Here is a 72,089-nt window from a genome sequence, read left to right as displayed (position 1 = left end):
TTTTGTCTTTTTACTTAATCTTTTCAAGTCACCTTTCGTATGAGACAATGTCATGGAGTACATGATCATTCTTCAACTATTTTGTGATTTAATCAGATTGTTAAGCATATCCAAGTGTGTTAAGTTTAGATAGAACAAGAATTTGTAAGTGCAACAGAAGATTTATGCAACATAGTGATAACACATCATATAACAGTATGCATGCAGATGCAGTATGTCTAAGTCCTAGAAATGCACATGCATGTTAGGTGTTGTCCGAGATGTTGTAACATCTGAGACAACATCTATGTATGATTAGGCAGAGCACATGCTGAGAGATTTCCTAAGGTTGAAGAATCTCTCAAAAACTAATGTTTTTGTGAATATGTCAGCCATTTGGTTATTTGTACCAACAAATTCAATTCGAATAAATCATTTTTCTACTAAATCTCGAATAAAGTGATGTCTAATATCAATGTGTTTTGTTCGAGAGTGTTTTACTGGATTTTCTGAAATATCAATTGTACTAGAATTATCACAGTATCCGATTTCTCTCTAATGAAACTAACCCATGAAAATTGTGAGAAATCATAAACATAAACTTGACAAATAAGACTCTCACCTTTAGATTTCTTAATAAAAAGAGTTTTGTCTACCTCATCTCGTTTGAAGCCAATTTTCAGTAGATATTCACTTAATCTGTGAGTATAAGGAGCTCATGCAAATAAGTCCAGCCATCTTTCGGTAATCCACTTTTTCTTTCTTTCGATTTTGGACACCTTCATGCATACTTCCAATTATTTGAGATGATGGATGGTTTTTTCTGAATTTTACTTGGAATATTCTGTCCATCATCTACTGCGTCATCATCGTTATTCATTTCGTCCGCAGCTTCAGTGACTTTAGTGTCAGGTGTTGTGTCAGATGTTGCAACATCTGGGGCAACATCTGCATTTTCCAATGATATTGGAATTTTCATAAACTCATCCACATCATCTTCAGCTGTTTTCTTTTTGAGATCTCCAAAACTTTCCACTTCCACAGGACCCATAAGATCTATGTGTAGCAATTCGAGGCAACGTGTTGTCCCAAAGTGGGGCAACATGTGATGTGACACGCGAGTTTGCTTACCCTTTTGACAGTCTCCACAAATATATGGTGTACTAGATGATAGGTTAGACATACCTCGTACATCATCGTACTTACTCAAATTCTTCAGGGTTTTGAAACTAGCATGTCCAAGTTTTTGATGCCATAGGTCGAGTTCACTAACTTCTGCATGTTTGCATGAAAGTTCTTCACCTATTTGGTAGAAATTTTCCGAAGACCTTGTACCTATCATAATGCACAAATTAGTTTCATCAAAAACTTCACAGGTATGTTTATCAAACTTTATATGCAAATTATCATCACACAATTGGCTTATGCTTATCAAATTTGAATTTAATCATTCGACATGAAGCACATTGTGGAGCTTTGGTAGTCCTTCAACACTCAAAGTACCCTTTCCAACAATTTTTCCTTTAGTTCCCCCTCCATAGGTTACTCTACCACATTTTTGTTCAACATAATCGATGAGATATTCTCGTGATCCTGTCATATGGCATGAACTTCCACTATCAAAGTACCAATGACCTGCAGTCTTAGTTTTCAATGAAGTATAGACAACATTATAGTGAGTTTTTACCTTTGGCACCCAAATTTGTCTTACTGTAGGTCGATGGTGGGAGGTGTTGCGGGAAATGTTGGACAACATTCGGGGCAACATCTGGCTCGACTTTTGATTCATGCGATCATCCCCGAGTTTAAAACTGTATGGCCTGATATGACCAGGCTTAAAGCAGTAATGACATACATACCTTCGTTTTCTTATCTTAGGGACATGTGTAATATGTTGTCTTTTTGGTGGAGAGCTTTTGGTTGAAGATGTAGTTTGAGATGGTGTGAATGTTTCAGTTTTTCCTTTCACAAACACAGTAGATTGTGAAGACTCGCCAATTTCAAACACACTATCTTTGAAGTCCTAAGCCTTTTTTGTCATCTCTTTCCATCAAAATTATGTAATCAAGCTTGGATGTGCTTGAATTAAACTTGGATAAAGTCTCAGTTGCTGTACGAAGCTCATCCTTGGCCTTGCCAAGTTCTAAGTCCTTTTTGCTCAAAATTACTTCAAATTTGGCAACTACGGCTTTTAGATCAATGTTCTACTTCATGAGACTTGAGTGCAACTTGTTTCTTTTGGTCCAATCTTCAAACAACTATTCATAAAGCTTTTGCACACTCTCAAGTGTGATTCCTTCCTCATCATCTTCTGATTCATCATCTCCACTCGAATTTCCAGAAGTTGTGGATTTCAAACACACTGATTTTTTGCAGATGTTGCGGCCAGGTGTGGCAACACCTATGGCAACACCTAAAGGATTTACTTGCAACCAGCGTTTTTCTTCATTCCTTGGTCGAAACTGTTGTTGGACAGGAGGTTTAGGAGCTGATGGTCGAAGTGCTCCGTTTGCAAGTGATGTGTCCATTAAATATTTCTGTCAAACAAAATAAAAACCAGAATAAGCACTTAGTATATCAAGAGTAGGCTCTGATACCACTTGTAAGGATTATTTTGTCCGACAGATGATCGAAATAATAAGAATATTAGTATACGATGTGAAATAGTAAATTTGTGTTATGTCAGAATTAAGTGTTGTTCCAGATGTTACAACATCTTGGACAACATGCAACGGAACATTATATTTTGTAACACAAATTGACTTTAAATAAATAAATAGACAAGATTAAATATGCACAAGTATAAATACTTGTGCGGTGCCTTATGACGAAAATTAATCACTAGAAAATCAAACCGATTACAAAAACCTAGCACTAGTGATTATGACAAAAATCAATTTTCTCAACAAGTTGAGAAAATAAAGCTTTCTAAAAACAACCAACAATATTAAAACATGAATAAGAAAGCAAAAAACGAGATCCCTAAAAACACGAGCAGCTAAACACGATCTTCAGCCAACATCGTTACGGATGTTGTCTGTAGATGTTGGCAACATTCAGGGCAAAACGTAAACCAGCACTCTTCAAAACAGCAACGTCTCTTGAATAAAGTTTTCTCTGAAATTCTGAACGTGCAAAAGTGCATCAGTCATGCATTCATGAAAACCTCCAAGCGAAGAGTGAAAAACAAAACGGACGACTCCTCTTCAAAACAGCAACGCCTTTGTAGGATGTTTTTCTATGAGAACCATGACGTGCACAGTGCGTGTATATTGATTGAGAAGAGAGAGCCGCCGCATCAATGTCCTTGATCTCTTATATATAGACATAGACTTTATCTTCACAAGGATATCTACAAAATAAAGAAATTAAGAGTTAAATCAATAATATAATATCTTCAAGATCTTTATCATAAATATAATATCTAGAAAAGTCAAATCCAATATTCCACATAATCTTATCAAGAATGAAATTAGACTTAAAGAAGATATTATATCACAATAAAATCTTAACATTATTATCTAGAAAGACAAAATCATAATTAAATATTATACTCAATCAAATCAACAAGAAAAAGATAATATTAGGGAAATCAATTTAATATGGAAATTATATTTCCTTCAACAGGTATCAAGAAATTTCGAATTCTACTTCGCGGTCCGAGATCATTCCAGGTATTGCTTCAAGAAATTCTCGCACCACTGGAATATCTTCTAGCTTGAGCTCAATTCATTCTTTACTTTACTCATCATTGATAGATAGTCTTTTTCACCAAATTTCATGGCTTTCCAGGTCTAGAAGCACAAAGGAGGGACTTTTGTTCCTTGACCTTACCATTGCATATGATTTAATCTTGGTTCGGAGTTTGACATTTTTACCTCGACAATCTACCATTGCTGTATTCTTGACTAACTAATCCATTCTTAGAATGACGTCAAAATACACCGTAGTAAGTTGAATCAAATTGACACTAAATCTATGCATATTGATACTAATTTTATTCTCTTTTGAATTGTCATAATTACTATCTCAAAACTTTAAACTAAGATAAAATCTTATAACTTACTCAATATCAACCTATTGACTTAAATCCCGAGAATTACAACCTAGTCGTTAAATAAAATTTCATTCAAAAGTAGGATTTGAATTTTTTCTATTTTTTAAATAGAAGTCGTGTTAAGTTAAAAGTTTATTTACGATGACATAACGATTTTATTATTGAATAGCTAGCCAAATCAAACCCTAACCAATCTATTATATATATTGCCCTTTTCTCATTCCTCATTTGTTTTTTCTAAAATTCATTCTACATTACTTTTGACGACGGCTTGTGCGCCGATCTCAGGCTAAATGTAAAAATTATAAGAAACTTTTTCTTTCTGTTAATTCTCATAATTTTCAATCTTCTCCTATTCGTCATTTCGATAATTCTTTTCCTGTTCATATCTCGATTGAGATTTATTTCTTATGCACCAGTATCAGATCTTGTGATTTTTCAGGTACAAATATTTATTTCATATGTACAGTTGTATCTCGTGGTCTTTAATTTCACATCAATTTAATTTTTCTCGTGTCACTCATTTGGATAAATTTTTTCCAGATCATATCTAGATTGAGATTTGTTTATTCTATGCGCATGTCACTACCATCAAGTCTGATGATTTTCAGGTATGAAAAAAGAACTCAATATAAATTTGATGATACTTTACACAACCAATCAAGCGCTTTTAATTAAAAAATCTATGTTAAAAAAACAAACAAGATATTAGGTTTTTTTCCATTTTGATAAATGTCATTCTTAGAAACTTTGAAATATTTGTAAATATTCTATCAGTTAATAACATTAATGACCATGTGTGCCTACATTTCTTAATTTCTGGAGTTATCCAATGCATAAAAATAGGAAACTACGCCGAATGGGTTGGTGTGGGAAATCAATAACCTTTGCATCCCTTCATTTTCTACATGATAGAGTATTACCACATTTAATTTTCCTCTTGTCTAAATAGTTGATAATTTGAAAATTATTAATCTAAGGGGGGTGTATTGGTTATAGATTTTTAATGACTTTTATGGAGTTTAAAAGTCTAGAGGTATTCAAACTAGACTTTTATATACTCCATAAAAGTTTAGTGGAATTCAATGTAAACTTTTGTCGAATTTTAAAAAGTCATGTGATATTCAAACTTGACTTTTAAAAACTCTACAAAAGTCTATAGGTATTCAAAATGTCAATAGACTTTTAATGACTCTATGAAATTCTATTAAGTACAAGAATTATAGCCTAAGGTACAACAATAAAATGTCAACAAAAGTCTTTGATTCAACCTAAAGATTTGGATGTACATTTAATTGAGAAATCTCCCAAATTCAATACAAACTTTCATTCTTTTCTCATCTATTTATTTTTTCTTTTATTTGTACTTTAAAACATAATTAAAATTTAAATTTTTTATTAATTATTATATAACATTTTATTTTTAATTATTTTTTTTAATTTTAGTTAATCTATATATTAAATTATTATATAAGCAAATTTATACCGATACTATACCAAAATTTTCGGTATACCGAACCAAAAAAACTTTACATTTTAAAAAAAATTATAATTTATTGTTTTAAAATATTATATATTTTAAAATTTTGTATATTTTTCCGGTATTTCGGTATATACCAAAATTTTCAAATTGGATAACGTTATCGTACCGAAAAATTCGGTATTGTTACCGTACCGTATCGAAATCTTCGGTATACTTAAAATTCGGTAAATTCAATATTTTTTTGTTATGGTAATCTCGGTATACCGAAAATTCGGTATTTTTTCCCACCCCTAACAGAGCTTGTATTGGCATGTGCTATATTACACAATTTTCTTTGAAAGAAGAATCAATTTGATGAATTTCAAATTGAACTAGATAATGAAGCTCAATTGTCTTCATCAGCACAAGTTTTTGAAGGTGACGACTTTGATCAGTTATTTAATACTCAAAAACAACAACGAGAAAATGCTAATGCATGGAGGGATATCATAGCCAATGGAATTTAGAACGATGTTGATCAAATTGTCAGTAATGATTAGATTTTTTTATAAAAGACTACTCATTATTTTGAGTGTTCTTTTAATAAAATTTTATTATGAACTTATAAAAATATTATTCATTAATATGTTGAATTGACATAAAGAATTGAAATTTTGATTTCAATATATTGGATAGTTCATTTGTCGTTTTTCACAAATTAAATTGATTTAACTTTTAAGTAAGTAAAATTCATTTAAATTCATAAATAAAAATAATAATTTAAAATTGAAGAGGTTATCTATGTCCAATAACTATTTTAAAAAAATTAATAAAAAATAAATCACAATTATAAACTACAAAATTCACATAATTCTACGAAAAAGTTTACAAAAGTCTACAAAAATCTTGAAAAAAGTATATAAGAGTCTATGAATTCTATGAGATTCCATAAAAGTCAATAAAAATCTATCAACTCCACAAAAGTCCATGATTTAAAAAAGTCATTAAAAATCTTTGAAAGTATAGAATGAATACACCCCCTAATATTAGATTAATGTTTTACGAACTATATACCTATATTCGACTGAAATTAATTTCCACTTTGAAGTGTAACTTTTGAAATTTTATGTATAATTTTTCGAAAACTACTCTCAACTCTGAGCTTTCATCCATACTCCATATAATGGTTTGCTTGGATTTACCTCTGCATCATGCTTATTTAAGACTAAATTATCGTTAATATATAAGCTTTTCATCGTCGTGCAATAATCGTGAAAGTACTAACTTTTAATCATTTATGCATGTCCATGTAACTTCAATTTGGGATTTTATGATGTTACTATTGTTTGAGTCTCAATAAATTGGTAATAGGAAATTAAAATAAAACATATTTTTTTTAAATTAATCACAAAATATCAACGAAAGATTCATATTAATTTATAATAATCTAAAAATATATTAATATGTGTCCCTAAACTTTTTCATCAGCATAAATCAATGGAGTTTGATTTGAATTCTCACGATTATACCAATACAACACAGTTTCCTGCTTTTAAGTGTCACACAACCTTGGGCAGTTAAATAATATCCACAAATTTAGTATAATGCTTATTAATTTGTAACTCAAGTTAATTTTGTGTTTTTAAATTAAGAATTTTTATTTTTCCAAAATATTAACCAATAAATAAGTTACACATTCTCGTGCTATATACGTGCAAGTATTGAACATTTTTTTTCTTTGATTATTCACATTATTATTTGAAATCTTATTTGTAATATTTCAAAAAAAAAAAAGCAACATGTTTAACCCAAGGCTTACTTACTAAATATCTTAAATTAATTTGAAATTTTATGTGTATTTTTTCGAAAAAAGAATGTCTCAACCCCAAGAGTTTTCTCCTCTTCCTCACCTTAAACAAATTTGATACTCATCCTCGTGCTATACACGTGCAAGTATTAAACATATTTTTCTTTGACTAATCTCATTACTATTTGAAATCTTATTAGCAATTTTTCTAAAAAAAGTAACATACGTCACCTCAAGGCTTACTTACTCCATATCTTAAATTAATTTGAAATTTTATGTGTAATTTTTCTAAAAAACACTATGTCTGACCCCCAAGAGTTTTATCCCCTCCCTCATCTTAAAAAATTTTGATATTCATCCTCGCTCTATACACGTGCAAGTATTGAACATATTTTTCTTTGATTAATCTCATTGCTATTTGAAATCTTATTTGAAATTTTTCTAAAAAAGTAACATATCTCTCCTCAAGGCATATTTACTCCTTATCTTAAATTAATTTGAAATTTTATGTGTAATTTTTCTAAAAAAACTATGTCTCACCTACAAGAGTTTCTACCCTCCCTCATCTTAAACAATTTTGATACTCATCCTCGTGCTATACACGTGCAAGTATTGAACGCATTTTTCTTTTATTAATCTCATTACTATTTGAAATCTAATTTGTAATTTTTCTGAAAAAAAAAGTAACATATCTTACCCCAAGGCTTACTTTCTCCATATCCTAATTTAATTTGAAATTTTATGTGTAATTTTTCTAAAAAACTATGTCTCACCCTCAAGAGTTTTCTCCCCTCCCTCATCTTAAACAATTTTGATACTCATCCTCGTGCTGTACACGTGCAAGTATTGAACGCATTTTTCTTTTATTAATCTCATTACTATTTGAAATCTAATTTGTAATTTTTCTAAAAAAAAAAGTAACATATCTTACCCCAAGGCTTACTTTTTCCATATCTTAAATTAATTTGAAATTTTATGTGTAATTTTTCTAAAAAACTATGTCTAACCCTCAAGAGTTTTCTACCCTCCCTCATCTTAAACAATTCTGATACTCATCCCCGTGCTATACACGTGCAAGTATTGAACGCATTTTTCTTTTATTAATTTCATTACTATTTGAAATCTAATTTGTAATTTTTCTATAAAAAAAAGTAACATATCTTACCCCAAGACTTACATTCTCCATATCTTAAATTAATTTGAAATTTTATGTGTAATTTTTCTAAAAAACTATGTCTCACCCTCAAGAGTTTTCTCCCCTCCCTCATCTTAAACAATTTTGATACTCTTATCCTCTTCTATACACGTGCAAGTATTGAACGCATTTTTGTTTTATTAATCTCATTACTATTTGAAATCTAATTTGTAATTTTTCTAAAAAAAAGTAACATATCTTACCCCAAGGCTTACTTTCTCCATATCTTAAATTAATTTGAATTTTTATGTGTAATTTTTCTAAAAAACTATGTCTCACCCTCAAGAGTTTTCTCCCCTCCCTCATCTTAAACAAGTTTGATACTCATCCTCGTGCTATACACGTGCAAGTATTGAACGCATTTTTCTTCTATTAATCTCATTACTATTTGAAATCTAATTTGTAATTTTTCTAAAAAAAAAGTAACATATCTTACCCTCAAGGCTTACTTTCTCCATATTTTAAATTAATTTGAAATTTTATGTGTAATTTTTCTAAAAAAACTATGTCTCACCCTCAAGAGTTTTCTCCCCTCCCTCATCTTAAACAATTTTGATACTCATTCTCGTGCTATACACGTGCAAATATCGAACATATTTTTCTTCGAATAATCTCATTAATATTTGAAATATTATTTGTAATGTTTCTAAAAAAAGTAACACGTCTCACCCTTAAGGCTTACTTACTCCATATCTTAAATTAATTTGAAATTTTATGTGTAATTTTTCTAAAAAAACTATGTCTCACCTTCAAGAGTTTTCTACCCTCCCTCATCTTAAACAATTATGATACTCATTCTCGTGCTATACACGTGCAAGTATTGAACGTATTTTTCTTTGATTAATCTCATTACTATTTGAAATCTAATTTGTAATATTTCTAAAAAAAAAGTAACATATCTTACCCCAAGGCTTACTTTCTCCATATCTTATATTAATTTGAAATTTTATGTGTAATTTTTCTAAAAAACTATGTCTCACCCTCAAGAGTTTTCTCCCCTCTTTCATCCTAAACAATTTTGATACTCATTCTCGTTCTATACACGTGCAAATATCAAACATATTTTTCTTCGAATAATCTCATTACTATTTGAAATATTATTTGTAATGTTTCTAAAAAAAGTAACACGTCTCACCCTTAAGGCTTACTTACTCCATATCTTAAATTAATTTGAAATTTTATATGTAATTTTTCTAAAAACACCTCTCACCCCCAAAGAGTTTTCTCCCCTCCCTCATCTTAAACAAATTTGATACTTTATGTGTAGGACACCGCGCTTGCCGCTTTACCAAAAGCTATAGCTAGTAGTAATGGTGCGACTCAAATCTTTTAAACTGCACAACAGCTCAAGAACCACTGCTCGATCGCTCTAACAGGCAAGGACAATTATTGCACTCAACAATCTCCCTCCCAATAATTGCATTTTTTGCAATCAATGGTTATCGAACCCGTGACCTTGGCTCTGATACCAATTGTAGGACCGAGCGCTTGTCACTTTACCAAAAGCTATAGCTTGTAGCAATGGTGCAGCTCAAATCTTTTAAACTGCACAACAGCTCAAACACCACGGTTCGATCGCTCTACCAAGTAAGGACAATTATTGCACCCAACATTATGTATAATTTTTCAAAAAACACAAAACCGCGTCACACCTAACTGCTTTGCTCCCCTCCCTCTCCATAAATACATTTGAAAATTTAAGTGAAATTTTTCTAAATGAATTGTAGGTTTTAATAAAAGAGTCTATGGTTTTGGAAAATTATTAACTAATATATAAGTTACTCATCTTTGTGCATTACTTGTGCAAGTATTATCTTTCATCATATTTGCACGAGTTCATACATATCTTCGTATATGTGAAATCTAATTTGAATGCCTATATTTTAAGTTGAATCTCAATAATAATTTGAAATTTTATCTTTAATGATTCTTTTTTTTTTAAAAAAAAAAAACTATGTTTCCTCCTTTTCATGCGTTTTCTTTAAAAGCTCCAAGAACATGCACTTATGTTTCAAATCTACGCTCTGTCACGCCCCGAAACTCAGGGTTGACACCGACGTTGTTTAACAATCACACAATCGAAAACAACCAGCCTCGTAGCACATCACAATATAAACAAAAACCAGTTTATATTAAAATATCAAATAGAAATAACATTGTCTTTGCAATCCAATTGAAATAGTAGTGCGGAGGAGTTTTACAATTAATTAATCATAAAATTCAAAAATCTATCTATCTACTGATCTTGCACATCACCAGCTCCAAACCTGTTCGGACTCTTCTTCCTCAACCTGTTCTTCGGTTCTATCTCGGAAGGGATAGTAAGGCGTGAGTATTTTGGGAAATACTAAGCAATTGGGGGTCGAATCGAGCACAATAAAACAACATGCATCAAATTTCGAAACACAATTCATATACAACAAGAATCATATCACATGCATAACATAGACCAAGCACAGAGACTCCTCTACTTTCTATGATTTACTGATATCAGTCCCTTATTTTTATTTCTCTAAGGGGGCGAGGTCATGCAACGGTTACAATCCTACCGTGTAAGGGCCATGAACATGTCATATTGCGATTCTCACCCATATACAGTCGAATCCTCACAGTGCCCAAAACCATATGCCAACCAACACAAGAACGGAGTAGAAGAAGAACATGTACTCGACCACATTTTCGAAAATGAAATAAATAAGCATGAACTAAAATTAATCTTTAAAACAAGCCCACTTACAATATTCTTGAATGCTAAAAATGTAGGTGCACAGCTTCGTGGATTGGGTCACTTCTGGCTTCTTGCTTGGGCAGCACTTCGGTTCACTTTCTAGCCTAATTCTTGGACGAACACAAGCATAATTTCGCCTCAAATATGCTGCTGGAAATTATGAATTTTTTTTTGCAGCTATGGATCTCAAGTTTTAGGGTGTGAGGAATGCGATGGGGTATTTATAGGTGAGGGGAAGGGAATCCTGGCATAACCGATTGATTTTTTGTCCAATATTTTTGAGATAATCCTACCATGATTCGAGATGCTCCTTCCCTAGTTAACAATATGTCAATTTTCGAAAATATCTTGGCCACCAAGCATATAATTTTTGAAAATAGAACCCTGGACTGGATGGCTGCACGTATATTGCTTTCTCGTACAGGTTCGTGATGCATCTGCACTGCATTGCAAATTTGCTAGCTTCCTTGTTGAGAAAGTTGTCTTGTATGCAATAATATCTTCTAAATATGTTGATATCCATCTTAAATTTCGAAATTAATGTGTATATTTTGTACTGGATTTCAAAATTAAGGTAATTATTGGCTGGGAACATATTTTTGAATACCATGCATTATTCATTATTTTTTTCAAAATCTCTATTATTTTCAACTTCGAAAATAATATCTATACATGTCTATTAAAAATTAAGGATTTTACAACTCCCCATAATTTATGGGTTTTCACACGCCCTGCAACACAATTGTTTGTTCATGCTCCACATATGAGCGACATCCACCGATGTGCATAGAAAGACTATTAACTAGACCACCTGGCGCATTGCACTTAAAAAATATAATCCTTGATTTCAAAAACAAATTCTTTCACATTGATATTCAAGACATACAAATTCAGCAAAATTCCAATTAAAACGTGGGTCAAGAGATACCAGACATTTATTAACTAATATATAAGTCACCCATCCTCGTGCGATACTCGGGCGCATATTAATTTAAAAGTTTATTTACCATGACATAACGATTTTATTATTGAATTGCTAGCCAAATCAAACCCTAACCAATCTATTATATATATTGCCCTTTTCTCATTCCTCATTTGCCTTTTCTAAAATTCATTCTACATTCCTTTTGACGTCGGCTCTTGCGCTGATCTCAGGCTAAATGTAAAAACTATAAGAAACATTTTCTTTCTATTAATTCTCATAATTTTCATTCTTCTCCTATTCGTCATTTCGATAATTCTTTTCCTGTTCATATCTTGATTGAAATTTATTTCTTCTACACCAGTATCAGATCTTGTGATTTTTCAGGTACAAATATTTATTTCATATGTACAGTTGTATCTAAAATTAATTTGAAATTTTATGTGTAATTTTTCTAAAAAACTATGTCTCACCCCCAAGAATTTTCTCCCCTCCCTAATCTTAACTAAATTTGATACGCATTCTCGTGCTATACATGTGCAAGCATTGAAAATATTTTTCTTTGGTTAATCTCATTACTATTTGGAATCTTATTTGTAATTTTTCTAAAAAAAGTAACATGTCTAACCCCAAGGTTTACTTACTTCACATCTTAAATTAAGTTGAAATTTTATGTGTAATTTTTCTAAAAACCACTATGTCAGTCTCACCCCCTAGAGTTTTCTCCCCCCCTCATCTTAAGCAAATTTGATACTCATTCTCGTGCTATACATGTGCAAGTTTTGAACATATTTTTCTTTGATTAATCTCATTACTATTCGAAATCTTATTTGTAATTTTCCTAAAAAAGTAACATATCTCACCTCAAGGCTTATTTACTCCTTATTTTAAATTAATTTGAAATTTTATGTGTAATTTTTCTAAAAAAACTATGTCTCACCTTCAAAAGTTTTTTTACCCTCCCTCATCTTAAACAATTTTGATACTCATCCTCGTGCTATACATGTGCAAGTTTTGAACATATTTTTCTTTGATTAATCTCATTACTATTCGAAATCTTATTTGTAATTTTTCTAAAAAAGTAACATATCTCACCTCAAGGCTTATTTACTCCTTATTTTAAATTAATTTGAAATTTTATGTGTAATTTTTCTAAAAAAAATGTCTCACCTTCAAGAGTTTTCTACCCTCCCTCATCTTAAACAATTTTGATACTCATCCTCGTGCTATACACGTGCAAGTATTGAACGTATTTTTCTTTGATTAATCTCATTACTATTTGAAATCTAATTTGTAATATTTCTAAAAAAAAGTAACATATCTTACCCCAAGGCTTACTTTCTCCATGTCTTAAATTAATTTGAAATTTTATGTGTAATTTTTCTAAAAAACTATGTCTCACCCTCAAGAGTTTTCTCCCCTCCCTCATCTTAAAAATTTTGATACTCATTTCGTGCTATACACGTGCAAATATCGAACATATTTTTCTTCGAATAATCTCATTTCTGTTTGAAATATTATTTGTAATTTTTCTAAAAAAGTAACATGTCTCACCCTTAAGGCTTACTTACTCCATATCTCAATAATAATTTGAAATTTTATGTGTAATTTTTCTAAAAACAACTCTCACCCCCAAAGAGTTTTCTCCCCTCCCACGACTTAAACAAATTTGATACTTTATGTATAATTTTTCTAAAAAAAAAACCACGCCCTGCAACACAATTGTTTGTGCATGCTCCACATATGTGCACATGTGAGCGAAATCCATCGATGTTCGTAGAAAGACTATTAACTAGACCAGCTGTCTCACTGCACTTGTTCAGTTTTCCACACTCGGATTTTTGCTTCCATCAGATGTGCTCCAAACAGTCTGCCAGTGTTCCTACACATTTGCATTCACCCCTCATGGAGGTTGAGGATTCCTGCGACAATTACACAATGTCTTCTTATATAGATATGCAACAAGTGCATTCCAAGTTTCCTTAATTATTGCCCATATCTAGTCGTAACGACATTTTCTTTTGAAATTCAGATTTGCAAAGAAATTAAGTTTTCTTACCTTGAAATCCTTGAAGAATAAGTATGGGGCCCTTAGCTCCTAATCGTTATTACAATCCAATCTGATTAGGGTTAACTAATTACAGCGGAAAACGAGTTTAAATTTTCTTTACAATGAGTCCAAATCATTTTATTTGAATACTAAAAATAGTATTTAATCTCACGTCATAAACATGCCTACACGTAATCAAAATCAATCATATACAAACAACTCATATCCTCGGGACATGCCCCGGTATATAGATACATATACATATATACTGGGAACAATACATAAACATAAAACCTCAGCCCAAGCTGTGGCTCCCTCCAGAAGTACCCTCTCCGGTCTCCTGATATCCTGGAGTACCTGTCATTATCCACACACAAAGACAACAACAGCCCCCCTTGGGGGTGAGTAAAGCTCCGTATGGAACAACCAATCATATATACCACAGATATCTAAACAATGATATATGGTATGCAATGCATGTATGTCGTGGAGGTATCAGGTCAAATGCCCATCCACTGAGCACATGTCAGAATCAAACGAATCGCTATCAAATCAATGCTCGAGCTGGCACACCGGCCTCAATAAAGGATACTCGTATGATAGCGTCGACAAAACGCCATCAAATCCCAAATCTCATATCCAATCATCGGGGCCACAATTGTCTATGCTTTACGGGTCATATAATACCAACATAGCAATTGTGTTCACAAACCCCAGAATCCAATCAAATCATATCAAGGTATCCAAGGAACATAGCTCAACGTGCATGTCATGTATCGATGTATGCATCAAACGATGTGTGTTAACAAAACATTTATTTTATACATCGATATCTCAATCTCAATGCCATGTATGCCACATCAATCAACAAATAAGGCATATAGACATGTATTCTCATTCCAATCAATCAAATCAATCCAACATATATCATATAATACAGATACCTGTCGTATGTTACCCAGTCGCAACATACCTCAATTCTTCGTTCCAGTTGATGTAGCCTGAAGATATCGGTATAATACTTTATCTACATCAATAGCATACTCATTCCAATCAATAACATAATCTAAAATCATTAATATGAGTTTCAAATATCTTTTGAAACTTCGAAAATTCATATCAAATTTAACTCATCCCAGAATTCCACTCCGACTTCAAAACTTAGTTTCTTGTCAGTTATTCTACCACATATATTTATCAGAATTAATAATAACTGACAAATAATTCTTCAATCTCAATCAAATGATTAAAATTCTCTAATTATAATAAATTGAGAATAATTCAAAATAACATCACTATAATCATCTCTTCTTCGTTAAAATCGTACACTATTCAACAATCTTCAATTCCAGTATGATTTAACAATTTACCGAATTTATTCCAAAAATCGACGAATTTCAAACATCACCAAAACTATGAAATTTATACTTCAAATCGAAGAACTCGTGTCAACGATCCTAGATCTGAAATCGGTTCGTCGATTGGATAAATCGATAAGTCGCACGATTGAGAAGAAAACCGAAATAATATTTTCTCTCTAATATCTCACCTCTCTGTTCGACATATGCTGTACGGTGGAAATGAATTGAATTGCAATTCGATTTCCACCGTCTCAAGATTTAAATTTCTTTTTTTCTATTTTTATTATATTATATTATAATATAATAATATAATATAATATATAATATTTAACATTTTAATATCGATATATCTCTTCAGACTAGTCAAACGATCAAATTTCCCAAAACTCAAAACATGAAACTTCTACATCTTTGAGTTTTCTACGATATATCTAAATTTCAAATCATTTGAATTTCATATGACCAAGATATGTCATATTTTATTCATAAAAATTAATTCATTATTTTTCAACTTATTTACGAAAATGCCATCAAAATAAATTGAATATTTTTCAACTTATTTACAAAAATGTCATCAGTACTATTTTATTCTCGGGGTCTCACATTTCTCTCCAACTTAAAAGATTTCGTCCTCGAAATCTCAAACATCTCTATATACATAACATTGGCAAACATATAATATGTCACCAGTTAAGTACATATCAAAACTAAAATCAGTAAACGGATCAGAATACATCGAATACAATGGAACTGATGACATAGAATCAAACAAATGCGGATACGAATCTCGCATTTTGCTTTCCAATTCCCACGTCGACTCTTCCACACCATGTCGTGTCCATTGTACTCGAACCAACGGAATCGATTTATTTCGCAATATCTTCTCCTTTCGATCCATAATGCGAACAGGTTGTTCAACATAGGAAAGAGAAGGGTCCAGTTCAACCTCATCAGGTGCAAGCACATGCGATGGATCTGGTTCATATTTCCTCAACATAGAAACATGAAACACATCGTGAATGACAGATAGAGCTGGTGGCAATGCCAATCGATACGCAAGATCACCAACTCGATCCAGAATCTCGTATGTACCAATATAACGAGGAGATAATTTCCCTCGCATGCCAAATCGAATAGTGCCTCTAAAGGGAGATATTTTCAAAAATACTCTGTCACCTTTCTGGAATTCCAAGGGTCGTCTTCGTTTGTTCGCATAACTCGTTTGACGATCCTGAGCAGCTTTCATCCGCTGCCGAATCAACTGAACCTTATCGTTCATTTCATGTATCATTTCAGGTCCAGTCAATTGTCTCTCACCAATCTCATCCCAGAATAACGGTGATCTACATCGTCTCCCATATAGAGCTTCAAACGGTGCCATACCGATACTCGTCTGAAAGCTATTATTATAAGAAAATTCAACCAATGGTAAGGCATCTTGCCATCCCATTCTGAAATCCATCACAATCGCACGTAACATATCCTCTAACGTTTGAATAGTACGCTCAGTCTGGCCATCGGTTTGAGGATGATACGCAGTACTCATAGCCAAACGCGTACCCATCGCTTCTTGAAAACTAACCCAGAATTTAGAAGCAAATCTGGGATCACGATCAGATACAATCGAGACTGGCACACCATGCAGTCTCACAACATTCTCAATGTATAAACGGGCCATTCTCTTATAAGGATAAGTCCGCTCATACGGAATGAAATGTGAAGATTTCGAAAGCCGATCAATAATGATCCAAATAGCATCATAGCCCTTGGGCGAACGAGGTAAATGAGTCACAAAACCCATAGCAATATGTTCCCAATTCCATTTCGGGATTTCAAGACTATGGAGCAATCCTCCCGGTTTCATTCTCTCGGCTTTCACTTGCTGGCAGACAAGACATTTAGAAATAAACTCAGCAATGTCCTTCTTCATACGTTTCCACCAGAATTGAGGTCTCAATGTCAAATACATCTTTCGGCCTCCAGGGTGAATACTGTATTTGCTACAATGTGCTTCTCGAAGAAGGGCAGATTTCAAATCAGAATCATCAGGAACTACCAGCCGACCATTAAGTCGTAAAGAACCATCAGAATCAATCTGGAATCCAGACTGATATCCAGCAGACACAAGTTCTTTCGACTTTTGGATCTGAGCATCGCTTCGTTGGGCCTTTCGTATTTTCGATATCAAGTTCGGCTCAATTTGCAATGCTAAGACAGTGACAGAATTCCAATTCGAGTGAAAAGTCCAGTCAGAAGTACATATATCCTCGTGTACTTTGGCGACATTCACAGAAGCTAAAACAGAATCATGAACTTTACGGCTCAGGGCATCCGCAGTAACATTCACCGATCCAGGGTGATATTGAATCTCACAATCAAAATCCTTCAGGAGATCCATCCACCTGCGTTGCCTCATATTCAGATCAGATTGAGAAAAGAGATATTTCAGACTCTTATGATCTGAATAGATAACAAACTTTTCTCCGTACAAGTAATGGCGCCAAATCTTCAAAGCAAACACAATGGCAGCCAATTCGAGATCATGAATAGGATAACGAGTTTCATGAGATTTCAATTGACGAGACGCATAAGCAACCACTTTGCCATGTTGCATTCAGAACACAGCCCAAACCTTTACCAGACGCATCTGTGCACACAAAAAAATCCTCTGGTACCTGAGGGAATAGTTAGCACAGGTGCTGTGGTCAATCTCGTCTTCAATTCAAGAAAACTAGCTTCACATTCATCTGACCAAATGAATCGTTGATTCTTCTGCGTCAGTTGAGTAATAGGTTTAGCTATTTTCGAAAATCCTTCAATAAAGCGACGATAATATCCCGCTAAACCCATGAAGCTACGGATCTCAGGAACATTCGTAGGTCTCGGCCAATTCAATACAACTTCGACCTTTGTAGGATCAACAGATATGCCATGTCTCGAAATGACGTGGCCCAAAAATACTACCTTGTCCATCCAGAACTCGCATTTGGACAATTTAGCATATAAGTGACTAGTACGAAGAATTTGAAGCACCGGTCTCAAATGTTCAGCATGCTCCTTTTTCGATTTCAAATACACAAGAATATCATCAATAAATACAATAACGAATCGGTCAAGATAATCTCGAAAGACACGATTCATTAAGTCCATAAAAACAGCAGGAGCATTCGTGTGACCAAAAGGCATAACCAAGAATTCATAGTGGCCATACCTCGAACGAAAAGCAGTTTTGGGCACATCTTCGTCTCGAACTCGTACTTGATGATACCCAGAACGAAGATTAATCTTCGAGTATACAGAAGTACCCTGAAGCTGATCAAATAAGTCATCAATACGGGGAAGTGGGTACTTGTTTTTCACAGTAGCCCGATTCAGTTACCTATAGTCGATACACATTTGCATAGTGCCATCTTTCTTTCGAACAAATAAAACTGGAGCTCCCCAAGGTGATACACTCGGTCGAATATATCCCTTATCGAGAAGATCCTGTAATTGTTCTTTCAATTCCAGAGGTGCCATGCGATAGGGAGCTTTAGATATGGGAGCAGTCCATGGCATAAGATCAATACTAAACTCAACTTCTCGATGAGGAGGAAAATCAGGAATCTCATCGGGAAATACATCTGAGAATTCTTTCGCAACAGAAATCTCAGATAAAGAAGACTCCTTCTTCGAAATATCAATAGCGTAGATAAAGATAACCCTCATCTCCGCTAGTCAAAAGTCGAGACATTTCCAAGGAAGATACCAATGGAATTTTGGCTTGGGAACCCTTGCCATAAAAATTCCACTTGGGTCCATCAATCGGTCGAAATCGAACCACTCCATGACAACAATCAACAGTAGCTCGATTTGTTGTCAAGATATCCATGCTGTGGGGACCCGGACGCTAATCGTGTTCTTAATCATCATTGGGACTAATTAATCAATTATAAAAACAGGGTCTAAATTTTTTTTTTAAAATGCGGAACGTAGTGAAATAAAACGTATATACATCTCAGTATAAAAGTACAAGTCATGTACTACATACATTTATTCAACTAAGGTTTAACAGCTAATATCCAATGTCCAACCCTATCTCTAATCCAAGTCCGGAGCCTCCACTCTAATCACGATCTCTCTTCATCTTTTCAACCCTGAACCTGTCCCACCTGTTGTCATGCACACATACAAAACAAGACAACAGCCGGATAACTCCGGTGAGAATAAATCCCAGTATAAACAATGTAAACATGCAATCATATAAAAACATATACAAAAGCATATAACAAATATCATTCACATGCAGCCAATCAACAAACATGAATGATATAAAACTGTAAATCAACTAGTCATCAAAGACTCGACTCAAACAACGCGTCGTCTCAGACTCGACTCAATTCTAACCTAGGGATCCCAATGTCTGGATATTGAGACTTATATCGAATTTCAGTCGATAGGAATGAATCAACTCCTAAACGGTATCGATATAATTCATATATCCAGTGTCTGGGCGAAACAGCCACAGAATTGACGAATCAGTCAAGGATTAAGCGAATCAGCCAATAATTAGACGAATCAGTCAGTAATTAAGCGAATCAGCCAAAGTTTAGACGAATCAGTCGATAACTAGACGAATCAGCCAATAAACAGACGAATCAGCCGGTGACTTGGCGAATCAGCCAATGACTAGCGAATCAGCAGTCAATACATGGATACAGTAACTAGGCGAATCAGTCGATGACTAGCGTATCAGTAGTCAATACATGTAGTGGCTATAAATCAATAGACTACAAACATCAATCTCATCAATTACAAATATCAATGTAATAACTAAGTATGTGATTTAGGGAGACTCGAGTCAAACCTCACTCGAGTTGTGCAATCCCAACTCAACATTAATTTATACTTTTCTTTCTGATACTCTGACTCTGTCGAAGTCTCGAACTCAAAGCCTATCAATACTCAATCTGACAATAACAATATCGAGGGTACGGTATCAATACACCACTCAAACAACACTGGATATAATCAGAATTCAATCAAATTCTGTTTCAACAGCACAACGTCATAGTCTCAGTATACCCAGCAATATCATCTCAGTCAGATATCAATTCTAACATCTCATAATCGGTAACAATTCAATTCTGAGAATCATATCAGATTCTGACAATACCATAATTTCAAATCATATCAAAACGTAGTAAAACTCACGTCCAGTTGTAGCCTACGTCGATAGGAACTCAATACTGAAGTCGGATTCAAAATCGGACGGGCGGATTTCTCCCGAAAGGCGTAAGGATTTTCGGAGCTTCTCTGAATCTTCTCTTTCTTCGTTTCTCCCTTCGTTTTTCTTGTCTGAAGAGGAATGTTATATATATATATATATATATATATATATATATATATATATATATATATATATATATATATCTCATGCATGCAGCAAGGCAAATGGCACATTCTTCACGCAACACGTCTCGCGCATATGCGCGACATCAACCGGCGCATATGCGCGAGACCTTAAGTCTCGGCGCGTGTCTTCCCAACTGCTGGCGCATATGCGCGACACATTTCCGCGCATATGCGCCCAACTCTCTGGACTCGGCATTCTTGAATACACCTGCTCGCGCATATGCGCGTCATGTCTCGCGCATATGCGCGAGACTTACTGTCTCGGCAATCACCCCAAATACATGCCTCGCGCATATGCGCGCCCCTTCTCGCGCATATGCGCGAGGTGTTCTGTCCTCGCGAAGGATCTTTCGCGCATATGCGCGCCTTTCTCCGCGCATGTGCGTGATGCCTACTGGTTTTCAACCTTTGTTCATGCTATCCCATGTCCTCTTCCATGTCATATCATTCTCAATCCATAATTCAATCTCCTTTTCGGATATCCTAATCTGATTCGTTTCGTCTATACTCTCATCAATTAATTAACGAATCATTTTAGATTAACAACACCTCAAATCTCGGGCATTACACATGCCAACAATACAATCAAAGTCGTGTATTGGGAGGACAATCAAATTCAGAAATATCACATTATCCTCGTATATCAATACACAATTATGCACAACTTGTTCAGACAAAATAATCTTTCCTGCTGGCGTGGCTATCGACAAAATATCATACAACGGGGTACACTCAATATCGTGAGATGCAACAAATGCATGAGATATGAATGAATGAGATGCTCCTGTATCAAATAAAACACGTGCAGGATAATCGCAAAGCGTGCAAATACCTGCAATCACGCATCCAGGAGCTTCTCTCGCCTGATCCTCAGTCATGGCATACACTCTCACTTGAGGAGGAACTTGGGCACTCTGATCACCCGGTCCTCGATATCGTGGGACACTCGACTGCTGAAAAGATGGAACAGGAACAGCAGGTCTCATCATACTGGGGCCACCTCTAAATCCTGACTGGGGTTGAGAAAAGGTCGTACCCCTGTTCGGACATACTCGAGAGAAATGGCTTTCCTGCCCACATTGATAACAAGTACCAAACATACCTCGACACTGCTCGATAGTATGTTTACCCCCACAATGGCTACAGTAAGGAGCAATCACAGGACTCCCTCTCTGTGATCCACTCGAACTCGAAGAAGACGAAGAAACAGAATCAATCTTCTTAAACTTCTTACCTCTCGGCCGCAAAGTAGGCTGCTGAGCTGACACTGGAGGTGGAGGAGTATACTGTGGACCTCCCCGCCTAAGTCCAGCCTCGGCTGCCTTAGCTCGTTCAACTTCCTTTGCGTAGCTGGTAGGCAATCCAGAAACAACATAAGTATATATAGCAGGATGTAATCCATTCACAAACCTGTTATATTTTGCCTTCGCATTCCCAGCTACGTGAGGTGCATACTTCAACAACGTAGAAAACTTTGAAGCATATTCTGCAACAGACATCGTTCCCTGCTGCAGATTATTAAATTCATTCTCCTGAGCAGTATAATAGGATGGAGGGGAATACTGCTCCAAAAACTGGGCCTTGAAGACATCCCATGTGACTTCAATCCCAGCCTCTTTCAATCCAATCTCAGCGGCTTCCCACCAAGATTTTGCTCGGTCTTTCAATTGATACAAAGCAAGTTTCAGTCTCCGAGCCTTGGAATACTCAACAATATTCTCGATATCCTTTAACCAAGCCTCTGCTCTTTCAGCACTCTCAGTGCCAAAGAACCTCGGTGGTTTCAGATCCTGGAATCGAGCCATCACTACATCCATGGACAACCCCTCAAATTGTCCAACTATCCTCTCAGTACTGCTACTCGCAGTTTCATTTGTGGGATCCATCTATAATCAAAGGATGAATATAACAAATCAATATCAATTTCACTTCATCATCATCTCATATCATCAATCTCATCAATAACTTACTCAAATCAAATCAAGTAGGAGCAAGTAATACAAATAAATCAAACACATACGCACAATTCATTTGTGCCTATTACGTGTACACAAGACTCAATCGAGCATTCCCAGCTAGGCTCTAATACCATACTGTGTGGGGCCCTTAGCTTCTAATCGTTATTACAATGCAATCTGATTAGGGTTAACTAATTACAGCGAAAAACGAGTTTAAATTTTCTTTACAATGAGCCCAAATCATTTTATTTGAATACTAAAAATAGTATTTAATCTCACGTCATAAACATGCCCACACGTAATCAAAACCAATCATATACAAACAACTCATATCCTCGGGACATGCCCCGGTATATAGATACATATACATATATACTGGGAACAAGACATAAACATAAAACCTCAGCCCAAGCTGCGGCTCCCTCCAGAAGTACCCTCTCCGGTCTCCTGATATCCTGGAGTACCTGCCATTGTTCACACACAAAGACAACAACAGCTCCCCTTGGGGGTGAGCAAAGCTCCGTATGGAACAACCAATCATATATACCACAGATATCTAAACAATGATATATGGTATGCAATGCATGTATGTCGTGGAGGTATCAGGTCAAATGCTCATCCACTGAGCACATGTCAGAATCAAACGAATCGCTATCAAATCAATGCTCGAGCTGGCACACCGGCCTCAATAAGGGATACCCGTATGATAGCGTCGACAAAGCGCCATCAAATCCCAAATCTCATATCCAATCATCGGGGCCACAATTGTCTATGCTTTACGGGTCATATAATACCAACATAGCAATTGTGTTCACAAACCCCAGAATCCAATCAAATCATATCAAGGTATCCAAGGAACATAGCTCAACGTGCATGTCATGTATCGATGTATGCATCAAACGATGTGTGTTAACAAAACATTTATTTTATACATCGATATCTCAATCTCAATGTCATGTATGCCACATCAATCAACAAATAAGGCATATAGACATGTATTCTCATTCCAATCAATCAAATCAATCCAACATATATCATATAATACAGATACCTGTCGTATGTTACCCAGTCGCAACATACCTCAATTCTTCGTTCCAGTTGATGTAGCCTGAAGATATCGGTATAATACTTCATCTACATCAATAACATACTCATTCCAATCAATAACATAATCCAAAATCATTAATATGAGTTTCAAATATCTTTTGAAACTTCGAAAATTCATATCAAATTTAACTCATCCCATAATTCCACTCCGACTTCAAAACTTAGTTTCTTGTCAGTTATTCTACCACATATATTTATCAGAATTAATAATAACTGACAAATAATTCTTCAATCTCAATCAAATGATTAAAATTCTCTAATTATAATAAATTGAGAATAATTCAAAATAACATCACTATAATCATCTCTTCTTTGGTAAAATCATACACTATTCAACAATCTTCAATTTCAGTATGATTTAACAATTTATCGGATTTATTCCAAAAATCGACGAATTTCAACCATCACCAAAACTATTAAATATATACTTCAAATCGAAGAACTCGTGTCAACGATCCTAGATATGAAGTCGGTTCGTCGATTGGATAAACCGATAAGTCGCACGATTGAGAAGAAAACCGAAATAATATTTTCTCTCTAATATCTCACCTCTCTGTTCGACATATGCTGTACGGTGGAAATGAATTGAATTCCGTCTCAAGATTTAAATTTCTTTTTTTTTATTTTTATTTTTATTATATTATATTATTATTAATATATTATTATTAATATAATAATATAATATAATATAATATATAATATTTAACATTTTAATATCTATATATCCTTTCGGACTAGTCAAACGATCAAATTTCCCAAAACTCAAAACATGAAACTTCTACATCTTTGAGTTTTCTACGATATATCTAAATTTCAAATCATTTGGACTTCATATGACCAAGATATGTCATATTTTATTCATAAAAATTAATTCATTATTTTTCAACTTATTTACGAAAATGTCATCAAAATAAATTTAATATTTTTCAACTTATTTACAAAAATGTCATCAATACTATTTTATTCTCGGGGTCTCACAATAAGTCCCTCATCTTCTCGTCCAAAACCATGTCACACCTCACTGCTTTGCTCCCTCCTTCTCCATAAATACAGTTGAAATTTTAAGTGAAATTTTTCTAAAAGATTTGTAGCTCCTAATACAAGAGTTTATGGTCTTGGAAAATTATTAACTAATATATAAGTTACTCATCTTTGTGCATTACTCGTGCAAGTATTATCTTTCAATCATATTTGCATGAGTTCGTACATATCTTCGCATATGTGAAATCTGACTTTAAAATGGACCTCGGGGCCTAGTAAAATTTCGGCATGACCACCCCGCAAATAGGACATCCGAAAAACTCAAGCAGCAGTTTATATCAAAATATACTCCGAAAAGAGTTATTAAAATAAAAATCAAAGTCAACCAACCTATAACCGCATTGGCCTCCTGACTAAGCAGAAATTCAAACTTACCAAATACTCACCAGATCATAAGAACCATAGAGTCGACTCAGAACATACAAAAACAACCAAATATCACTACAGATACACGGGACATGTCACTGACAAATAAACTACAACACAAGACTGAAACAAATTTCAAGACATACATATAGACTAACTGGGAGACTCCACTGAACAAAACCAAGCAATCCAACCTCAATCCCGAGCTCCACTGGCGGAACCTCGATTTGATGCTGCAAAACGACTCGAGAGATCTACCAATGTGCCCAATAGCAAACACAGCGCCCCCCCCCCCCCCCCCCCCCCCCCCCCAAGAAAACAACTGAGGTTGGGATTCCGGTATGAAACAGTTCAACAATAGCAACAATAAACATAAATCATGCATAATCATATAATAAAATGTAATATGCAATGAATGAACGGCTCAACGACAATCGGGATAACAGGAGCCAATAAACGATACGATAACAACTGGAATAATGCTCGAACAACAACACACAGGGGAGCTACATCGTCATGCAGCTAAACCGCCCTGCCAAGTATGCGAAGTATGCCAGGCTGTGGTGAATAACACCCCTGACTCGGCCTCCATACAGCTGATACGATACAACATGATGACACAACAGAACGAATTAGATGACACAATCCCAGCGCTCACCTCAAAAAGCTACACTAACCACGATATTGTTCAATCACATCTACGGTCTCATGTGTATAGGCCTATCAGCCACACTATAATTCTGAGATACACAACACTGCCAGATAACAATGGATATCAACAACGAGCTAGCAAGAACGATAGGGCTCAACATGAATGACATAACAATATTCCCTATGTTAAATGCCAATAATATGTTACAATAATACAAATATATCACAACGAAGGCATTAACAACTTACAACAGTCAAGAAGTCATAGATACGATCAGTGCAACACAGAATAACAATTTAAACACAATTTATGCTTTACAATCGTATGTTACTGAGCTGTAACATACCTATACCAACTTGTCAAATCCAAAGATCGACTTTACTTCAAGATCCTCGGCCTAAACAAAACAACAATAAGCTGATCATGAAAACTACATTCTATTCCAATGTCTGAATTGGCACTAAAGATCATAAAATTCATATATCGCTCAATATTAACTCAAATCAATATCCGCCAATTGAAATGAAAAAAAACTCAATTATCTAAGTTTTTCCTGTTGAAACCATCTTCGGAATCTCAGTATATTAATCTCAGAATTTGCAAGAACACACTGCCACTCCCGAATTTCGCGGACAGAATTTCACACACTGTGCAGTTCCAGAAAAATGAGCATAACTTTCTCAATTCTTATTGGGATTTATCGATTCAAGTCTCGTTTCGAAGAAAAACATAGATCTAGAACTTTCATTTGAACCAAAATTCCAACTGCACAGAGGTCATATTCTCGAATTACAGAAGCACACAGCTCAATTGCAGAATTTGATTTTGACACATTTTGGTAGAAAAATCATATCAAATCCATTTCTAATTGAAATCTCATTTTTCCAGTGGCTATAAACAGATAACCTAAAGCATTAAAAAGTTTATTTAGGTCATTTCTACAAATTCAAGCTGAAAAGTCGCAGCAACACAAAAACAACTCATCCAAATCCGAGAGAATTCACGCAGAAAATAGAGTACATGAACAACAGCTTCGATCTACCCGAATCCTTGCTCAAAATTAGGGATTTATTGCTTGAATTGAAGCATAAGATGTTAGGAAGACAACCTTTCAAGAATTTTTTAGTTTCGACTTTAAACGGAGGAGATATAGAGATTTTACGTTAGCTGCTACAAGGATTGCAAGAAGAGGGGTTCAGGGAAATGAATTTTCTTTCCTTTCTCTTCCTTTCTTCTCTCGTTTCTTCTTTCTATAAATGGGGTGTGTGTGTGTGTGTATGTATGCATAAATGTAGTATCTATGCTCCTTTTTATCTCGTTTGTATTTATTTTGTTCTCGTGTGTTATTTAAATTCTATATGTATTTTGTATCGTTAAATTCTCCGATATTCTAAAATACATATTTTTAACACACTTTCTAAAATTATTTTGCATAAATAATTATTTTAGTTTAAAACTCAATACTTATTCAATTATACCAAATTACCGGATAATTAATTACAGGGCCTTACAATTAGATCTGATGATTTTCTACAAGTAAGAACTCAACAAAAATTTGATGATACTTGACATTTTATAAAGTTTTTGTGTCCACATCTAATTTGTCAACCAATCAAGCTCTTTTAATTGAAAAATCTACGTTGAATTGAATTTCTTGAAGTATATATATGGTTAAAAAAATAATCAAAATATTAGGTTTTTTTCATTATGATAAATGTCATTATGAGAAACTTTGAAATATTCGTAAATATTCTTTTAGCTGATAACATGAATGACCATGTGTGCTTCCAATTCTTAATTTTTGAAGTTATGCAATGCATATAAATAGGAAACTACGCCTAATGGGTCGGTGTTGGAAATCAATAACCTTAGCATGCCTTCGTTATGTATACGATAGAGTGTTAGGATCGAGAATGTGTTTAGAGGGGGTTGGAAAAAGAATTTAGTTCAATATTTTTTCCTTTTTAATAACAACATATAGGCCAATATATTTTTGTTTACATAAATAAATATTTTTTACTTAAACTTAGTCTTGATTTTCATGAATCTTTATTGAAAAATATTTTATTGTCCATGTTTTTTATATGTTTTTGTTGTTTATACATAATCATTTCGATATTTTTACGACTGCCGTCTCAAATAATCATGGATTTTTTTCTTTCAAAAGTAGGATTTTCCTTTTTCTAAAAAAATAAATGTAAAATAGAAGTCGTGTTAACTGAAAAGTTTATTTATTCTGACATAACAAATTTATTAGGGAATTGCCACCCAAAATCAAACCCTAACAAATCTATTATATATATTGCGCCTTTCTCATTCCTCATTTGCTGTTTAAAATTCATTTTACATTTACTTTTGACGACGGCTTGTGCGCTGATCTCTAGCTAAATGTAAATTCTATAAGAAAACTTTTGATTTCTTTTTCTCATTATTTTTATTCTTCTTGCTATCCCTCATTTCGATAACCCTTTTTCAGTTCATATCTTGATTGAGATTTATTTCTTCTGAACTTGTATCAGATCTTGTGATTTTTCAGGTACAAACGTGGATTTCATATGTACAATTGGATTTCTTGATCTTTAGATTTATCATCATTTTCATTCTTCTTTATGTCTATTTGGATAAATCTTTTCCAGATCCTATCTCAGTTGAGAATTGTGATCTATGCGGATGTCACCACCATCAGATCTGATGATTTTCAGGTACATATAATAACTCAACATAAATTTGATGATACTTGAAAAGTCATAAAGTTTTTGTGTCCACGTATAATTTTTCATCCAATCAAGCGCTTTTAATTAAAAAATCTACGTTAAAAAATCTACGTTGAATTGAATTTAATTTCTTGATATATATATATATATATATATATATATATGTATATGGTTAAAAAAATAACCAAGATTGTGATAAATGTCATTCTGAGAAACTTTGAAATATTCGTAAATATTCTTTTAGTTAATAACATGAATGACCATGTGCGCCTCCATTTCTTAATTTTTGGAGTTATCCAATGCATAAAAATATGGAAAAAAAAAACAGGTCGGTGTAGAAAATTAATAACCTTTGCATGCCTTCTTTTTCTACATGGTAGAGTATTCCCACACTTAATTTTCCTCTTGTCTAAATTGTTGATAATTTGTATAATGCTTATTAATTTGTAACTCGAGTTAATTTTATGATTTTAAATTAAGAGTTTTTTTTCCCAAAATATTAAGCAATATCTAAGTTACTAATCCTCGTGCTATACACGTGCAAGTATTGAACATATTTTTCTTTGATTAATCTCATTACTATTTGAAATCTTATTTGTAATTTTTCTAAAAAAAGGAACATGTCTCACCCCAAGGTTTATTTACTCGATATCTTAAATTAATTTGAAATTTTATGTGTAATTTTTCTAAAAAAAACTATGTCTCACCCCCAAGAGTTTTCTCCCCTCCCTCATCTTAAACAAATTTGGTACTCATCATTGTGCTATACACCTGCAAGTATTGAACAAATTTTTCTTTGAATAATTTCATTACTTTTGAAATCTTATTTGTAATTTTTCTAAAAAAAAAAAGGTAATATGTCTCATCCCAAGGCTTGCTTACTCCATATCTTAAATTAATTTGAAATTCTATGTGTAATTTTTTTAAAAAAACTATGTTTCAGCCCCCCAAGAGTTTTCCCCCCTCCCTAATCTTAAACAAATTCGATACTCATCATCGTGCTGTACATGTGCAAGTATTGAATTTTTCTTTGAATAATCTCATTACTATTTGAAATCTTACTCCATATATCTTAAATTAATTTGAAATTTTATGTCTAATTTTCCTAAAAAAAACTATGTTGCACCCCCAAGAGTTTTCTCCTCTCCCCAATCTTAGACAAATTTGATACTCATCCTCATGCTATACATGTGCAAGTATTGAACATAGTTTTCTTTTATTAATCTCGTTATTATTTAAAATCTTATCGGTAAATTTTCTAAAAAAAAAAAGTAACATATCTCACCCCAAGGCTTACTTACTCCATATCTTAAATTGATTTGAAATTTTATGTGTAATTTTTCTAAAAAACTATGTCTCACCCCAAGTGTTTTCTCCCTTTCCTCATCTTGAACAAATTTGATACTCATCCTCGTGCTATACATGTGCAAGTATTGAATAGAGTTTTCTTTTATTAATCTCATTACTATTTGAAATCTTTTTTGTAAATTTTCTAAAAAAAAGTAACATGTCTCACCCCAAGGCTTACTTACTCCTCCGTATCTTAAATTAATTTGAAATTTTATGTGTAATTTTTCTAAAAAAAGCTATGTCTCACCCCAAGAGATTTCTCCCCTCCCTCATCTTAAACAAATTTGATACTCATCCTCGTGCTATACCCGTGCAAGTATTGAACATATTTTTCTTTGGTTAATCTCATTTCTATTTTAAATCTTATTTGTAATTTTTCTGAAAAGAGTAACATGTCTCTCTCCAAGGCTTACTTACTTCATATCTTATATTAAGTTGAAATTTTATGTATAATTTTTCTAAAAACCATTATGTCTCACCCCCTAGAGTTTTTTCCCTTCCTCATCTTAAACAAATTTGATATTCATCCTCGTGCTATACATGTGCAAGTTTTCAACATATTTTTCTTTGATTAATCTCATTACTATTTCAAATTTTATCTTTAATGTTTCTTTTTTTTAAAAAAAAACTATGTTCCTTCCTTCTCATCCGTTTTCTTGAAAAGCTCCCAGAGCATGCGCTTATATTTCAACACTCCGATTTTTGCTTCCATTCATGTGTGCTCCAAATAGTGTTCCCACGCATTGGCATTCACCCCTCATCCTGCACCAATTACATAATGTCTTCTTATATAGATCTGCAAGACGTGTACTCCAAGTTTAATTATTGTCCATGTCTAGTCGAGGAACCCAACGAAATTTTCCTTGCAATTAAAATTTCTACAAAATTAAGTTGATTAAAATTTTAAAATTATATATATCAAATGATATTAATAAATTTTCTTACCTTGAACTCCAAGAAGAAGTCCCTCGTCTTCTCGTCCACATGCTTCCAAGAATGTCCCTGAAAGGCATTGTGCAACTCTGCAAATTTCTAGAGCTCTAGACAGGTGAACACTTTATATACGTGTAACGCACACATATATGTATTATTTATATACATATGTACGTATATTAGAGAAAATTATTATATCACAATGTGCAAAATATATATCATATGATTCATATAATCATATTATTTATGAATTCATAAGGTAGAAATAAGAATGACTCAAAATACTCTGAGATAATAAAAAATTCAATGTCAGAAAGAAAAAAATATCCATTTCTTGAGTTCAAAAATCAATTCTTCAAAATTGGCATCCAGTACAATCACAAATTCCTCAAAATTCTCATCAATGAGCGGGTTAAGAGTTACAAGACATTTATTAACTAATATATAAGTTATTCATCCTCGTGCGATACTCGTGCACATATTATTTTTTAATTTTTATGCACACATTTTATTTCTTTGATATATAACATCCCAAAAATATTAATTTATTTATAAGTTATTTATCCTCGTACGGTATGCGCCCAAATATTAATTTTGCACACAAAATACACGTGCACGAAGTCATATGCAAAAAAATGTTGGTCGAAAAGATAATTAAATCAAGTTTTTAAAATAGGCAAAAATAATCGATCTATATTTTAATTTTTACAACTTTTAATCAATTGATCACGAATTAAAATTTGAACCACATATGTTAGACTCTTCAAGGGTTGAGCATGAATTATTTGTAGCATTTGTGAAACAAATTGCTTTCACTTGAAGTTTTTAGGTTTAAAGACCATAGATAAATGAAATGAGAAAAACAAATTTAGTACAATATTTTTTCCTTTTTAATAATAACATATAGACCAATATATATTTGTTTACATAAATAAATATTTTTTCACTTAAACTTAGTCTTGGTTTTCATGAATTTTTATTGAAAAATATTTTATTATCCATATTTTTTTATATGTTTTTGTTGTTTGTACATAATTATTTCGATATTTTTATGATTTCCGTCTCAAATAATCATGGATTATTATTTTTCAAAAGTAGGATTTGCCTTTTTCTAAAAAAAATAAATTTTAAATAGAAGTCGTTTTAAGTGAAAAGTTTACTTATTCTGACATAACGATTTTATTAGGGAATTGCTACCCAAATCAAACCCTAACCAATCTATCATATATATTGAGCCTTTTTCATTCCTCATTTATTCTGTCTAAAATTCATTCTACGTTTACTTTTGACGGCGGTTTGTGTACTGATCTCTGGCTAAATGTAAATACTATAAAAAAAACTTTTTATTTCTGTTTCTCATAATTTTCATTTTTCTCGTATCCCTCATTTCAATAACTCTTTTTTAGTTCATATCTTGATTGAGATTTATTTATTTGCACTAGTATCAGATCTTGTAATTTTTTAGGTACAAATGTTGATTTCGTATGTACAATTGTATTTCTTGATCTTTAGATTTCTCACCATTTTCATTCTTCTTATGTCTATTTGGATAAATCTTTTCCAGACGCAGTTGAGATTTTTATTCTATGCGGATGTCGCTACTATCAGATATGATGATTTTCAGGTACAAATAATAACTCAACATAAATTTGATGATACTTGAAATGTTACAAGTTTTTGTGTCCACATATAATTTTTCAACTAATCAAGCGCTTTTAATGAAAAAATCTACGTCGAATGGAAGTTAATTTATTGAAATTATGGTTAAAAAAATAATCAAGATATTAGGTTTTTTCATTATGATAAATGTCATTCTGAGAAACTTTGAAATATTCTTTTAGTTAATAATACGAATGACCATGTGTGCCTCGCCATTTCTTAATTTATGGAGTTATCCAATGCATTGAAATATGAAACTATGCCGAATGCATGCCTTCGTTTCCTACATGATATAGTATTCCCACACTTAATTTTCCTCTTGTCTAAATAGCTGATAATTTTTAATTAACAATCCAATATTAGTTTAATATTCTTATGAATTATATACTAATATTCGACTGAAATTAATGTTAGTCTCAAAACAATTCTATAAAAGAAATATTAACATGCATAGATAATTAATAAAAATTAATGTTTGCACGTGTAGGACCGAGCTTTACCAAAAGATATAGCTAGTGGTAATGGTGCAACTCAAATCTTTTAAACGGCACAGCAACTCAAGTACAACGGTTCGATCGCTCTACCAAGCAAGGACAATTATTGCACCCAACAATCTCCCTCCCAATAATTGCACTCCTTGTAATCAATGGAAATCGAACTCGTGACCTTGGCTCTGATGCCAATTGTAGGACCGAGCGCTTGCCGCCTTACCAAAAGCTATAGCTAGTGGTAATGATGCAACTCAAATCTTTTAAACGGCACAGCAACTCAAGCACCACGGTTCGATCGCTCTACCAAGCAAGGACAATTATTGCACCCAACAGCACGAGTATTGGATTAGAAAGACAAACTTACACGAGCATTGCACGATGATTGGTAACTTATATATCAAGTAATATTTTGTCAAAACATGAACTCTCTAATCTCCTCTCACGAGAGAATTGTAATTCTGAGAACCGATTTTTTCAACCTTTTTAATTAACCATGTGTAAGGAAATTGAAGAGCTCAGGATCTTGAATTATGGCATGAAGTGGGAAAATCTATTGAAAAAATCCTTGTATTAGAAATGTTATTATTTATAAAGTCAATAATTTTTATACCAAGACTTGCAAAATAGAAATTTGGGAAGGGGATTCACAAGATTGAGATATCCTACAAGATCTAAAGAATTAGCATGATATTTTCGAAATTATACTAGAGTATATGCCTAGATATTGTGATGCATGGATGCATGGTAACTTACAAGAAGAAGTGGAAGAAAATCATCAAACTTGTGCACAAAAATTCCTTACCCTAGCCACCATATTTTCGAATTTATGAAGGATATTGAGATCAAGGAATAATCTCACCACTTAGGTAGTTGAATTTTCGAAAAAAGGCAAGGAAATTTGGAGTCAAATATTGCAAGATTTGAAGCAATTTTGGCATGATTTAGCCACCATATTTAGCTCCATCCTCCTCCCCTATAAATAGTGCATCAACCCTAGCCATTCCCACACCACAAACTCGAATTCCCTAGCTGCAATTTTTGAAATTTTCAGCAGCATCCCCTAGCCAAAACTCTGCTCAAAATCGTCCAAGAAAAATCAAGCCGAAGTGCCGCCGAGTGAGGAACAAGGAACGATCCACTTCCCGAAGCCGAGCACCTACGTTTTTAGCAATTAAAAATAATGTAAGTGGGCTGTTTTAAATATTTAAACTTCCAGAGTATGCATGTGTTCGTTTGTTGTTGTTTTAAAAATACGGTCGAGCACCGTCGTTCTGTCCAAGCGTTTTTTTAAATATTGGTACGTGTATGTGTTGGCACTGTGAGGATTCTCCAAAAATGGGTGGAATTCCAACATATGGCCCTTCATGGTGGGATAGAACCCTTTTATGGCCTCGCCCCCTTAGAGGATTAAAACTTAGGGATTGATATCAGTAAACCATAGAAGGTGAAAAAATCGCAGTGCTGTTATGATATGAATATGATGTTACGATTATGAAAAGCATTATGTAATTATGTGTTATTTTCGAAAATGTTGTAAAATTTTTATGTTGTGCTCGATATGCACCCCATTTGCTGAGTATTTCCCAAAATACTCACCCTCCTTACAACCTTTCCCAGATAATATTAAAGAAGAACTCGAGGAAGAAGAATCCGAACAATTCTGGGGATGATGATGGTTCAAGAGTTTAGATTAAGTTTAAGTTTATTATTATCCAGTTTTACGTTTCCGCATTAAACTCTGTTGTTTTTGAGATTTCGGTTTTGTAAAGACAATGGTTATCATCGTTTGAATTATGACTTATAAAATGGTTTCGATTTACATTGTGCTACAAAGTCTTGTTGTTTCGATTGTGTGATTGTTAAACAACGTCGACGTCAATCCCGAGTCTCGGGGCGTGATAGTAATTCCATGTCTTCTCCGAGTGGCTACTTGAATTCCCTAAAATGTCTTCTCCGAGTGGCTACTTGAATTCCCTGAAAGAGGTCCCCTTATATTCAAGAGTTCGTCTACTTACATCCTTATGATTTCCCAATTGTTTTTCCATATTAACTACACCAGACTAGTATAAGAGTGAGGTAATTTCCACCTCGAAGCCTAAAATTTGAAATTTTATGTGTAATTTTTTCTAAAACTACTTTCAACTCCAGGCTTTCATTCATGCCTTATTTAATGATTTGCTTAGATTTACCTATGCATCATGCTTATTTCTGAATAAATTTCATAGATTTTAACTTGGAAGTTTTTCTGTTTGCCGAAAGAGTTATTAATATATAAGCTTTTCATAGTTGTGCATGCTAACTTCTAATCATTTATGCATGGGAATGTTTCTTGTACAAATTCAATATGGGATTTCATGATGTTAATACCGTTCTACTCTCAATACGTTAATAATGAGAATTTAATATAAAAAGATTTTTTATTTGTTAGAATATTTACGTTTTGGTGATTTAACAATGTTGTTGATCCAATTGACTAAATAAAACTGAATTCAAGAAAAAAAACTGAATATTTATGAGCTGATGTTTTCTAAGCTAATCAGAGGCCTACAGATTATCTAGCCAAACTAATAGTTTATTATTCAAAGGCGAAAAGTTCACTGATAGCCAAACGGATCAAAGGACAACTGAAGGAACAATTTATCTCAAGATGATCAATCAGCCCAAATCAGCAAACATTCTCTGAAATTTTTCAATTTGCCTAGTGTTAAGAGTCAGAGAACAGTCGAATTATCGGATAAAGTTCTCCGTACTAAGATTATTTTATTCGTTGAATGTCAGATTCAACGTGCACTACCGAAGTGTACGATATTTCATAAAAGACGATGACATGACAACAACAAATTCTGTATATGGAAACATATACAAATTCAAAAGACGACTATTTCAAGCAAAGCGTACAAATAGATTAGTGATACAAGCTTTAAACTCTTTCTAGAGATAAATAAATCCTTCTCGCAATTAAAGCTTTCTGAGTTCTAAATATTTTTTGAGAGCCCAACTGATCGAAGCTAGCACATGGTGATTGTAATCTTATCATTTAAGGATCGATTGTGCTTAGATCTCTTTGTGAAATACTTGTAATTGAGAGTAAGAAATCTTATTGATCATTTAATTAAAGAGTAAATTTACTAAGAGTTTTAGCTAGACAATGGTAAGTCCTACTGAATTAGGTGATTTCAAAGTGTTGTAATTACCAAAGTCTTCTAGTGCAATCTTTCCGTAAGGAAGAAGGGGTGATGTAGAATTTTTGAATTCTCCAAAAATCCACAAACAAAATCATGTCATTTACATTTCAGTCGACCTATCTATTTTTACTTTCATTTGATAGCCCAACTGATTTTTACTTTGAGCCATTTTTGTGCTAAAAAATTCAGTTAGTTTATTTCCGCGCATTAATAAATTTTTGGCTTACTGATTCCCAACTGACAAAAATTTCATTTCCATGTTGCTAACCAACCAATCGAAATATTTCCAGAATTTGTCGAGATTGTTTATTCACCACCTCTAAATCAATATATAATCCTAACAAGTGATATCAGAGCAATGTTAATTCTTGTCTCTAAACATTATTCAATAAAATGGTCTCATTTAGAAAAATGACAATGTTTCCCAAAGAGGATTTTGACTACTAAAAAATCAGGATCCATGCTCATTTAGCTGCACAAGATGATGACATGTGGCTTGTAATCACAGACGGCCTGATGAAAATCTTGAAAAAACATTGTCATTTCCATTCTGATGGTGTTCCTCAGATGATTGAAAAACCGAGAATGGATTGGATCAATGATGACAAGAAAAAAGCTAATCTAAATATGTTGCCAATGACATCCTGTATAAGGCATTGAAAAAAAATCTATCATAAAGATCAAGATGTGTTCCATTTCCAAAGACATCTAGGAGAAATTGACACAACAATGTGAAAGAAATGATCAGACAAAGGAAAATAAATTGATTGTTGCAATAAAAAATATTTCACAATATCAAGATGAAGGCATGGGAGTCTATGTCAAACTTCAATGAGAGAGTCAGCAGTATCATAATCGAGCTGGCTGCTCTTGAAAAAGAGCATGACAATCATAAATAGCATTGAAAGTAATGAGGGTACTCCCAAGAGAATGGGATGTCAAAACAATGGTCATGCGTGAATCAAAAAAACTTAACAATCTTGAACTACACGATCTGTTTACAGACCTTAAAGCATATGAATTCGAACTAGAAACAAGGACGAATGGCGAGTCATCAACCAAACTAACAAGGATATGACTACTGCAACTATTGAAAATTATGCCTCGAAAGAAAAGTCAGGTGAGCAGTTGAGTAGTGATGCGATGTCTTTGTTTGTAAATAAATTTGATAAAGTTCCCAAGAAAAACCAGGGCAATTTTCAAAGTCCGAGCAAACACAATCATTACAATAAAGAGTCAACTAGTGAGGACAATGCATGCTTCAACTGTGGTAAAATTAGGCATTTCATAGCCAACTGCCATAAGCCAAAGAAGTATGAGGGAATGCCAACTGACAAAGAAGGTCGACCTCATGTCAAGAAGAAAAAGTCCAGGGATGATAGGAGGTCATTCAGGAATTTAAGAGACCAAAATTACCGATAGCTGAGGACAATAAGTCCAAGTGGGATGATTCTGAGACTGACTCATCCGAATCAGAGTGTTTCAACAGCGAGAGTGATGAAGACGAGGTGCAATGGCTCATGGCCGATGCTGAACTGAAATCTACCAGTGATGAGTTATTTGATTTTAGCTCAACTGATTTTACACGAGATGATCTCATCACTGCATTAAATGACATGGTAATAGATTACAAGAAACTTTCTCAATTATTCGAGGGAGTGAAATCAAATCAAGCAAGCATAACTCACAGTAATACAAATCCTAACTAGGAACAATCAAGTGAAGTGTTATGTCTCAAGGCAGAAGTTGCAAAGCTTAAGACTGAGAATGAAAGAGTACTGATTGAGCATCAACAGCTTATTTCTAAAAATAATAAATTAGCTGAACCAATTAGCATTTGTAACAAGTCTTCAGTGATTCTTGAGAAAATACAGGAGCTGCAGAAGAACTCAAGGGACAAAACAGGTCTCGGCTTCACGGATGATTATAGCAACCTCACGTACAACAATACTCAATCGACACTGAACATATGTAAAAGGAAATATATTAACTTTGTGAAGTATAGTACGTTACATTAACATCAAAAGACTACTGCTCCAGTTGAAAATCATGCCAAACTGATGAATAAAGGAAAAAAATTTGGTATTGTGTTACGTCCCAGATTTGACGACTGTCCTCACTGTATCAAGACGAGTCTTTCCAGCGTGCTTATGTCCTCACTCACACGCACTTAAATGTCACGCCCTGAGACCGGGGTTGGTCGACACCGGCGTTGTTCATCAATCACACAATCGAAAAACAACCAGCCTCGTAGCACAGTATAAACCTGAAACCAGTTTATTTCATAAATTCGCAAAATTTGAACATTGTCTTTACAACTGAATAAATTGCGGAAGCGTTTACAATTAAAATAAACCTACTAAAATTTTTAAATCCTTGCAGCAAAATTCTCGAAATTTAAATAATTTCACCAGCCCCAAAATTGATCTGACTCTTCTTCCTCAACCCGTTCCTCTGAGTTATCTTCTGATTTATCTGGGAAGGTTGTAAGGGGTGAGTATTTTGGGAAATACTCAGCAAGTGGAGGTCGTTCGAGTACACAACAACATGCATATAAAATTCCAAATATGTACACACACACACACCATGCATAAATTGACTCATACCACATTCGTATCCTTGACCTGACACAGAGATTCCTCTACTTTCAATGGTTTACTGAATTCAGTCCCTAATTTTTATTCCTCTAAGGGGGCGAGGCCGAATCGGTTATATCCCACCGTATGAGGGTCATATCATAGTTGGGATTCCCTCCCATATCAAGTTGAATCCTCACAGTGTCAACATAAAATCCATGCAGCAATCGTAGCCAGAAGGGGTAGAAGAAGAATTGTACTCGACCGAAATTTCGAAAATACGAAAATGCATACACCGAAATTACACATTTAAAACAAGCCCACTTACCTTAGATATCGTAGAAAAACGTGAATAGAGGGGAATCCTGCACTGGAATTTCGAACCCTAGCTTCGGGATTGGACTGCAGCAGGCACTTCGCTCCTTCGCACACTGAGAGAGCAAGCTCTCGAAAATCCTAAGAAAACTAGGAGAGGAGCTTGAAAATTTGGAGTAGAAATGGTGTGATTTTTTTGAGTTATAGGCCCTCCTATTTATAGGGGTTGGCTGCTATCTCGATAGATGTCATCCGCGCGTTTAAACTTGAATCAAATCTCCATCTAAAATCGTGATCAAATCTAAATTTTATTCTTTATCCTAGACCTAAATTTCGAAATTCATGTATGTATCCAAGGATAAATTTCGAAATTTATGCTTTGCCCAGCCTGCAAAATCTCGACTTTTGTGTCTAATTCCCAATATTCGGTAGACTTTTTATTTCCTAAAATAATAAAAGTTATATTTCTTAAATCCCACAAATTTGCTGACTTAAACCCGAAATTTAGTAGTATTTTTCCACAAATAAGATTTTGATTATTTTCCTAAAATCCTGGTAGTTAAATCTTTCCCAAGCTGCATTTATCGTGTAGACTTTTCCCTTTATCTATGATTTTCGAAAATTCCCTAATATTCTTTCAATATTATTTTCGAAAATCCCATGATAAAATCCTCAAGATTTTTAGTTCCAAGATTGAGTTATCTTTTTGCTTAAATCTTTATCCAGGTATATCAAATCTTAGATCTATATCCGGTAAAATTCTGCATATCTCAAATTCCGAAAAAAAATATACACGATATTATTTAAATTCTTGAGTTCCAAAAAAAATGCTACATCACAAATTCCGAAAATCTCGCAAATCTTGGTACAAAATATTATCATGATAAAATCTAACATCCAGCTATAACGGCCCGAAAATTCGTGTTTGAAAATTTGCGGAAAAAATTAAAAATTTTCTTTTTAAATAATTAAAATGTCTCAATCAAGTTAAACTGACAAAAATGTTTGATATTCAAAATAGCAGCGGAAGAAATCTAATGTTTGCAAAATAATGACTTAAAAATAATTCAGCAACATAAAAACTTGGTTTGAATTAAAAATAGTAAATGCTGAAATGAATGAGGTCCTCGGGTCTCACTACTGTCGACTCGAACTGGCTCACTGGTCCCCGCCCTCGATCCCGACATCAACAGTACCTACAACAATCAAGTCTAGTGAGCCTAAAGACTCAGCATGCATATATTGTAAATAACGAGTAAATAATATAGTAAAATTTGCATGGGATAAAAATATCATGTCATGAGGCATAATGTGAAAATAACTTGTCATGAGCAATTATAATACGTGCATAACTGAACTGAAAATCATAGTGAAAATGTTTGTTCCTTGGAGCCCTGTAATAAAATAACATGTCATAAATTTTCTGTTGAGATTATGGTCTACGCAAGTGGCCCCTGAACTGAACTGAACTGACCGGTAACTGGCGACCGGATAATAAAATGCTCCCATGACCGGTAACTGGCGACTGGGTAAAATAATGAACGTCTTATCAGACAAACATTACTAAACCCGTTCGCCAGTTACCGGTTCATATTTAATTATGTTGGTTAATTATATTACGTGCAAAATATTCATTTCGAGATTTATGCGATATTGCTTGTGGTCACTTTACTATCATGCTTAAGTCTGGTCGCCAGTTACCGGCCCGGCCGTCAGTTACCGGTCAGTTCAGTTGTTTCACCCAGTATACTGTGGCAGTAGTCTGATCAGACGTACATTATTAAGTCCGGTCGCCAGTTACCGATCAGCTCAGTTCAGTTCAGTTCAGGGACCACTTGCGTAGACCATAATCTCACCAGAAAATTATTACATGCTATTTCAGTACAGGGCTTCAAGGAGCAAATATTTTCACCATGATTTTCAGTTCAGTTATGCACGTACTATAATTAATCATGACACGATATTTTCACGATATGCCTCATGACATGATATTTTCACTTGCATAAAACTTTACTATTTATTTACTTGTTATTTACGATATATGCATGTTGAATCTTTAGACTCACTAGACTTGATTGTTGTAGGTACTGATGACGTCGGGACGGAGGGCGGGGACCAGTGAGCCAGCTTGAGTCGGCAGTAGTAGGATCCCGAGGACCTCAGTTCAGCATTTATTATTATTTGATTGCTCAAACATTTTAATTATCGTTGGATAAACTTTTTACTGTTATTTCGAAAATTTTAATTTCTTCCGCTGCCACTTTGAACATCAAACGTTATTTATCAGTTCAGTTATGAATAAGGCAATTTTAATTATTCAAAAGAAAATTAAATTTTCCGCAAATTTTCAAGCACGGATTTTTAGGCCTCTACAGCTGGTATCAGAGCCGACCTCTCTTAGTACGGTGTGGTTCGGGGACGAACCAAGCGGAAGCTGGTGGGCATGTGAGGCCCGGGCCGAAGAGGGCGGGGGGTGATCGCCGGTGCCATCAGTTGCACGGACAATGAGCGGCTCCTGGCAGGCTTCTAGGTGGAGGGAACATGAATGAACCGACCCACACGGGAATGAGAGGGATTCCGAGACTGTTCAATGTAATGGACTGTACAGTTGAAGAGGGCTTAAAAGATTTGATTTGTACTACTCATATCACGAAGGTGTATCTTCTTTTCGGTAGCTCATCACATAAGAACTTCAAATTAAGCGTGCTTGACTTGGGGCAATTTTGGGATGGGTGACCTCCTGGGAACTTTCCTAGGGTGCGTGTGAGTGAGGACATAAGCACGCTGGAAAGACTCGTCTTGGTACAGTGAGGACAGTCGTCAAATTTGGGGCGTTAGCCGAAGAGGGCGGGGGGTGATCGCCGGTGCCATCAGTTGCACGGACAATGAGCGGCTCCTGGCAGGCTTCTAGGTGGAGGGAACATGAATGAACCGACCCACACGGGAATGAGAGGGATTCCGAGACTGTTCAATGTAATGGACTGTACAGTTGAAGAGGGCTTAAAAGATTTGATTTGTACTACTCATATCACGAAGGTGTATCTTCTTTTCGGTAGCTCATCACATAAGAACTTCAAAGTTAAGCGTGCTTGACTTGGGGCAATTTTGGGATGAGTGACCTCCTGGGAACTTTCATAGGGTGCGTGTGAGTGAGGACATAAGCACGCTGGAAAGACTCGTCTTGGTACAATGAGGACAGTCGTCGAATCTGGGGCTTTACAGTTGGTATCAGAGCCGACCTCTCTTAGTACGGTGTGGTTCGGGGACGAACCAAGCGGAAGCTGGTGGGCATCTGAGGCCCGGGGCCGAAGAGGGCGGGGGGTGATCGCCGGTGCCATCAGTTGCACGGACAATGAGCAGCTCCTGGCAGGCTTCTAGGTGGAGGGAACATGAATGAACCGACCCACACGGGAATGAGAGGGATTTCGAGACTGTTCAATGTAATGGACTGTACAGTTGAAGAGGGCTTAAAAGATTTGATTTGTACTTCTCATATCACGAAGGTGTATCTTCTTTTCGGTAGCTCATCACATAAGAACTTCAAAGTTAAGCGTGATTGACTTGGGGCAATTTTGGGATGGGTGACCTCCTGGGAACTTTCCTAGGGTGCGTGTGAGTGAGGACATAAGCACGCTGGAAAGACTCGTCTTGATACAATGAGGACAGTCGTCGAATCTAGGGCTTTACATATTGGTTGTACACCGAAGAGTTCATCTGTCAAGCCCAACTGGTCTAGTCGCAGATTCAGCCCAACAAGACGTAACTCTGTGAAGGCTAAACCTTATCGATAATATAACTACAAGCATGTTCAAAAGACATACATACAAGACCAATGATGACAGAAGAGCTAAAAAACATTCTATTTCCAACACACACACCAAGCATTGCACACATAAACTTTTGCGCAACCCTTGTTGTACAAACAGAGTAGTCGGCCAGTCAGGATGATCCAAGTGTGGTTTCGTAAGGGACTAATCTCGTTTGGACTCAAATAGGATTGAGTACCAGTTGATTTTGTCACGCCCCGAAACTCGGGATTGACACCGACGTTGTTTAACAATCACACAATCGAAACAACAAGCCTTTCGTAGCACAGTATAAACCGAACCAGTTTATATATCACAATTTCTATCCAAAGGAAACGTTGTCTTTTACAACCAAAATCACTAAACGACAGAAATAAATGCGGAAGCGTCTTACAATTCATTAAATCATAAAAGTCGAAATAAAATCTATTACTAATCTTGTGATTCACCAGCCCCAAAACTGTTCGGACTCTTCGTCATCAACCTGTTCCTCGGACTTATCTGGGAGGGGAGAGTAAGGGGGGTGAGTATTTGGGAATACTCAGTAAATGGGGGATATTGAACACAGCATAACCAATTTAATAACATTTTCGAAACATATATATACATACAGCATGCTTTTCATAACCGTAACATCGTATTTGTAACATAACAACACTGCGATTTTTCACCTTTAACGGTTTACTGACGTCAGTCCCTAAGTTTTAATCCTCTAAGGGGGCGAGGCCATAAAACGGTTCTATCTCACCTTTAAGGGCCATATGTTGGAATTCCACCCATTTTCAAGGAATCCTCACAGTGTCCAAAAAACGTACCAAAATTTTCGTAAAAACGCATATACAAAATGACGGTACTCGACCGTATTTTTAAACAAAAAACCGAAAATCACATATGAATAAAATCGAATTTATAAGCATTTAAAACAGCCCACTTACCGTATAATTGATGCTAAGAAATGTAGGTGCTTGGCTTCTCGACGTGGATCGTTCCCCGTTCTTGCTCGGACGGTGCTTTGGCTTCGATTTTTAGGCTAAAGTTGTGGCGATATTTGGGCAGAGTTTCGGCTATGGGGAGGCTGCTGGAACTCGAAATTATTCAGCAAGGGTTTCGAAAATTTGGGGTGGAGAATGAGTAGAGATGGTGTGGTATTTATAGGTGAGGGAGATGGATCTAATTTTGGCACTAAAATCATGCTCAAGATTGACATAAATCTCACAATTTTTGACCCTAATCTCTTTGCCATTGTTACTGATTTTTCTTCCAATTTCGTGGGGCTCATTCCTTAATCCCTTGCCCCTCAATATTTCGAATTTAAGTGCTGGATATTTGGTCAAGCTTCATTGATTCCCTGGTGCATGGATAGATGATTTGCTTCCTTTTTATTTGGCATGCAAGCAACTACTCAGAATCTATACAAGGTTGATAGTGAAGATTTCGAAATCTTGATCACCATATCATGCCTTACTCACTTGGATCTTGAGGATATCTCAACCTTGTAATTCCCTTGCACATCTCAAAATGTGTATGCCTTGTTGTAGGTATTATAGTATTGGCCATAAAGATTCCTCAATTATAATTTCCCCATGTGAAATTCTTATTCCATACAATCACAATAAAAATCTTCTACACAATCTCCTTGCAAACAAATACATAAATGAGAAAAAATCCGGTTCTCACAGATTTACTTTGTGAATGCTTAACAATAAACGAGAAGGGGCTGAAAAATTCAGTATGGTACATGGACAGTGGATGTTCGAGGTACATGACTAGTCAAACCTAGTTGTTATCTAATTAATTAACTGTGAGGGACCCAAGATAACCTTCGGTGACAATGCTAAAGGTAAGACTGTGGGTAAGGATAAGATTATTCATTTGAATGTTATAATCAATGATGTATTACTTGTTGAGAATTTATTCTATAATTTAATTAGAATTAGTCAACCATGTGATAATAGTTACATGAGTATAATTTCATAAGGATAAGTGTTTAATTAATGATGCTGATCATCAAACTTTGTTAACCAGAATTAAAAATTGTAACACTTATAAAATTAATTGGAATAGTGATCATCTAGCCTCATCAAACTATTTTGCTGCTATTAACAATGATAGACAATGTCTATGACATAAAAGATTAAATCACCTTTTTAGATTGATTAACAATCTGCGTAAACTGAACATAGCTGATGGTTTGCCTAGTATTGAATTTGTTAAAAATCATGTATGCCTGCATGTCAGTTAGTTAAACATATTATATCTAACTTTAAGAATAAAGGTAGCAAACTAACAAATAGATGCTTAGAACTGTTCTATATGGATTTGTTCGGTCCTATACCTGTAATCAGTTTAGGGAGAATGAGATATATACTCATAAATGTTGATGATTTTTCTCGATTTACTTGAGTTATATTTCTTAATGTTAAAGATCATATAAGTACTCAACTGATTAAATTTCTTAAGCATATTAAAAATGAGAAACTGGCCTCATCTGACATCTTCACCAAACCACTTGTAGAGAATACCTTTTCCTTCATTATAAATATTTTAAGAATTACTGATTTATCTTAGAATGCATGTGTTTAAAGGAATACTTAATCATGAAGCTCTACTGATAAGACTGTTGTGAGTTACTCTTTGAGTTTCACTAACTGAAAGTTAGCCTCACCAATTAATTGATAGAAAATATTCTCAGTCTGACTAACCTTACCATTTAGGATTGACTTTATGGCTTTATTTAATTCTCATTATTAACTGTTAAGGGGACTTGACCATTTCATTTTTTTAAACTTTAAATTCGTACATTGTACTTACCTTTCTATTTTAAATTTTTTAAAATTTTAGCCGACAACATGACAAGTGTCACGTCTGTCTACCAGTTCAAAATTGGCATATTTTACATATTCAAAATTTTTAAGGTTTTAGTTTACCTTTTGATTTCCTTCTCCGATTATACTTTCGTTCTAAGTATTGGCTTTTGCTTCCCTTTCATTTCAAAAACTTTCTATTCTCTATTTCAAGATTCATTCTCAGAAATGACAGCACCTTCTACTCCTTTTTACATCATGCATGCCCTCGCAATTGACTTTGAGTCAATATACTCTATGGAAGATGCTGCAATTTCTGAAGGCATTCCAGGCGATTGAGTCATCTAGACTCAGGATCTTTCTAAGTTCATCATTGGAGATTTATATGTCTGAACTAAAGAATTTCTATGTCAAGGGAAAAGTCACCGATGATGGAAAGAGTTTGATGGATCTTGGAGAGGATAATATATTGATAGGCCAAGCCTTCTTCTCCACTCTGTTCCAATTGCCTTCTGAAGTGTTAAATGACTTTATGGAAGTTCCTCAGAAGACCATTGAAGATATGAAGTCGAACTTTTCTGATACCAGTGGCTCTATCAAGACTTCTGGAAAGAAGAAAGAAATGAAATTGGAGTATTAGTTTCTGGTTGATTTGGTGGCCATGCCCATTCTGGCAAATGGAGGCTCTTTTGATGCCTTCACTACTGAAATATTTCTGGTGATGACAGCTATTCCTACTGGAATCAAGGTCAACTGGTCAGTCATTTTATTCCAGAATCTCAAAGCTATGATTCAGCTTGAGAAGCAATATGCTAGATTTTCTCTCTTTCTCAGCAGATTTTTTGACTATTCATTGGCATTGCTCATTAATTCAGTCACTCTACACAAATTCATAGCTCTAACTGCCACAAACATTCTTTGTCTCAAGCCTAAGGGACATGATCTGAACATTTCTACTACTGGTATGATGGCTGTTAAAAAGAAACTAGGAGAAGAGTTGGATGCTACCAATAAGACATCAGAAAATAAGGTCAGTAAAGCTGTCGTTTCAAAGCCCAAGACGAAACTGATTCTACAATCTATTGACTCTTATATGACTACATCTTCTCCCCCTCCAAAGAAGCCACAAACTATTAAGACCAAACCAGTTTCTACACCAATCAGGAGCATACCTATTTCTCAAGTACAAGAAGTCAAGGTAACTGAGGACAAGGCTAATGAAGAGCCTGTTGAAAATATCAAACTGATAGTTGTTGCAGAGTATACCTACAGCCCTTCATCCTCCTCATCCATCAAAAAGAGTCATCACTACCTTGGATCATATCAAGAAAAATCAGGCGGCTAGTTCTACTCATCTTGGTGGAGAGATTCAAAACTTTGGATTTGCACCAATATTGAGGAAGTTCAAGCTAATTTCAATGAAAAGATTGATAGAGTAGACAATCAGTTAGCTAGTGTTCTTACCTATCTAAAGAACCTTTTGGTGTTGAAAAAAAAAAGGGAAGGAAAAATAATGACTCCTCCAGTCAGGCACACTAGAGATAACAATCTAAACCAACTTATCATTCCAAGAAGCCAAATGACTCTAGTAGCAAGCTCTTCGGATCCCATAAATATTCACATAATAGAATGCCTAGAGAACAATTTCTGTATATTTGTAAAATCTCTTCTAACAATGAATTGATTATTTCGATTTTAAGTGCTTAATTTTGTCAAACACCAAAAACATAGAAATTTTTAGAACATTTATGTTTTGGTTATTTAACAAGACTGCTGATCCATTTGATAATTACAGATCCTAACTAAAACCGAATTCAAGAAGGAAACTGAATATTCATGAGCTAAAATTTTCAAAGATAATTAGAATCATATCGTTGTCTAGCCAAACTGACAGTTTATTATTCGAACACAAAAAGTCACTGATAGCCAAATTGATCAAAGGACACTTGATGGAACAGTTTATCTCAAGTCGATCAGTCAGCTCAAATCTACAAATTTTCTCTGAAATTTTTCAGTTTACTGAGTGTTAAGGATCAGAGCCCAACTCAATTATTGAATAAAGTTCTACGTACTAATACCTATTATTATTGTAGCTCAACGATTATCCCGCAGTCAATCCGAACAAGAACATTTATGTTTCGATGATTATCAGATAGAGTTCTCTGTACTAACAGTATTTTATGATGTTGAATGTCAAAATCCATGCGCACTACCCGTAGTGTACGATCTGTCAGAAAGGACGATAACATGACGACAACAACATTTGTATTTGAAAATGGATACAAGATTCAAAAAGACAACCATTGCAAGCAAAGCCTATAAATAGAACAATAAGATAACTATAAACTCTCTCTCAAAGTAAAAATAAAAATAAATCATTCCTCGCAAATTAAGCTTTTTGAGTTCAAAATATTCTTTGAGAGCCCAAATGATCGAAGCAAGCACACACTGATAGTTTGTAATCTGATCATTTAAGAATCAATTTGTGCTAAATCTCTTTCTGAAATACTTGTAATTGAAAGTAAGAAATCTTACTGATCATTTAATTAAAGAGTAAATTTATTAAGAGTTTTAGTTAGACAATGGTAAGTCCTATTGAAGTGGGTGATTTCAAAGTGTTGTAATTACCAAAATCTTTTATTGCAATCTTTCTACAAAGCAGAAGGCGTGTTGTAGAAGTGTTAAATTTTCCGAACATCCTTGTGTCATTTATATTTCAGTCAGCATATCTATTTTTATTTTCATTTGATAGCCCAACTAATTTTTATCTTAAGCCATTTTGTGTTCAAACCTTTTTAGTTAGTCTATTTCCGCGTAGTAATAAACTGATTACTTACTGATTCCAAATTGACAAGAATTTCATTTTAGTGTTGATAACTCGATCAAAATATTTTCAGAAATTTTTGAGATTATTTATTCACCCCCCCTAATCCTAACATTATTTATCTGAAAATATGTTGGGAAATTCATATTTATTAATAATAATATCAAAAAAATATTAATATGTGTCCGTAAACTTATTCAATAGCATAAATCAATTAAGTTTGATTTGATTTCTCGTGCTTATACCCATTCAACATAGTTTCTTTCTTTTAAACGTAACATGACTTTGAAAAGTTAACAAATATCCAAAAATTAGAAATTTTATGTGTAATTTTTCTAAAAATATCATCACCCAAACCCCAATCTTTTTCTCAATAATTCGCCCTGCCTCACAGATTTTTTCTAGGTTCACCCCCATATAACATATTTTTCTTGGATCTTGACCTTTGCATAATACTTAATTGCAACTCAAGTTAGTTTTGCAATGAAGAACATGATCTAGATTTCCAACATTCTGATCTATCGAGCATATATGTCTCATATAAAGTTGAAATTGAGTGATTCTTAATTACATGGAAAGCTAAAAGAAAGAGATACAACTTTCATGTTTATTTATTTGCCCACAAATCGATGAATCAAGAGATATATTTAAAAGAATAGAACGGCTCGACTTGATCAGCTTGACTTGGTTCAGCACAAGTCAGACCAAACAGATCAGACTAGATCAGACCAAGCTGATCTGATGGCAGATCAAACCAACCATCAATGACCTAGTTTCGTAAAATGACCAGAAATACGAATTTGATCATTGCAATGTTAGAATCCATACACAATCTTTCTAAATTGTCATATTCTTATATCTAATGTCTATATCATTCTTGAAGGCCATAAATACAACATATTGAAGATCAAATACAAAATTACATGGGGATTCAAAGCGTGTGCATCATATATGAAGAAATTAGCTAGAATGAGTGCAAACCCAAGTGTTATGATACATTTGATATATACATACACTGTAAAATTCTCCACACACAATCACTCACATATATACATGAGAGTTGAGCTTCAAAGTTTAGATTAGTGAGTATTCGCACAAAGACATTAAAGATTATGTTTGCAGTCTTGGCATAAAAGACGTTAAACATTATGCGGATTGTGAAGTTGAAGCCTACATCGAGTGTGCTAGGAGTTTCCATTAGGCAATAGATAAGTTCTAAATTGAAATGAGTTTGTACAATAAGTTGTATAAATCAAAATCTTCTGGTGCATGCTCCACGTATGATCGAGTTCACCAATGTGCTTAGAAAGACTAGTACCTAGACCATCTGGCTCACTGCACCTGTTCCGTTTGCCAAACTCCGATGTTCGCTTCCATTCAATGACCATGAATGCCTCCATTTCTCCATTTCTATATTTATCCACTATATAAAAATAGGAAACAAGGCCGACGGATCAGTGCCGGAAATCAATAACCTTTGTGCTCCTTCATTTTCCGGATGGTAAGAGTATTCCTACACTTAATTTTCCTCATCTAAATAGTTTATAATTTGTTAATTAATAATCCATTAACAATTTAATTTTATTATAAAAAAATATTATCTTGATAAATAATAAACTGAAATTAATGTTACTAATTAAGTCTCCATTCGAATTTGTATAAGAAATATTAAGATGCATAGATAATCAAAACTTAATGGTTGCACGAATATTGCGCGAGAATGAAAAAATTGCACAACCATTGCACGAAGATGGGTAACTTATACATTAAATTCGAAACATAAAACTCTTTAAAAAAAAAATCTGTAAATGTAAGTTACAAATAATTATAATGCAAAGGTAATTTGATTATTATTGTAATACTTTATGTATGCCATTTCTGAACTTCCTTAAAATGATGTGAAAAACAAGTCACGTCCTCTTCTCTGGACTTCCAGTCATACTCAGACATCAAACCCCTGGAATTTAAGGAACACAGTAAAATTCCTTAACGAGAATATAAAATTAAATTATCTTTCTCATGACAAGAAGAATCTTTTGAGGTAATTTCTTAGTGAAAAACATAAACTTTTTTTTACAGATTATCATTCGTCTCCGTGCTATACTCGTGCGTGTATTAAATTTTAGTCATGTATGCAAAAATTGGATTTGAAACATGTTAATTTTGGTTGAATCTCATGCATTAATTATAAGAAAATGGAAAAAAAAAATTGGTTTATTTATGTACATGAATATTTCTGTGTAAAATATGGACATGAGATTTTAATAAATATATATATATACGAATTTGTTACCCTGCACACCATATACATACATATATATATATATATATATATATATATATATATACGAATTTGTTACCCTGCACACCAGGTGTAAAGGGTATCATGAGCACCGCCACGGTCAGCTTTTTTAAAAAAAAAAAACAAAAAATTTTGTGTGGTTGTGGGCGTGCCACGTAGGCAGGCGCCCACATGTGTGCAGGAAAATGGAAAAAAAATTGTTTATTTACTCATCCTCGTGTTATACACATGCAAAATACTTATTAATATATATATGTTACTCATCCTCGTGCTTTACATGTGTGCAGGTATCGAATGAAAATTGAAATGTATGCATATTTTTTCAAATAGAAGAAAAATTCATCCACATTATATAAATTTGAAATTTTGTGTGTAATTTTTATAAATAAATTTCTCACCCCATAGCTTTTCTCCTCACCCCCACATTTAATGAATCTGAAATCTTATGTGTATTTTTTTCTAAAAATACTCGGCCCCTTCCCCAAGGCTTTTCTCCCCTCTCCCATCTTGAAGAAATTTGAAAGTTTATGTGTAATTATTGCAGAAATACTAAGTTACCTTACATCACGCTTGTTTATAATTCAAATTTTGTACCATTTAATTTAAGAATTTATGTTTTTGGCGAGTTATTAAGTAATATGTAAATTACTCATTCTCGTGCAATGTTCGTGCAAATTTACTTTTATACACGAATATATTTATCATCTAAAATCGAGATCGGATTTAAATTATTCTGCCCATGCGTTTATTAACTTTAGTCATGTATGCACGAATTTTTTGGTACAAACTGGAATTGAATCATGTTAATTTTTGGTTGAATCTCTTACATTAATTTTGAGAAGAGAAGACTTGGGGACAGGAGAAGGAAAAATTGGATTTTATTTTTTAGAAAAATTACACATAAAATTTTCAAAAGGATATAATGTCTTCTCAGCTGAGAATTATTCCCTTCCTTCTCCGAGTGCTTTTCTCCCCTCTCATTTTGATAAATGCCATTATGATTAAATGCGATATCTAAATAAATGTATGTATATATTATTTATTTATTTATTTATTTTCCCCAATAAAATTATTGTATTTGAATATTTTAATTTATTTTATTTAAATTCTTATAAATTCCCAATCTATTTTATAAAATTAACCATCGTAAAAATTACAGTAAATTTATAGTTGGGAACTGAGTCAAATACAATATTGACTTGAAAGCTAACGATTGGAAAAAAAAAAAAAAAAAAAAGTGGCTTTTTTTTTTAAATTTCAAAACACAATGCTAAACAATTATTATGCGTGCAATAATTGTGCAAAAAAGTGGATATAGTTTTATCCAAACATTTTTGCATGTAACATTTTACAGTGGCTCAACTAAATCATATTAACTGAAATTTGTATGCGTAATTTTAAAATTTTTGAAGTTTATGAGTAATTTTTTGTTGAAAAAAAAAAATTTCAATAATGTCCCCCTTCCCGGCCTTAATGAATTTTTCCAAAAGAATAAACACTCGCCCACGTTAAGTAAATTTGAAATTTTGGCGAGTTACGGAGTAACATGTAAATTACTTGTACTCGTGCAATATTTGTGCAAGTTCAACTCAGATTTAATCAGAAAAGTAACTTAAGTTTTCGTGTGTTTTTCTTTTTTTTCGCGCAATTATATTCGGCATATAGATAGAATCATCATAATTTATTGTGGGGATTACAATTTCTAAATAAATTAAACAATTGTTTTATTTTGTTTTTTTTTTTTTTTTTTTTTTTTGTAGGAGAAGATATTTGAATGCAAGGTTTGATGACGCTTCTCAAAATACCACTGAGGACGGGCTGCCACAGACCTCAACTACTGAGGCCATCGACAGTATGAGTATGGAGGTGGACGGGGTGAAAAAGAAGCGGCTATATGGCATCGGTTCTCAGACATATGTCGCCTTCCCGGATGATATTTCAGGTCATGCCGGTCGGGCTACACGCACAAGCTCATCTACTGCTATTGCTCGTGCTGTTTCCACCACTAATGATGTTGCGCTTGCGACTGCCTAGGCTGCAACTGTCTCCAAGAGATGTGAGAACCTGACAAAGGATAATGAAGCACTGCGCCAGGAGCTCGATGTTCTACGGCAGCAGGTTAGACTTGTGATAAGGAATGTACTTGTCTAGCTCCCCTCCTCTCCTTCGACTCCGATGGGCTTCCAAACTTGAGGTGATTTCCACCTTGAATCCTAAATTTTAAATTTTATTCATAATTTTTCTAAAACCACTGTCAACTCCAAACTTTCATTCATCTTATTTCTGACAAAAATTTGTAGCAGTTCTAGCTCAGAAGTTTTCTTTTTGCCAAAAGATTCTTTAGTATGTAAGTTTTTCATCCTCGTGCAGTACACGTGCAAATACGGTTAATATTTAAATTTGGATATATATATATATATACAACTCACGAGAGATTTTATCCAACCGATGTGGGACAACTAACACACCTCCTTCACGCCCAAGAATAAACATCTTGAGCGTGAAGTTTACAAGACAATGGATGACCTAACTATGGGTAGTCCAACACATAACGGTGGAATCTGACCTCTGATATCATGTTAAGATTGAGAATTTGACCTATTAACCGAAAAGCTAGCTCAAGTGGGGAGCAGTCTCCAAGTCCATGTGTACAACTCCCAGACAACTAACAAATACCAATTGTATAAATTCAATATGGGATTTTAATAATATAATTTTTTATATGATCAGTCTCATTACACTGATAAATTAGAAAATAAAACTACCTTTGCTTTATTAATTAAAAAATAATTGTATCATATTTATAAATTTTCCTGCAAGAAATAACTTCTAATCACTTACGCACACGTACATTTCACAGAACCACACCTGAATGTTCTCCAACACTCGTGCATTCTAAAGCAAAAACTTGACAAACTCCACCGGAAATACAGAATAACGGAAGCCAGTAATCTGAACTTCTTTAAGATGATGTGAGGAACTCCAATTATCCTCAAACCTGAACATAGTAAATTGCATTAATGAGGATAGAAAATTAAATAATATAATCTTTCTCATGACAAGAAGAATCTTTTGAGGTCTCTTAGTGAAAAACATGAACTTCTTTTTACAAATTATCACCCATTCTCGTGCTACACTCGTGCGTCTATTAAATTTTAGTCATATATGCACAAATTTAGTTGTTAAAATTATATTTGTATAATGTTAATTTTTGTTGAATCTCTTATATTAACTATAAGAAAATAAAATAAATTTTTTTTATTTATGCACATGCATATTTCGTGTAAAAATTGGACATGGGATTTGAATAAATTTATTTATTTTATATTTACTAGAGGACGCACCTATTAGAATTGAGGTGATCTCAAATCCAAAATTTTGAAATTTTATGTGTAAATTTCTAAAAATACCATCACCCAAACCCCAAACTGTATCTCAATTCTCTTTTCCCCGTAGTCAACTATTTTCATGGGATAATTCATTCTAGTCTGAACTCTAGATTGAAATGGAATTTCTATGGGAAGAGTTCACGTGCTAAAATTCCTTGTTAATTTTTTTATTTTTATTTTTTGTTAATGATTCCAAGGGAACGAAGGATAGATATCTTGTACGTGTATGTGTTCAACAGATAAATCATAATCAACCTTGTTTAAAACTCTGGTGGTGAACAAATTTCCATACGTTTTTCTTGAAGAAATACCAGGATTTTCCTCCACCGAGAGAAATTGAATTCTCGATCGAATTAATCGCAGGTACAACTCCTATTTCCAAAGAGATGTACCGAATGCCACGATAGAAGTAAATGAGCTAAAGGGGAGTAATTGCAAGAATTAATGGATAAAGACTGCAATAGACCCAATGTGTCACCATGGGAAGCCCCAATGCTATTTTTTCACAAGAAGGATGGTTAGATGTGCTTGTCCATTGACTATGCCAACTTAATCGAGCTACTGTGAAAAACAAGTACCAATTTCTTTGAACAAACGATCTTTTCGATCAACTTCAGGGTACTGCTTTTGCATTCTGGATATCATCAAATGGGATTTTGACCGAACATACATGCATTCATATGTCATTTATTACAATACATGTTTTTATTTCAGTCTACTATATTGGTTTATTACTCACCTCGGTCACGATTATGTGTGTAGATGGTAAATAGGTGATCATGATGCTAATCGTATTGTTGGATGAACATGGAATTGAAACCAGGAACTATATATTGATGTATATGTCGACTGAGTACTTGCGTTAGTTGAAGAAATCTAGTATGAATTCCTGGCCTACTGATGGAGGAAGTAGCAGACCCATCCTGACAGGGGCGGAGCCAAAGGCTCCTATACCCGGGCTTTAGCCGGGGTGACCCAATTTTTTTTAAAAAAAATTAAATATAAATTTTATATAATTTTGAATAATATAATATTAGCCCCGATAGATCAATTTAATATATTAAAAAATTATAGAGTTTAAAATTTTAGCCCTATAGCTCCGCCACGTGCCCATCCATCGTATCCATTCTCGTCCATATCAAGTGATATCCTCACACTGAGTTGTATATTCTCCAAGTAAAATCACGGGAATGAACATGATAAACGGGTATGCTAGCTCCTTTCTCCACTAGTAGGCTAGGGAATTCACACTGGAGTTTTTAATCAGACGTAAGTACTTCATCGACATACATAACAATACATAACTATATATTATTCATCCCCTGTGATACTAATAAACTATTAATCAGTATATATAAATATAAATTATTCATCATGTCTGATACTCAGAGTCGATCCTAACAATTTTTGAATATAAGTTTAACTTTATAAAGTTGCTCCTAAATCATAATGTGTGTTTGTATTATTTTATAATCCTAACAACTTTTTCAAATTAAAGACAATGTAAAAACTAAAGAATGCGCAATAATCAAAATATTTATATCACGATTGAGTAATAAGATAAAATATGTACAGAATAATCAATATAAAACAATCGTCTCATAGTTTTAGAGATTAAAAAAATCAATAAAATTATTCAGTAATTTTTTTCTTGATTGATAATATAATCATTCAATTCAATATTTTCTTCTGACATGGTTGATCGGAAAAAGTTTTGATGAGCTTTGAATTTGAGAAATTTCGTTTTGATGAGTTTTAAAGTAATGTGACTAATTAAGCTGCCCATTGGCCTAATTTTTTTAGGCCAATGGGTAGCAAATAAATCTATCATCTAGAAAATGATCGAGTTCTTGATATTTTGAAAGTAATTTAGCTACCCATTGGCCTAACATTAAAAAAAAAAATTAATATGAGGTCAAACATGAATCATACTAGATTTTAAAATATAATGATATCAACATTACGTGTCGCACACAAAATGCACATGCATGAATTAAAAGTGAAGAAAAATGTATCGAAAAGAGAATTCAATAATTAACTTTATATTTTAATAATTCCCATAATTTTACAAAATTTGTGGGGGAAATATTTAACGTGAATGATAAATGGGAATGGAGTCACATAGTGGTGTGACCTTTGTGATGAATTTAATGGTACACTTGTCTCCCAACTAGACAATATTATACACATTATCAATCGTCCGTACGTGCAATAATTGTGGATATTTATGTATTCTTACAAGATTTTTGCATGTGTGATTTCACCTTTGACAACCCATTTGTTCTTGTTTTGCTATATTTCACCGGAGAAATTTTATATGTAATTTTTTTAAAAATATTATCCTCTCCAAACTTTATATTACTTCCCCTTCCCCATTCTAGCTAGCCATAAATGTTGAAATTGCATTTGTTACATATATATATATATTGATCACCAAAAATAATGTGAATTTTATATGTAATTTTTCTGGGAAAAAAATCTCTATGCCAGGAAAAAACTTGTGTAAGACGGTCTCACGGGTCGTATTTTGTGATACGGATCTCTTATTTGGATCATCCTGAAAAAGTATTACTTTTTATGCTAAAAATATTACTTTTTATTGTGAATATCGGTAGGATTGACCCGTCACACAGATAAAAATTCGTGAGACCGTCTCAAAAGAGACCTACTCATGTAACAAACTATTATTTATCAGATATCACATATATTTTTTTTCTAGATACAATAACTCGTTCAAGAAACTTAACTAGATAGATATTAGGAAGATCTGTGAGACGAGTGAACCCTACCGATATATCACATATATTTTTTTTCTAGATCCATATATCACAACTCTTGTGAGATGGTCTCACGAATCTTAATATGTGAGACGGTTCAATCCTACCGATATTCACAATAAAAAGTAATACTCTTAGCATAAAAAGTAATATTTTTTCATAGATGACTCAAATAAGAGACATGTCTTACAAAATACGACTCATAAGATCGTCTCACACAAGTTTTTGCATATATATAATAAGCGCATTCATTTGACCAAAGAACTTTAAAACGTATATACCAATTTGTGCCCATAAACTTTGAAAACTTTCGAAATTTACCAGACGAGATATTCTGAATTTTAGTAGTTTTTCTATTATTAAAAATTGAATTATCTACATATGCATTAACTCCCATTTTCAACTTTATGGCTTATACTTAAATATTTCATTGATAATTTATATATAGGGGAGACATTGGAGACATTGTCCAAGAATTATTGATTAGACGAGGATATTTCATAGGTCAAACAAGCATCGTATATACCCGCTTGGTGCTCTATGCGTGTATATAAAGTTTCATACAAACTGAGCCGACCCACGAACTTTTCGAGCCCCTTGCCGAGTAGCTCACCAACATTTTGAGTAATGTCGAATAACAGACTTGAAGTCATAAAACTCAAAACGCTTCAGCTAAGGCTAATAACATTTCTGCTCGAGCTCGAATATAAAATATGAATAATATTCAACCAGATTCGATTCACGAGTCATACGAAAACCTTAAATTGAGATAACTTCAAATTATTGAGAACCTGTGATATTATACAAGTTCTTAATGCATCAATCTTGATATTCTAATGATTTATTTACAAGATCTAGATCTTCTAACTAAGGTTGCAGCACTTATTATTGCGATTGATGGAACATTTGTGTGGTAAAGAATAAGATATGAGACCTTCATGGCCCCAAGATAAGGGAGATGGTCTCGCATACAACGACGGAAATCAATACCATTATGGTAAAGAATTGCTATGGTTGAGTTTGAGATAATGGCTGCGAAGAAGGAAGAGACGTTGGCTGATTATTTCTTCGGTTAGCAGCGACCTCCGCGAAAGATTCATCTCTTGGTGGAACCTGCAGGAATGCCTTCATAACATCATACACTGTAAATCCAATCGCGACAGAGGGGACAACCTGAAATTCGTAAAGATACACATTTTCAAACTTTGATTAATGAAAATGAGTCGAGGAGCAAAATATAAGTAAAAGTTTATGCTCGCCTTCAAGTAATTGATGCTAAGGCCAGAAAATAATTGCTTCCATCCTTGTGTTTGTGCAATCATCACAAGAGTTGCCATAGTTCCTCTCATTTCACTGCTCTTTGAAGTCGATAGCCTCTGGACCTGTGAATCCAAGATTTTACTTTTCCTTCTACTATTTGAATATAGGAAATGCCCCTGCTGTCCTATGTAGCACGGTTATCGAAATGTTGCATATGAACTATTGCATAGTTTAAAAGATTTTATTTCCACTGTTATCATTGATTATCGATAACTTTTCTTGTAAAATCTAAAAATAGTATCTGAACAAAAATCAGGCACTAAAAACTCAGTAGTTAGAAGTTCTAGCGATTCTGAGCAAGGGGAGGCGGAATTTTCCCCATTGCTTCATCACTTTGCATCACATCTTACTTTGGCTACACCAGAACACATTCAATTATAAAATTGATATTTAACTAAATAATCTCTTATTCAACAAGCATAATACCTGCATTTGCCTCCGGACAACATCAATAGGATAAGTGAAAGTCTGACCCAATAAACCTGCAATGGAGCCGCATACAAGTTTAACTGTGATATCCTTTTTGTGATTTTCGGGGACGTGGGTTTTCATTTCCTCGTAGAAGTAAAATTTCAATCCCGCATAGGGAAAGATTCCATATAATGATGGAGCTGAAAATTCAACATGAAGGTTCAGAAACAACCGATGAAATTTTCACATAAACAAGAGAATCAATACAACATACCAGCACCACGGTAGAGACCTCGTACTCCGGCCTCCTTGTATGTCTTGGAGAAGCAATCACGGATTCCTTTATATACAGATTCCCCCATAGCAAGCCCTTCAACACTTCGTTTCAAGGGTTCAACAACCTGCACCATCCTATAAAAATCAAGCTCAATTTTTTGAAACCGTGGGTTTATTGGGAAAAGATCATAAAAAATTTGAAGCCTTATTGTGGATAATCCTGAGACAGATTTTAGGAATGCTGAGATTGATGACTGATAAACACATGCCTGGTAAGCCAGTTTAGTTCGAACTAAATCAAGTGGATAAGTAAAAAGCACAGCCGTTCCTCCAGCAAATGAACCAGCAACGAGATCAAGAACAGGACCTCTTCCAACATCAGGAAAACCAAGGATGATCCATCTTCGGTATTCTTCATAGGCCATATAATGCAAAGCTGCATAAGGCACAATACGCACAACACTTGCTCCATTCCCTCTAACGATGAATCACATAATACTCTTTTATATAAATGACAAATGTAAGCACTTCACATTCATACATTCAGAAACCAAGAAAAGATAAAAGTTCTACCTGTAAAAACCAAGTAATCCTTCTGTTTTTGCTATTTTTGTGAAGGATCCCAAAATGCCAAGACTATGGAACTCATTTCGTCTCGTCTGAAAAATATAAAGGAATAGTAACAAACTTGAGTCCCTTTACAATACAACCATTTAAAAGAGCATATAAATGCACAGATGGAAATTAACGGAGTCAAGATTCAATATCAGCAAAAGCCAAAAACTCTTCCAATATGAAGTTACACATAAAGCAAAGAAAACAATTTCAACTTTCCAGACAGATTGCAGAAGAGTCACCGTTTTCGCTCTTCGTTGAACATAGTATTGAGGGGATAATATTTGTAACACAATCTGGTTTCACGCAATATTAATCCAATAACAAGCCCCCAATTACGCAACAAACTGACTCTAAATAATGTTCAAGGAGGAACAAAAAGTATTGTCCAGTAGAGAAGTTTAAGTTGCATCTTGCATCAGTAGCTACGCACAGACTGATTTAACCATCTCCAAGTTTTTAGTAAAAGTTCTGAGGCTTGATCAGTAAGTTGAGGTCAATCTTCTTCGTCAGCAACTTGCACTCGGAATGATATTGAACTTATTTATATCTCCTAAATTAAAAACAAGCGAGAAAACCACTAAAATGCTATGGGGTAGCACTTCCTAAATGCTGGCAATATCACAAGAAAAACAATAGCCGAGTTAATTGACACTCCATTATGAAAAGCAAAGCAATCCGACCGCTAAAACATCCAAGAAAGCCAAAAGTTGAAGAGAATTACATAATGCTGCTCCATTTGATACAAAATTGCAATTGATCCTTCCATCTCAGGTTACTACAAAATTTACAAAAATACACATATTTTGCTTTCCGAGAACTATACAACGATTCAATAACAATGCCTTCAAAGTTCCAACTTCCAAGTTCTTAATTCCAGTGCACACGCTATCGATAATCAACAATGCCAAGCATTATTGGAGCACCAAAACCGGAAAGGATACAAAACAATTAAAAGATCGAGACTCTGTTAACCATCAACAAACTCGCAAAACACCCTGTTCACATATTAATATCATAACATCTAGTTCACCGTACCTACAAGTGATCATCTTCGAAATAACCAATCACAAATCCCACCCCCAAACCCATCCCTTAGAGCAAAGAAAAAGGCGGAAATTTTTCAAAGAAAACAACAAAAGAAATAGCATGCAGCCAATCGATCACCCCAAATTACAGTAATACAAGGACCTGGAACAAGATCTTGACGCGTTCGAGCGGCGCAACAACAGTCTTGGCAAACCCACCTGCCAGCCCACCAGCAACCAACTCCTTTGCGAAAACAGGCATCTCCCCAATTAACCCATTCAACACCAACCCCTTTTTCTCTCTTTCATCACTCTTCTCTCCCATTACGCACAGGAAAAGAATCCCTTTACTTCTTTTCTGAATCAGGATTCATATACGGCATCAAAGTCTCCCTCTCTCTCTCTATATATATATATATACACACACAGATGTTGAAGAAGCAGAAGCTGCCTTGGAAAGGAGAAAAGAAGCGGAATCCAAAACGCTTCTGACTTCTTCGAATCAGAAAAATTTTCAACGGCGACGAAAATTAGACAAGGAATTTGCGGTGTTAGAAATATTATTATCGGATTTTAATTCAGGTCAATTCCAGAAAATCATAATTATTATTTATTTATTTGACAATGTATTTTTTAAAATGTGTTAAGAATTAAAGTTGTTAATGAATTAATATACAAAATTCGAGCTCAATTATTGATGGATAAATAACCTCTTTTATGATATTTAATTCAATTGAGATGAAATTAAAAGTATAAAAATCACAATTGATTATAAGCCTGAATTGGACCCACATAATTTGAGCGGTTTTTGTCGGATATCCTTAGTCTCTATTCAGAGTCCACATGTCACCTACACATTATAATAACACACATATTCACCATATTCATTTTAATATTAACACTCTTTATTTATAGGTCTCGTTGTTCACTCATTCAGATGTTATTCTTATTGCACATTACATAAATTCAATTTAAACTATTTACAAAATTTAAATTATTATTAGTTTATATAAATAATAATATGTTTTTATATATTTAGTATGTAAAATTATTTTATCTTATTTATGAATGTCATTTATTTAAAATTAAATTTTTATTATAATTTAAAATGAAATACTACAACATATAAAAATAAATAACACTTACATAAAAATAATTTTCTAATTTTTCTAATAAAACTAACCGTTATTATTTTAATATTTTAAAATAAATAATTTTTATTTAATTATTAAAATACATTACCAAATTAAATTATATGTAATTAATTACAGCCCACCCCTTTCACTCTTCTTCCAAAAAACATAAAATAAAATGAATGTCCACATTATGTGGCACAAGTGGGTGGGTGTTAACATTGGTATTAACACCATAATGCTCTGTGTTTCAAAGGTAAGGTGATGTGATCTCGCTGCAATGGGTGAGCCGGGTTAGGAGCTCCAACGGATCAAATCAACAATTTATAGTGTTTGAAATTTTGAGTGAAGATAATGGCTGTGGTAGCACCTGCAAACAATGAAAAGAACTCGTGAATGGGCGCCGGAGGGGTGTCCGGCGTGGCCACTCCGATGCTAAAGTTAGCAGATTTTCAGATGAACACAAGCAATATTTTGAGAGAAAATATGTAAGTGCTTTAGAGTTCAAAGATTTCAGAATCATTAAATGACATTAATACCCGCTATTTATAGTAGAAAATAGGGTAGGTACCTCGATTCTCGTGTCACCTACTAAGTATGGTAAGTCGGTTGCTCATACTAGCTTCTGATGACTTCTAGGACACTCCAAGTGCAAGTAGTTCTGACATATTAGACGGCATGTATCAATCATACTCGAGTGTGGTGCAATTCTCGAGGTAGCCCGGGTAGTAGAGTACCTGGGTGGTTGGTGGAGAGCTCGGGCTTATGATGTTTGCCTGGGAAAAGCCGTAGTGTCCGGGAAGAGAAGATTTGCCCGGGTCTCCAGGAAAGTAACTGGCACTTTGGCTATGATCTGGGCTATCCAAGTAACAAACCGGGTTAATGACAACCCGGATCCTTATGGGGGTATCACCACCCATCCCTAAAATAGTCGGACTAGAGCTTGACTCTCTGTCCCGATCAGTCATACTTATACTTTTGTTAAAACATAATTTCAGCATGTGTAAGAGTATCGGGGCTTCAAATATCTCATAGATGAAATAAGATATCAGGGTCTGATACAACCCGGGTTTTGAACAAGAAAGTTCAACAAGCCCGGGCGGCTCGGGAAATTCATGACCATCTCCAAGGAGAGATTGCCCGGGTTCAGAAGCTTCATGAGGAGAAAATCGTCGGTCTCCAAGCTTCCCTGGAAATGGCCAATCAACAACTAGCCTCGGCTCAGCTCACCCGAGATGACAGCCTAGCCCGGGAGGAGGCTTCTAAGAGGCAAACTGCGTTCCTGGCATCTCGAGTTAGCTATCTCGAGGATGAAGCCAGTACTCAGCAACACCGGGCTGAGATTGCCGAGGATAAGCTCAGACTCCTACAGCTGAACCAAGAGGAATGGAGGACTCTCTTCCTTCAATCTGCGGAATTCTAAGCGGCTGTTGAAGATAGATCGTATAACTACTTCAAGGTCGGCTTTGAGAAGTGCCGTGAGCAGTTTGAGGAAGAGGGCCTTATCCCGGCAGGCAGGGAGGGCTTCCCAGATATTGACAAGGCCATTGACTCCCTTCCCCAGGACGATGCTACTGAGAAGGAGGCTGAGAAGGCTCCCCAGGAGGCCGGGGAACAATCTAATGCACAGTAGATTTAAAATAGGATTATAATTTCTGTACTTTTTCTTTTTTACTTTTTTCATGTAATCCATGCCTTCGGGCTTTTTAATGAAATTCTCAATTTCTTCAACTGTTCTTCTTTATAATAATATCCTGATAAGTCTTCGAAAACCCGGATGATACGACTGCTTGTATGCAAATAACCAGAAAATTTTCTAAGTGTTGCGAATTAATCGGTAACTTCAAATAAGTACCCGAGACTTGGGAAAGGTCGAGGTGTGGTTCCCCGAACCAGAGTATAGTGCCTTAGGCTTTTTAAAAACCAAGGTACGGAGCCTTGGGTCGGGGAGCATGTCCCGGGACTTGGGAATGGTCAAGGTGTGGTTCCTCAAGCCAGCGTGTAGTGCCCTGGGCTTTTTAAGAACCAAGGTACGGAGCCATGGGCCGGGGAGCATGTCCCGAGACTTGGGAATACTCGAGGTGTGGTTCCCCGAGCCAGGGTATAGTGCCCTGGGCTTTTTGTTGATCGAGGTGTGGTTCCCCGAGCCAAGGTACGGATTCCTGGACTTAAGATAAGGGTGTCGGGGCCTCATGCCTCCTGGTCTTTAAATAAGAATGCCGGGGCCTCATGTCTCCCGGACTTTCAAGAAGGTGCCGGGGTGGTCTAGCCTGTCTGCCGGAGTTCTGGCATGGTATGCCCGGGTTCTGGCATGTCTGCCCGGGTTCTGGCATGTCTGCCCGGGCTCTGGCATGGTATGCGCGGGTGCTCTAGATATCTGCCCGGTTCTGGCATGTCTGCCCGGGCTCTGGCATGGTATGCCCGGGTTCTGGCATGGTATGCCTGGGTACTCTGGCATGTCTGCCCGGGTTCGGGCATGTCTGCTCGGGCTCTGGCATGGTATGCCCGGGTGCTCTAGATGTTCTGGCATGCCTGCTCGGGCTTTGGCATGGTATGCCCGGGTACTCTTGCATGTCTGCCCGGGCTCCGGCATGGTATGCCCGGGTGCTCTAGATTTCTGCCCGGGTTCTGGCATCTCTGCCCGGGCTCTGGCACGGTATGCCCGGGTTCTGGCATGTATGCCCGGGTTATGGCATGGTATGCCGGCGTACTCTCTGGATGTCTGCCCGGGTTCTGGCATGTCTGCCCGGGCTCTGGCATGGTATGCCCGGGTGCTCTAGATGTCTGCCTGGGCTCTGGCATGTCTGCCCGGGTTCTGGCATGTCTGCCCGGGCTCTCAAGAATGTGCCGGGGCCTCATGTCTCCCGAACTTTTAACTTTTCTGCTTCTCCTGCTATATTAGTTTTATTAAAAATCAAATCACTAACCTGGAAATACTGAATCAGAATTCATTTTCGATAGAGTGAAACTTCTCTAGTTGAGCTAAATTAGGTGACTAATATAGTTGTATGCTACTGAGTGCATAGCAAATGCTCTTCATGCCAATCTGGGATAGATGCTGAGCTTTGAGCCCATATGAAATCCACATATAAGATCTGAGTGCCGAGCTGGTCGGACTTGTATGTTTGCCAAGCAGAGTTGGGCTTATTTTTGAATGGAAACCATATCTACGTCTTGAGCTCAATTTCCCACAGACGGCGCCAATGATGTGATCTCGCTGCAATGGGTGAGCCGGGTTAGGAGCTCCAACGGATCAAATCAACAATTTATAGTGTTTGGAAATTTTGAGTGAAGATAATGGCTGTGGTAGCACCTGCAAACAATGAAAAGAACTCGTGAATGGGCGTCGGAGGGGTGTCCGGCGTTGCCACTCCGATGCTAAAGTCAACAGATTTTCAGATGAACACAAGCAATATTTTGAGAGAAAATATGTAAGTGCTTTAGAGTTCAAAGATTTCAGAATCATTAAATGACATTAATACCTGCTATTTATAGTAGAAAATGGGGTAGGTACCTCGATTCTCGTGCCACCTACTAAGTATGGTAAGTCGGTTGCCCATACTAGCTTCTGATGACTTCTAGGACACTCCAAGTGCAAGTAGTTCTGACAGATTAGACGGCATGTATCAATCATACTCGAGTGTGGTGCAATTCTCGAGGTGGCCCGGGTAGTAGAGCACCTGGGTGGTTGGTGGAGAGCCCGGGCTTATGATGTTTGCCCGGGAAGAGCCATAGTGCCCGGGAATAGAAGATTTGCCCGGGTCTCCAGGAAAGTAACTGGCACTTTGGCTATGATCTGGGCTATCCAAGTAACAAACCGGGTTACTAATGACCCGGATCCTTATGGAGGTATCATAAGGTGCTCGATGTTCCATAATGGTAATGAAATAGGTCTGATATTACCACAAAGAGTAAGTACTAAGACAAGGAGATCCTTTATCACCTTACGTTTCAAAGAAGGATTCCTTATGCAAGTGCCACGGGGAGCTCTCATGTATGCTACGGTCTGTTCAAGACCAGACCTTGCTTGTGCATCCAGCCTAATTAGTAGATTTATGTCAAAGCCAGGAAAGGTGCATTGAGAGGCAATAAATTCTTGATGTTTGTTTTCTGATCTCTGTGTTATACATTCTTTAGTGGTGAATCGTCAGTGGTTTCTTGCACATCAAATACAATGTGCCAGCTAAATATTGTTGATTCATTTCCATTTTTTTTAATGGAAAATGGTTGAAAATAATTTAATTTACACAACATTATCCAAAGTTGTTCAAACTTCAAAGTCTAGAATGAAATCCATTTGACATGAGAGATCTTTAACTTTTACAAGTATCCATTGGATTAAGTACATATATAACTTCAAGTTATCTCATTAACAGAGTTGAGCTTACGAAATTTAAGTGAAAGCTACACACACAAGCATGTGCATCTATCTGTTCTAGAATGAATAGCACAAACAACATGAAGCCTGTGTTTTATGCCAATCGATGTTCGCAGAACGGTTCACATGAGTCATCGAGGTTCATCTTGCTTAAGCGGTTGTTTATCTTTAACAAATACATTTGGCTTGTAGCAAAATAATTCTGTCTTCATTCTAGATACTAATTATAAGATCGAGTATAGGATCTTTGCTAACTCTTCCCCATCGCTCCATTCACAAACTTTTGCTTTGACAAGTTCCAAATTTTTCGATATGTGACCCCATAAAGGGAAGTTCTTTCTTGGCATAACGCAGTCTGCTGCAACAAGCTTCAGAGTTGGACAAAAATCATTCATGCCATCTCCTATGTATATTAATCTCTTGCTCCCAGTTTCAGATTGGATTTGATCAATCACACGACCCTACATTCAGAAGAAATTACGAAGATTACAGCCCGAGTGTTGACACAGAAGAACATGGTCGTATACTTTTATCATAGTTAGATCATACATAGTCTCCACACAAGTTGAATTTAGTAGAGATATGATTGGAACTTTATTTTCGAACATTTGAAGATACTCTAGAATCAGTTGGCATAATCCACCAAAATTACTATCGAGAAAAATACACATATATAACAAGTTTGGATTCCCCTGATACATTATTGATTACAACACCCTGAGGAAAGTATACTTACATCATTGCCGGAGAAAATCATAGTAATGCTGATACATTCCACTTTTTATTTCCAAATATATTGTTTCGATATCTTGTTTCATATATTTTGGTGACTGAAACTTCGTATATTTAGATAAATGACATCCATCTACAATTTATGTTCCAGATGATGTTCATATCTCTTATTCCGTGATCTAGTTGAATAACACATCTTTCCATTTATGTGGACGAATCATTTGCCTCAATAGGAAAAGGAGATTGGAACACCATTTGGAACAAGAGAGCTGTCCTGTTGCTGATATGAACTTATAACAATGTAATGGTTGTATGATAAGAAAATGCATAAAACAACAATTTCACTATAAGTGATACATTTAGACGATTTTAATACTGATTAAGCAAGATGTGACATGCCGATATCAAAAGGCAATAAATGGATTGTTGCTAGATTCAAATATAGATTACCTTACATAAATTAGGAGGGCAGAGGTTACAAGCATGAGATGAAGCTACATCATGGCATGGGAAGATTCTAAGCCTACCTCCGCTATCTACAAGAGCAGGGTTCGTTACGATCTCCGAGAAACAATGGTATATTCCGTGATGTTCCAAAATAGTTTTGATGTAAAACATATTCGAGTCGCTAGCCACCTTTAAATCACATCTGTGGCCATGCAAATTTGACCATCACACTTTCTATCTCAAACCAAGAGAAGAATAGAATCCAAGATCTAAAGTCACACCATTCACAAAAAGTTCAATAATAATAATGTAATTACCCAAGAGAATGAGCTGATTTAATCACGGAGATGACACGAGGATGCAAAGGAATCCCTTTTAAGCACTGAGCAATATCATCAACTGTTTTCCCTTGAATGTGAAGCTCTTCCAACATCCTATCCTACAAGAATAGAGGGTCTATTTGACAATCCAATTGTGCAAGAAAAGTTGTAGAGCAGAGTCCAAAATTAACTGAAAATATCTCAAGTGGAAATGGACTCGAATAATGTTAGAACATGATGCTAAAAAGTCCCATATATTGAATGATGTGCTTATACGCTAGTTTTTGTGTCTTTACAATTTTTGTGACTTTTTTGTTCATTCTGATGACACCAACGAGCATCTTTATCATATTGAAATTAGACATTTCTTTCTTCTTCTTCATTAATTAATATCTTAGAAATGAAAGATTTAGAAGGTAACCACTGATACGGATGTGATCTTCTTTAGTTATGTGTATAATCAAGGATGTGAAGGACATAGAGTTTATCAATATATTTAAAATCACATCCAGTTCTCCGGCTATATTTCCTGAGTTTTTTCTCTATTTCAAATACCCGTGCTGGCAAGATTATTTCACCTCGAGAACTTGGGTTCTTAAAATAAGGATCCACAAGTATTTCATGTTAACAATACAATCTCACCTAGAATGCCACTTCAATCATGAGCAAACAAAACAATAAAAAGCATTTAATAGAGAAACAAACCCAAATCATACAAACTGAAAAAAAAAAAAAAAAAAAACCAAACTAAGGATTCAACAACAGAATCATTCTCAATATATCTACTAAAGGTCGAAACTTTATTATTTAATCAAATGGGTTTTCTAACTAAAGGAAAATGCATACACATCAAAGGATTTCAAGCAAATATAGAAACCAAATTTGACATCGCATTTAATAGTGAGAGAGAGATGGCATACCATGAGACTATTCCAAGGCAAAGTGCGTCGAAGCTGAAGGAACAAATTTGTCAGACCCATATTTGTTATCACCCATCGGTCGCTGTCATCATCGATCAGCGTTCTGTCGAAATCAAACACAATCATTATGTTTTCAGCCATTTTTCGGCGGTTTCCGGCGTCCAGAGAAGATCGTTCCCGGTGGCGTCGCCCGCTCAATGCCTGAAGTTTCAACAGCGCCAAAAATTAATTTATTTTTTAAGTTTATAAAATCAATGGGTTTATTTATATTTAATCTATAATTTATTGAGTTCAAATTAAATTACCTTATTTATTTTTTAATAATATTACCATAAAATAAGATTTAAAATTTTGATTAAATGAAAAGTCTTAAGATTTAATAAATTAAACTAGTTACACAACTAAAACTTTAATCTTTTAGTTTAGTAAATATGAATTTAAAAGGAAAAAATGTGAAGAGTACAATTTTTTTAATCAACTAATTACCTTGCTAACATCCTAAAAAATGTAATTTTTTTTATAAATCATAATAGAAAATATGGAGAATTCATAAGAGTTAATATTCATATGTTTCAATCACCTCATTTATAAAGTAAAATTACAACATGTAAATCTGTGTATTTATTATCTTGTCATATTTATTTTGATCACAAAAATAAAAAATCTAAATAAATATGAATAATCATCTGCAACAAAAATATATTTATAACAATCTCTCTTATATGATTATTTCCATAGCACCCGTTTGTTAAATTATCGATTTGCAAGATTGATGCTTTTGAAATTCATCGGGACTCGACGGTTGTTTTTCGTTAAAATCTTAACAGTAAAATCATGTGGAAAAATTTTAATATAAAGTTAATGGAGGTGACGATTTTATAAAAAGATAAATCGTGTTATCTCCACTTATTGATAATCTTTTTATGTAAATTCGAAATCTTTTGTGCTTTATGGTTGTCAGTGTTTTTTGAGTTGGAAAATAATTATACATCATGAATGTAATTTGTGAGATATAATGATGCATAAATTACCTTAAAATATGATACTTCAAAGCTATATGTCTTTTCTTCATTTTCAAGTTAGCAAAAAAATATTTTGATAATCAAATTATCAAACAATTATCAATGAATGTGATTTATAAATATAAAAGTATTTTAGTACTTATGGATAAATATTCTTTATAGGAAATATTTATTCCATCATTCTAGATATAATTGTCTTTTTTAAGTCTTTCATAATAAATTTATATTTCAAATATTCGATCATTTTAGTAAATTATTCAAAAGTATTAAGTCGAATATATATCATGTACTAAAGTTAGCTCATTTTGTCATTTGTCAACCATTTTTATTGACAATTTTTACAAATTGTAATTCTAGATAGTACACGGTACGTCTTCCTTTCTGATATGAGCCATTTTACTTACATTCTCCCACTTGGCTCATATATATCATTTACCATAGGAGAAAATAAAATACATGAATCATGGCAATAGGTCATCTAAAAACGATTATTATCTTCCATATATTACAATATATTATATCTCTCAAATAACTTAATGAATAAACCTTATGTTTATTCGAGGTCCAACTTTATTGATATTTCTCGAATCAATGAATGTGTGCACAACAAATATGAGAAAATATCACATCATAGTTTCATTAACTTTGTTCTTACAACAAAATTACATAAAGGAACCAAGTCTCATTCTTTCTGTATGATCCTTAAATTTCAATGGTGGCATGCCTTTAGTCAAAGGATCTGCAAGCATCAATTCAGTGCTAATGTGCTCGATAAGTAACTTCTTATCTTTAACACGTTCTCGTATGGCTAAATACTTAATGTCGATGTGCTTGCTTCGACTACTACTTTTGTTATTTTTAGCCATAAAAACAGCAACTGGATTGTCATAATATATTCTTAATGGCCTAGATATAGAATCCAAAATTCTAAGCCCTGAAATGAAACTCTTCAACCATACACCATGTGATGTTGCCTCAAAACAAGCTACAAACTCAGCTTCCATAGTGGAAGTAGCAGTCAATGTCTGTTTTGCACTTTTCCAAGATACAGCTCCACCACCTAGCATAAAAATATATCCTGAAGTGGATTTTCTTGAATCAATGCAGCCAGCATAGTCTGAATCAGAGTAGCCAATTACTTCCAAATTCTCAGTTCGTCTGAACATAAGCATATAATCTTTGGTCCCTTGAAGGTACCTCATTACTTTCTTTGCAGCTTTCCAATGGTCTAAACCTGGATTACTCTGATATCTTCCCAACATCCCAACAACAAATGCAATATCAGGTCTAGTGCAAACCTGAGCATACATCAAGCTTCCGACAGCAGAAGCATAAGGAATGTTTTTCATTTGTTCCCGCTCTAGATTATTCTTTGGGCATTGGCTCAAATTGAATTTATCGCCTTTCACAACGGGAGCTATACTTGGTGAACAATCTTTCATCCGATATCTCTCTAAAATTTTGTTGATATAGGTTTCTTGAGACAGACCTATAATTCCTCTAATTCTGTCTCTATGTATCTTAATGCCAATGACATAAGATGCATCGCCCATATCCTTCATATCAAAGTTTTTAGAGAGGAATTGTTTCACCTCATATAACATACCCTTATCATTGGTTGCAAGTAATATATCATCCACATATAGAATAAGGAAACAAATCTTGCTCCCACTGACCTTCTGGTATATACATTGATCCATGGGGTTCTCAACGAATCCGAATGAAGAGATAACATCATGAAATTTTAAATACCATTGACCGGAAGCTTGTTTCAATCCATATATAGATTTCTTAAGCTTACAAACCAATTGCTCACCATTACTAGAGAAGAATCCTTCAGGTTGTTTCATATAAACCTCTTCCTCTAGTTCTTCATTGAGAAAAGCCGTTTTCACATCCATTTGTTGTAAATCTAAGTCAAAATGTGCAACTAATCCTAGAATGATACGAAGAGAATCTTTCTTAGATACAGGATAAAAAGTCTCATTGTAGTCGATTCCTTCCTGCTGAGTGAATCCTTTAGCTACGAGTCTTGCTTTATACCTTTCAATGTTGCCTAATGAATCTTTCTTTGTTTTGAAGACCCATTTACATCCAATGACTTTTACACCATCAGGCAACTGAACAAGATCTCAGACTCCATTAACTGCTATAGAATTCATCTCTTCTTTCATAGCATTAAACCATAGTTTTGACTCATTACAACTCATGGCTTGTGAAAACGTTTCAAGATCATTTTCGGCTCCAATGTTAAAATCTGATTCTTGTAAATACACAACATAA

The 72,089-nt window shown here is 34.6% G+C and overlaps 2 protein-coding genes and 2 long non-coding RNA genes across 5 annotated transcripts; 1 reads left to right on the top strand and 3 right to left on the bottom strand.

The window, feature by feature from the left end:
* Positions 1-14,422: 14,422 nt before the first annotated feature.
* Positions 14,423-15,724, bottom strand: LOC142505286 (uncharacterized). The gene is made up of 3 exons (XR_012804398.1): positions 15,629-15,724; positions 15,174-15,227; positions 14,423-14,557 (listed from the first exon to the last, which is right to left on the bottom strand). It is a non-coding gene; the product is annotated as an uncharacterized LOC142505286 (long non-coding RNA).
* Positions 15,725-28,252: 12,528 nt separating this feature from the next.
* On the top strand, positions 28,253-35,036 carry LOC142506160 (uncharacterized). Its single transcript, XR_012804525.1, has 6 exons — positions 28,253-28,469; positions 28,556-28,615; positions 28,716-28,781; positions 31,105-31,191; positions 32,641-32,700; positions 34,844-35,036. It is a non-coding gene; the product is annotated as an uncharacterized LOC142506160 (long non-coding RNA).
* A 22,912-nt stretch (positions 35,037-57,948) lies between these two features.
* On the bottom strand, positions 57,949-61,415 carry LOC142505432 (mitochondrial carrier protein CoAc2). 2 transcript variants are annotated; one of them, XM_075618417.1, is made up of 7 exons: positions 61,018-61,415; positions 59,785-59,870; positions 59,481-59,688; positions 59,210-59,336; positions 58,951-59,006; positions 58,464-58,586; positions 57,949-58,377 (listed from the first exon to the last, which is right to left on the bottom strand). In XM_075618417.1, exons 1-7 carry the CDS (start codon positions 61,177-61,179, stop codon positions 58,213-58,215), a joined length of 927 nt encoding a protein of 308 aa, XP_075474532.1. In that variant the 5' UTR covers positions 61,180-61,415; the 3' UTR covers positions 57,949-58,212. The 2 variants fall into 2 exon arrangements, with proteins under 2 accessions (XP_075474532.1, XP_075474531.1); XM_075618416.1 differs by having other exon boundaries at positions 58,951-59,135; positions 61,018-61,411.
* Positions 61,416-66,269: 4,854 nt separating this feature from the next.
* On the bottom strand, positions 66,270-69,026 carry LOC142506081 (inorganic pyrophosphatase 2). Its single transcript, XM_075619228.1, has 4 exons — positions 68,785-69,026; positions 67,862-67,983; positions 67,548-67,746; positions 66,270-66,826 (listed from the first exon to the last, which is right to left on the bottom strand). Exons 1-4 carry the CDS (start codon positions 68,923-68,925, stop codon positions 66,590-66,592), a joined length of 699 nt encoding a protein of 232 aa, XP_075475343.1. The 5' UTR covers positions 68,926-69,026; the 3' UTR covers positions 66,270-66,589.
* Between the last annotated feature and the right edge of the window lie 3,063 nt (positions 69,027-72,089).

Source organism: Primulina tabacum, chromosome 10 (assembly GCF_025594145.1).
Source record: "Primulina tabacum isolate GXHZ01 chromosome 10, ASM2559414v2, whole genome shotgun sequence".
Classification (NCBI taxonomy): Eukaryota; Viridiplantae; Streptophyta; class Magnoliopsida; order Lamiales; family Gesneriaceae; genus Primulina; species Primulina tabacum.
The sequence above is the reverse complement of the archived record's forward strand: the minus strand, read 5'-3'. Positions and strand labels throughout refer to the sequence as shown.

What these genes read in the sequence shown, in the direction of transcription:
- LOC142505432 (XM_075618416.1), bottom strand. Translation starts at nt 61,179, where the DNA reads ATGGGAGAGAAGAGTGATGAAAGAGAGAAAAAGGGGTTGGTGTTGAAT. An exon ending in GAACTAAACTGGCTTACCAG is followed by an intron (nt 59,337 to 59,480) that starts GCATGTGTTTAT and finishes AGGATGGTGCAG; the next exon opens with GTTGTTGAACCCTTGAAACG. An exon ending in TTGTCCGGAGGCAAATGCAG is followed by an intron (nt 58,587 to 58,950) that starts GTATTATGCTTG and finishes TTGGATTCACAG; the next exon opens with GTCCAGAGGCTATCGACTTC.
- LOC142506081 (XM_075619228.1), bottom strand. Translation starts at nt 68,925, where the DNA reads ATGGCTGAAAACATAATGATTGTGTTTGATTTCGACAGAACGCTGATC. An exon ending in AAATCAGCTCATTCTCTTGG is followed by an intron (nt 67,747 to 67,861) that starts GTAATTACATTA and finishes GCATGGCCACAG; the next exon opens with ATGTGATTTAAAGGTGGCTA. An exon ending in GCCCTCCTAATTTATGTAAG is followed by an intron (nt 66,827 to 67,547) that starts GTAATCTATATT and finishes TTCTGAATGTAG; the next exon opens with GGTCGTGTGATTGATCAAAT.